The following is a 72,089-nucleotide window of genomic DNA, read 5'->3' on the forward strand; positions in this document are numbered from 1 at the left end:
ATTATCCGCTTTCCCCGTAGGCGTATGACTTTTTCTTGGTGACCACACGAGGCCTTCCTAGGAGGTCACCCATCCTAGTACTACTCCTATTAGAGCACGCTTAACTACAGAGTTCTGACGGGATGTGATGTGCTTATAGCACCAAAACGCGTTGTGTGTGGTAAGGATGAGAGTTACCTTATAAGGGACTCAAACTTACAAATTCTATCTGATGTGGGACGGGTTGTAACAAACTCCCCCACTTGGAATCCTGACATCCTCGTTAGGGAGAAACAAATCGATACCCATGATCTATACCTCAGAAGATGCATGAGCCAAGTGCCCATCACACTCCGAGAGGCTAGTGTTCTGATACCATCTGTAACATCTCTCTTTACCACTACCACAATGTTGTTTGCTTTGCCCATAGGCGCACGACTTTTTTTGAGTGACCACACGAGGCCTTCCCACGAGGTCACCCATTCTAGTACTACTCCCACTCGAGCACGCTTAACTACAGAGTTATGATGGGAACTCAAACATACAAATTCAATCTGATGTGGGATGGGTTGTTATATCGTCGATATCACCTCAAATGACCAATCCTTTGCTAACTCACGATGTGACTCAGTCATATGGCAAGCCACCAAATGAGCTTCGTCTTACATCATTTGGAAACATCAAAGTCTCAAGGTTTTTAGCAAAAAAGAATGGTGTGAAGCAACAATCCTATCCGAAATACAAACACAAACTTTTTCTTGGATATCCAAAAGGGCGAAGAAAACAACACTCGAGTGGCATCAATGGCTCATCGACCCCTCCTATTAAGTTGTGTCAATCCAACAAAGAACGAGCATCAGTTAACACGGATACAAGCAACGACTTTCTCGGCTCTTTCTCATTCATTACATTCGAATCATTTGTATAAATATTTTATCCATCTCAATGGGAGTCATACTCACTTGGTTAAATGGGTAGTTCGCTGCCAACTTTGTCACCGCATTTGCGGTACTGTCGGTAATGATACACGTACCTACGCGCATGGCGCTCGTGCGTATCACGTGCAGCGCGCACGTCCAGAATATATCTAGAGTATTTGATTAGGAGGTGTGCACGCGGGTTTTGCTTAGCACACACGAAAGTGATCGGATATGATTTTATCCATAATTAAACGTGATCCTTTTCCAACTATAAACCTGTTATTTATGGTTGTTATCCGGTAGGATCTAGAACCAAATTATGAGGTAATCTAGGGTTAGGGTTTTATTATAAATACAACCCTAACCTCCTTCACTCGACACAACGTTTTCTGTATTACTCGAACTTACGATTGCATCCAGAAAACACTCTTACGGTAACAGGTATGTTCCATGAACATAAACCTTATGCAACTACCTTTAGTGGCCATTGTTGCGGCAACTGCCATCAATGGTGGATGTAGCTTTGATCACCCTTTCATAGATCATCATCTCAATAAGGGTTATCCACGGTAAATCGGACCGGAGATCAAAGCTATAAACGTTCTTAAACACTCCCTCATGTACTCAACATCAACTTTGCTATTTAAGTAGATTTATGTTTGATCAAATGGCGTCATCCGTGGGATCATAACTAGAATTGTGTAAAAAGTTTTATACGTTATGAAGGTTTAACTATAAAGCTTTTAATCTTTTTATGGTTTTTTCTTGTGTAACAGGTTATAGTGGGAAAATCTGGTAGCAATCAATCGTCTCATTCTCAGGGTCCTGATGTTACGGGGTCGAAACAAGCAAACCTAGACAAGACGCCTATCACAAGCAAAATTCTAAGCTCTGGAACTGTTAAGCTTCCAGAGAAATTAAGGACGTCATCAACTGCTACTCCCTCGGTGTCTCAGCCGTTAACGTCAAAAATAACGGCTGAGTATTGGGCACCGGATGACGAAGATGATGAGGAGGATGATTATGAGGAAGAGGTCCCTATTACTACAGTGGGATCCTTTCCCATATATTCTACGCCAAAGTCAACGGTTCATACCAGGCGAATAATGACACATGCTAGTGCATACGAGTATTTAGTGGGGCAGAACATCGATGTTGGCTGTCCAACTAACGATCGCACTCCTTTGGATAAAATACGAAGAACGCGCATGCCTTAACCCATTCCCAGGTTGTCATCTTTACTTTCACCAAGTGCGCCTTCAGGGCCCACTACCGATTCCACATGTGAAAGCAAGAAGAAGAGTCAGGAAGATTTACTTGCCATACTGGCCGGAGCTGCACTAGATAAATATGCGCAGGCATTCACGGTGCCAGACAAGGGTGAAGAAGTGTTGGATAACTACTATACGGGAATAATGGGGCGAAAGGTAAAACCCTTCATGGAGGTTGCGCCGGTTAATGAAAAGTTTGCGCCCCATATTGCCAATTACGTGCCCGAATCTCCACATATCATTCCATTGACTATGGGATGGTATGATGGTGATGGTTAAAGCTAATGGGTATAAAATACTATTAAATTTTAGCAGGAAATACTATTAAATACGATACAATTTTACACAAGATATTTATTTATTTATAGAATGGATATACTTAAACCTTGCTACAACACTTATAGGCAGTGTACCTAATCGTACAGTAGTGTAGTTTTTAGTAAGTCCGGTTCGTTCCACAGGGAAAATCTTTTAATCAAAGCTTAACGCTATATTAGTTTAATTTATAAAAATACGAATATATATATATATATAAGTAATATTATTATTTTAAAGGGGGGTTTTTACCGTTTAATGACCGGTTTGTCGATTTTAAAACTTTAGTCGCAGTTAAAACCAAATATAAAATATTAAATAAATAAAAGACTTAATTTAAAGCGTAAAGTAAATAACGATAAATAAAAGTGCGATAAAATAAACTTGCGATAATTAAAAAGTACGATAATTAAAAGTGCAATTAAATACAATAACAATAAATAAAAATGCGATAATTAGAAGTGCAATTAAATATAAAATAAAGGAAATTAAATATGAAATAAAAGAATTATGCGTATTTAAACTTCCGTAATCATGATGTTTGACGTGTTGATTTTAGTTTTATGCCCATGGGTTAATTGTCCTTTGTCCTGGATTATTTAATATGTCCGTCTGGTTTTTGTCCATAACAGTCCATCAGTCATAAATATAAAGTGCGAGTGTCCTCATCAAATTATCCTTATACCCGAAGTTTAAATATTCCAACTAATTGGGGACTTAAACTGTAACAAGATTTTAATACTTTGTTTAATAATTACACCAGGATGTCGACTGAGTGTAACCCAAGGTTTTAATACTTTGTTATCAATTATGCCAAGTGTCCTTGTACATAATTTCACCCCTGTTTTAATAATTCTAGTGGCTATTAATCCATTCCCGTGTCCGGTTAAATGAACGATTATTCGTACATATAAATACCCCGCCCATCGTGTCCGATCGAGTGTATATGGTTATTTATAGGGACGTCCAATTGTAAATCTTTATATTAACATTAACAAACTATCATTTAGTTAAACAAATATAAAGCCCATTAATAGCCCATAGTCTAATTTCCATAAGTGTCGTTCTTTTGTCCAAACCCCAATTATGGTACAAAGCCCAATTACCCAATTTTAATATTTTTAGCCCAACATCATGATTACTTCAGATTAAATAAGCATAATAATAACTTAGCTACGAGATATTAAATTAAAAAGGTTGAACATAACTTACAATGATTAAAAATAGCGTAGCGTTACACGGACAGAATTTCGACTTACACCCTTACAACATTCGCTAACATACCCTTATTATTAGAATTAAAATTAAAATTAATATTAAAATTAAAATATAAATATATACTACGTATATAGATAGAGAGATTGATATTATGGATGGAAAAATGGTGCACCAAAGCTCGATTTTTATAGGCCTGTTATCTGGAAAAGGGGCTCATGCGATCGCATGGATTTATGCCTTCCAGGCCATGCGATCGCAGGGCCAGCTGGGGAGAGCCACTTTTGGTTGTTTTCTTCTGCCGACGTTTATTTAAATATAATATAATATAATATATATATTAATTTTAAGAATTAATTATATATTATATTATATTCATATGCATAGTTGACTTGTAATTTTTAGTCCGTTGCGTCGAGCGTTGAGAGTTGACTCTGGTCCTGGTTCCGGATTTTCGAACGTCCTTGCGTACAATTTAATATCTTGTACTTTTCGTTTTGAATCTTGTATTCTTGTAATTTTGAGACGTTTCTTATCAATAATTGGAACCTCATTGATTGTATTTTGTACTTTTGAGCTTTTTGGTCGTTTGCGTCTTCAATTCGTCGAATCTGTCTTTTGTCTTCACCTTTTATTATTTAAACGAATATCACTTGTAAATAGGACAATTGCAACTAAAAGCTTGTCTTTCTTGAGGAATAATGCTATGAAATATATGTTCGTTTTTAGCATTATCAAATATTCCCACACTTGAGCGTTGCTTGTCCTCAAGCAATATAGTCTTGAAATACTAGAATCACTTCTTTATTCTTCACACTTTGTACATCAGTGATTTCTTTACGGCGGTATAAACAATGGTAGTAACGATGTGGTTTACAGTCCCACATGACTATAAAATTTAGATCCATTAAGGAAATTGGATCTTTATGAAAACATTTGATCTTTTGAAAATTAAATCTAGTTTTTACCCTAGATAAGTTTTCCGGAATAACCCTTCACCGGTGTTTGCAAAATATTTTTGTAGGTTTGGTGGGTTTCAGATTTGAAAATTTTAGCTCAAAACTTGTGGTTTTGTGTCACCCACTTGCTAACCTTGTATTAGGAAAGCAACACATCCAGTATACTTGCTCCGTATATTACCTTTCGGTAAACTACCGTCCGGTTATAAAGGAAAGCGTTGAACAAGCAACTATTAAGGCAATGTCCCCTGACATGCTTTTAATTATGGTCTATAACGTGTCAGACGCAATTACTATCCTTTGTAGGAGCAATAGTAAAGCTCACCCTTATGATTTTTCGGTCTGGCACAAGGTCCTGTCTTCGACCATGCTTTGCAACCACCGTTCTTACGGTTGACACCCGATTTGGTTCAGATGACCTAATGAATTCCAGTTGAATTCCTAGGATTTTACGTTCAATGGTAATGAACGCATTGAAAATGGGTTTTCAGAAAACAAATCGGTTTATAATTTGATCAAAATATTTTCTCGTTCAAGCTCGAGTTTAGATATCATTGAATTCCATGAGTTTGAATTCTCAATCTTTAAGGTCAATCTCTAGGATTGAGTAATATCAGGCTTAAAAGCTGATTTTTGATCTTTTAAGGAGATTATTCTTTCTGGGGATCTGATTTATTAGTCTTATCAAGCTAATTTGAACGGTGCCCCCCATTGTACTAGATAAATTCTTCTCATGGTTAGGATAAATCTGACCACTTGGCGACCCTGTTTTATGCTGAGGTCCGTGGATTTCCTGCTGATTTTAGAGATGACTTTTCTAGATTTTTCATCAACCTACAGCTGGTCTGGACGACAACTTCATGACCTAAATCAAGAAGTGTGTTTCTTTTTCGAAAGACTTTACTTCCTTTAAATGATGGAATTGATTCATCGTGTAGATCCATCTCTTCTTTTCTTTCATCGGGTAAAACAGTTAATTATCGTCCAAAACAAAAGTATTTTCAATTATTTGTACAAAAATATGTGATATGTATTTTGAATAACTCGGTGAAAATTTCCCACACTTGGCTTTTATTTTCCTTTTTATTGTCCTCTATTCCATTTTAAATGAATTTTAACATTTTGGTTTGTTTCTCAATTTATGTCCTTTCCGAGGTAACAATAATTTCGGTGTTAACACCTAGTTTTATCGTTCATAAATATGTATAAACATGATTTTGAGTTCATTTATTTGAAAATTTTGAAAAATTTTACTAGAATTGGGTAGTCAGTACATAAGACTAGGGCTGCTCTTTATTATCAGAGAGCACTAGATTCTAATACAACTACTACTTTACTAGTATTTCTAATGGTAACCAAGTGTTTAAAGTAAAAAAATTTAAAAAATCTGAAAGAATTTAACCCCTTCACACACTTAAGATCTTGCAATGCCCTCATTTGCAAGAAATCAGTAACAATTTAAATTATTGAGGGTGATTAGCGTAGAAATGATTAAATTTTACCAAAGTTTCCAAACATATTGGCGTTTGTTTGCTGAATGATAAATGGTACATATCATTTGTCCATTCTGTCTGTTGTTACATCACATTTATCTTGTCGTCAAAATTAGTAGCTTTTGCTGAACTTAATGCCAGTCTTTGAAAATGCGCTGTTTTACCCTGTTTTGTACAATTTACCATATACATACATACAAATATAAACATGCATGGAAATTTGAAATGGGACTTAATATCCCACTTTCAAATCCTAAATGTGAAATATTCGTAAACAATAATAATAAAAATGATAAAGATTACATAAGTATATTCAATAACATAAGTTTAAACATGAATAAGTAAACAGATAAAAACATATAAATCATATAAATAACCAAATGGAACTAAATCAGTCTGGATATGGGTTCCAGTTCATCTCGTCAGGTGGGTTCCATTGTTGGTTATAGGTGTTCTAATAGGCTTGATTATAGTCATACCGATTAAAGGGTGGTCGGATATCGGGGCTGTGTGGCGGAAAATGAGCAGGTCGAGTAGGTACGTAATTATTTGGTACCTGATATGATAGCTGGCTTATGATTTGGTGCTGATGAACTAACCAGCTATCGTGTTGGCGTCGCCTATAATCCTCGTATACTCGCTCGGAGTTCCACTGCTCATACATACTATGTCTGGCCACGTTCGTCATTGCTTCCTCATCTATACGAACGTGGACGTCAAGAATAGCATCTCGAAAGACATCCCTAATGTCTTCCGCCTCCTCCATTTCCTCGTCTGAGCCTCTCTCTACCTGAGGATGAGATCCCTCATAGGGTACTGCCTGGTTACGTCTACTTTTCAATACCTTAGCACCCACATAAACTTTCAATCCTAAGGGCTCAACCTGTTCTCTACAAAGCTGTAATGGACCCCTTGGTTCCTATCAACACCTAAATACTCTCCAATGAGAGTAACAAAAATACCTCCTCCTATTATACTCCCGTCCTGCATTCCCTCTACCATTTTAGATAAATAAAAAGCAATACAGTAAGGGATATTGACAAAGCTTCTAGGATCCCGAATACACTTTATGTAGAATAAATCATGTAAGGTAATTTTTTCTTTATTGTGACCTCTCTGTGTAATCGAGTTAGCCAAAAATCTATGAATAATACGAAGCTCGGCTCTGTCAATATGTGTATAGGAGTGTCCTCCTGCTCGTGTAAAAACATCAAAATGTGACATACGCCTCCAAATGGCATCAGCGTCAAAGTTACTATCTACCCTTTCACCATAATGAATCAAATTTGTACAATCGGGTAATAGCAACTCACCAGGAGTATATATCTGTAAGGCCCTGGCCATGTCCAGCATGGACATTCTGTACATCCTACCGCCAAGGATAAACCTAAGAAATCTTCTATTCATCTATTCTAACTATATTTGTATCAAGTGATACAGTACTCATCAACTTAACACACCATTCCTTATATACAGGTCTACGAATGGTGAAAAGACGTTCCCAATCTGTAAAAGAAGAACTGCCATACCTTTGTACCAAAAGCTGTCTAATACGGTCAGCTAGATGGACCGTTTCCAAAGGGGCCTAATCGATTACCCTTGGCACCTCTACATTTTTTGTTACCAATTTGAATTTGTTCCTTTGATATGTCTCGTAATCTCTCCATCTCCTATCAAATGTCAGATTAGGATGCAGAGTGTGCTCAGGAATCGTTGGGAATTCTACTGGCGGCCTCATTGGGAATACTATGAATTCATCAACAAACTGTACCGGATCATAATAAGGTACGTGCTGATCAGGCTGTTGTTGTTGTTCCTGTTGTGGTTCTTGTTCGTGTTGCATTTCTGGTTCTGGTTCTGGTTCTGGTGCTGGTGCTGGTCGTCTAGATGATGATGCTTCTGAACCTCCAGTATCGGCTTTCTGCAAAACACATTAAACACAAAATTTGTGCATCCAAATATGCATTAGTGTTAGAAAAATAACAACTTAAAACAATCACTATAACATGTTAAATTAAAATTAAACTTATACACATTTTCACAATTTTTCACAATTCTACACTTTTCAAATAAGCAAATATGAGAATGTATACAAAGTTCATAAGCTTTTAACTCAAATAACATGTCAAAATATTCATTACTAATAATTAAACAAGTCTCAAATGGCAAATATATCAAATTAATCAAGTTCATGAATTTTGGACTTAAAAAGTCCACTTTAATCTCCAAAAATCATGTTTAGGATCAATGTTTGGATCATTTAACTATCTAAACATATTACACTACTCAATTTAGCAATAATTCATGACAAAAATTGGCCATAACCTGTTTATATCAAAAAGCCCCAAATTGCTCAAGAACACAAACCCTAGATTTCTAAAAATTTTGAAGTTTTTGGCTTCAAATCATATTAAATAGCATCAATCTAGGTTATACATGCATAAAATACTAACAATTTAACACTAATTACACTAGAAATTAACAAAATTGCATTAGGTAAAAAATTAGAATTTATCACAAAAACTACAAATTTATGAGTTTAGGAGTGTAATTTTTACCATTTTGCTGAAGAATGAGAATCTAGGCATGATTAGAGCAAGAAAAATGACGAATTACGGTGGAAAATTGCGAATTTTAGAGGTGATTTTGGGGTTGGTTCGTGTTTGTGTGTGTGCTTTTTTTTGCAGAACAGCGAGCTGTTTTTTTTATCAAACTGGCCTGGAATCCAGCCTCATGCGATCACATGAGGTTGAAGAGTAAACCCCATGCGATCGCATGAGATTCTGGGTACAGTACTTTCAGGTTTTTTTTTTTTTTTTTTTTTTTTTTTTTTTTTTTTTTATAAAACCTTATTCTTAATAAAACATAAAATTAATAAAATTTTAAAAATTTGTTTCTTTTTAGGATGAGGGCGTTTCGGATCGATGTCCTAGTCTGTCCCTCGACAAAATTTTTAAAATTTGTCAAATCAAAGCGCGGTTTTAAAAGTAGAGATTTTTGGATTTTTTAATGTTTTTGGCATACTTTAATTCAATAAGATTAAAAATAATGATAATAAAAGTTCTCGTCCCTCCCTCGGGTAAAGCAATTTCGGTTCAACGACCTAGTCTTCAACTCACGACGAATTTTAAAAATCATATTTTTAACTTAGCGAAATAAAGTAAATTTTTGTTTTTAAATTCACACCAAACTTAAATTTAAAATATGCATAAAATTAAAAATTCACACCAAACTTAAATAAAAATTCATATTATAAATTCACACCAAACTTATATTATATTTTTGTTTTTATACATACAAAATTATATTAAAAAAAAGATTAATTTTTCAAATATTTACAATTTTAAATATATTAATTTAAAAAGTTTACAATATTAATTTAAGATTTATATATTAATTTTAAAAACATGGTAAAAATAAAATTAAAAATCTTTTTGGTCTTTTATCCCACTTTAATCAATCAAATATTATCAAAAATATGCATCCCTCTTTTCGGTAAAGTAATTTCGGTTCCATGACCTAATTTAACTCATGACGAATTTTTGAAATATTTTGGGTTGAATGATTAAAGATATTTATACCTTAAGAATAAACGTTAAATTTCGCAGTGATGTAATAAATTTTTGTATGATATCAATAATTTCGGTCGCCAAACCTAATTTTATTCAATACCAATTTAATACTTTATAGCGAACAAATTAGCGTTTATTATCAAAAGGTTAAAAATAAAAATAAAAAAAATAAAAACTGTACAGACTTACCTGTGAGATAGTATTCTTAGTTATATGATCTATCCCATTCATAATATAGTCGGTTTAATTGGTTTTCCATAGCTACATAGGCGTAACCTCGAGCATTCAGTGTTTTTTCTTCTAAACATATGAACGGTCCGTCTCTGCATATAGTAACAAATTCGGTATTTGAATAGGTTTGATTATTTGAACATTTACCTCCATGTGACCATTTTCCGCATTTGTGACATCTTTCAAGGTGTCGTGCTCTTCTTTTCGCTGCGAATTTTGATTTTCCTTTACCAAATTGTAACTTATTATCTTCGCATCTGGATTCTTTTCTTACTCCGTCCAATCTTTCTCTGATTACTGATACTATTTCACTCGGAAGTGTGTCATTATTATGTTTAGTGATTAAAGCGTGTAGCATTAGACCATGGTTTAGTTCACAGGCAGTCTTCATTTCATAAAAAAAATAAAAATTCAGAATGGGGGGAGAAGACTAGTTCTTTAGGGTCTGCTAGGGAAAGACCATTCGGGTTCCATTTTCGAGAACTACATGAAAACAGACAATCTAACTCTAACATAAATACATAAAATCCTTAAAAGACTTGATTCTCCTCACACTTAGTTAGCTGTGGTATCGAAATTGTGATTAACTTCGTTGTCGACTTCCATCGGACTATCTATGTAATGTTTAACTCTGTGACCATTAACTTTAAATTCAATTCCATTTGAATTTATTAATTCTATCGTTCTGTATGGGAAAACTCTTTTGACTATGAATGGTCGAGACCATCTTGATTTCAATTTTCCAGGAAATAGCTTGAATCGTGAATTGAAAAGAAGAACTCTGTCTCCTTCTTTGAATTCTTTTGAACTTTTGATTCTTTTATCATGCCATTTCTTTGTTCTTTCTTTATAGATTAATGAATTTTCGTATGCTTCATGTCTTAATTCTTCTAATTCGTTTAGTTGACTTAATCGTAGACGTCCAGCTTCATGTAAATCAAGATTACATGTCTTCAAAGCCCAAAATGCTTTGTGTTCAATTTCTACTGGAAGATGACATGCTTTTCTGTAGACGAGTTTAAAAGGTGTGGTTCCAATTGGAATTTTGTAGGCTGTTCTAAAAGCCCAGAGTGCATCCTCCAACTTAATGGACCATTCCTTCAGATTTGATCCTACGGTTTTCTCTAGAATACGTTTTAAAGCTCGGTTGGTATTTTCAACTGGTCCACTTGTTTGTGGATGATAAGCAGTGGAGATTTTATGAGTTACTCCATATCTTTTGAGAACTTTCTCAAGTTGATTATTAAAGAAATGAGTACCCCGATCACTTATTAAAGCTTTCGGTGTTCCAAACCTTGCAAAAAGACGTTTTAAAAAGTTGACTACAACTCGTGCATCGTTAGTTGGGAGAGCTTGTGCTTCCGTCCATTTAGATACATAATCAATGGCTACGAGAATATAGAGATTATTATGAGATTTAGGAAATGGACCCATAAAGTCAATACCCCAAATGTCAAATACTTCACATACTTGAATGACATTTTGTGGCATTTCATCACGTTGACTTATTTTTCCGGCCCTTTGACAAGCATCACAGGATTTGCACAGAATGTGTGCGTCTTTGTAAATTGTAGGCCAATAGAATCCAGCATCATAAACTTTTCTTGCTGTTAGTTGAGGCCCATAATGCCCTCCTGTTGGTCCTGTGTGACAATGGTTTAAAATTTTACTAGCTTCATCTCCGAATACACATCGGCGTATTATTCCATCTGGACAATTTTTAAACAGATGTGGATCTTCCCAGAAATAGTGTTTTATATCACTGAAGAATTTCTTTCGTTTTTGGTACGATAATCCTTTTTCAAGGAATCCACATACTAAGTAGTTTGCATAGTCTGCAAACCATGGAATTTCATTATAATCTATCTTCAATAGATATTCATCAGGAAAGTTGTCTTGTATGGCCGATTCATTTAGAACTTCTAATTCAGGATTTTCAAGATGAGAAAGATGATCAGCGGCGAGATTTTCTGCTCCTCTTTTATCTCGGATTTCAATATCGAACTCTTGTAAGAGTAAGATCCAACGGATTAATCTTGGTTTGGCATCTTGTTTCGAAAATAGGTATCTAAGAGCATAATGGTCGGTATAGACCACCGTTTTTGCTAGAACGAGATATGAACGAAATTTGTCAAAAGCAAAGACAATAGCAAGGAGTTCTTTTTCAGTAGTTGTATAGTTCGTTTGTGCTCCTTGTAATGTCTTACTAGTATAATATATAGGTTGAAATCGTTTTTCAATTCTTTGTCCTAAAACGGCTCCCATTGCAAAATCACTTGCATCGCACATAAGTTCAAACGGTAGATTCCAATTTGGTGTTATCATGATCGGTGCATTAGTGAGTTTCTCTTTAAGAATATTAAAAGATTTGATGCATTCATCTGAAAAGATGAATGGAGCATCCTTTTCTAGGAGTTTATTCATAGGAGTGGCAATTTTAGAAAAATCTTTTATGAAACGTCGGTAAAAACCGCCATGCCCTAGAAAACCCCTAACTCCTCTAACATTGGTGGGATGTGGAAGTTTAGCAATTACATCTACTTTAGCTCTATCTACTTCAATTCCTTCCTTTGAGAATTTATGTCCAAGAACGATGCCTTCTTTAACCATGAAATGGCATTTCTCCCAATTAAGAACTAGATTTGATTGTTCGCATCTAATAAGCATTCGTTCAAGATTAACTAGACATGATTCAAATGTATCACCGAAGACTGAAAAGTCATCCATGAAAACTTCCATGCATTCTTCTATCATGTCGTGAAAAATCTCCATCATGCACCTTTGAAAGGTTTCAGGGGCGTTGCAAAGTCCAAATGGCATGCGTTTGTAAGCAAAAGTACCATAAGGGCACGTGAATGTGGTTTTCTCTTGATCTTCGGGTGCTATTGGAATTTGAAAATATCCGGAAAATCCATCAAGAAAACAATAGTAACTGTTTCCGGCTAATCTTTCCAACATTTGATCAATAAAAGGTAAGGGAAAGTGATCTTTTCTGGTGGCGTCATTTAATTTTCTATAATCAATACATACACACCATCCTGTTACAGTCCTAGTAGGAATAAGCTCATTTTTTTCATTTGTAATGACAGTCATGCCACCCTTCTTAGGTACGCATTGAACTGGGCTTACCCATGGACTATCAGAAATTGGATAAATTAGACCTGCGTCTAGCAGTTTAATAATTTCTTTTTTAACTACATCTTGCATATTCGGATTTAGTCTTCGTTGGCGTTGCACATACGTTTTATGACCTTCTTCCATAAGGATTTTATGTGTGCAATACGAAGGACGTATTCCTTTAATATCATGAATCTTCCATGCAATGGCTGGTTTATGAGCTTTCAACACAGAAATGAGTTGTGATTTTTCATTTTCAGTAAGAAAAGATGATATTATTACAGGTAATTCAGATTCACCATGTAAATAAGCGTATTCCAAATGGTTTGGAAGTGGCTTTAACTCTAATGTCGGAGGTTCTTCTATCGATGATTTATATCGATATCTGTCTTCTTCTTTTAGCATTTGAATTTCTTCTGTTGTTGGTTCATATCCATTAGCTATTAGTGTAGCTAACATTTCAGCTTCATCAATTTGTTCAGTTCCTTCTCCTAAAGAACATTCTCCTGTTCCTTGTAATTCTGGAAATTCTTCCAACAATTCTGCATGTGAATCTATAGTTTGAATATAATAACATGTATCATCTGCAGATTGCGGTTGTTGCATTACTCTATCAACTGAAAAGGTAACACTCTCGTCCTCTATACATAGGGTCAATTTCTTACCGAACACGTCTATCATTGCTTTAGCCGTGTTTAAGAATGGTCTTCCTAATATGAGAGGAACTTGAGAATCTTCTTCCATGTCCAGAACAACAAAATCTACTGGAAATACTAAAGTACCAACTTTAACTAGCATATTCTCCATTATCCCTCTAGGATATTTTATTGATCGATCGGCTAGTTGTATGCTTATTCTTGTTGGTTTCAATTCTCCAAGGTCTAGTTTAGTGTATAGTGAAAATTTATACTAGCACCTAAGTCTGCCAATGCTTCTATTGAACTAAGACTACCCAGAAAACATGGAATTGTGAAACTTCCTGGATCAGATAGTTTTTTTGGTATCTTATTCAACAGCACTGCTGAACAATTAGCATTCATAGTAACAGCCGAGAGTTCTTCCATTTTCTTTCTATTTGAGATTAGATCTTTCAAGAATTTAGCATATCTAGGCATTCCTGAAATCACATCAATGAAAGGAAGATTTACATTTATCTGTTTAAACATATCCAAGAATTTGGATTGCTCGGCTTCAAGTTTCTCTTTCTTCATTTTACTCGGGTAAGGAAGTGGTGGTTGGTATGGTTTAACATAAGGTTTATCCTTAGCTGTGTTATCTTCATTAACCTTTTCAACTACCGGTTCTTTTTCCTTATCTTGATCAGGTTGTGGTTCTTGTGGAGTAGGAATAGCTTCATCAGAAGTTACAGGTATTTTAGGTGGTTTAAGTGTTGTACCACTTCTTGTGGTAATGGCTTTAGCTGTTTCATTCCGGGGGTTTGCATTTGTATCACTAGGTAAACTTCCCGGTTTTCTTTCACCTATTAACCTTGCTAGGTTACTTACTTCTTGTTCCAAATTTTGAATAGAAGCTTGTTGATTTCTAAATGCTTGAGCATTTTGTTCATTGGTTTGTTTCTAAGATGTGAAAAACTGCGTTTGAGTTTCAACTAGCTTCGTCATCATATCTTCTAAATTCGGCTTTTTATCATCGGTTTGTGGTGGTTTGTTTTGAAAATTAGGTCTTTGCTGGTTGTAAGTATTGTTGGATACTTGTTGATTCCTAGGACCTTGTTGGTTGTTGTATGGAATATTTTGATTATAATTTTGGTTTTGATTGTAAATCGGTCTTGGCGGTTGATAATTATTCTGATAATTATTTTCAGGCCTTTGGTTTAGATATGAAACATTCTCTCTTTGTTCCATTGTTAATTCAATACTGAGACAATCTTTTGTCAAATGTGGTCCTCCACACTGCTCACAACTAATTCGTATTGAGTGGATATCTTTAGTCATCTTTTCCATTCGTCTCTCGACAGCATCTATCTTTGCGGAAATGGAATCTAAGTCATGGCTAGAATCGACTCTAGCTGCTTTAGATGATCTAACGATATCTTTTTCTTGGTGCCACTCATGTGAGTGGGAAGCAGTGTTATCAATAATTTTGTAAGCATCAGTTTCGGTTTTCTTCATAATAGAACCACCAGCTGCTATATCGATGTCTTTACTTGTAGTGATGTCGCATCCTTGGTAGAATATTTGTACTATTTGATAGGTATCTAAACCATGTTGCGGACATCCTCTTAATAACTTTCCAAATCTTGTCCACGCCTCATATAGAGTTTCATTCGGTTTCTGTGTGAAAGTAACAATTTCTCCTTGAAGTCTTACGGCTTTAGATGCCGGAAAGAATTGTTTAAGAAATTTTTCAACTAAAACGTCCCATGTATCGATCGCCCCTTCAGGTAACGATTCCAACCAATCTTTGGCTTCTCCCTTTAAAGTCCAGGGAAATAACATGAGATATATCTGTTCATCCTCAACTTCTCGGATTTTAAATAGAGTGCAGATCCTATTAAAGGTACGAAGATGTTCATTTGGATCTTCCTTAGGCGCACCACTAAATTGGCATTGATTAGTCACCATATGTAGAATTTGTCCTTTGATTTCATAATCTGGCGCATTAATGTCAGGATGAGTAATTGCGTGACCTTGGCCAGTGCGTTTAGCTCTCATTCGGTCTTCCATACTTAAAGGTTCCAGATTCTCCATAATTGAATTTGTTGAATCGGAATTCTGATTTAATGGTTCGTTCCTCAACAATCTCTATTTGAATGATTGGTGGTTCCGGAGGAAAATTTAATGGTTCAGGATCTATGAATCGTCCCTGAATATTCTCCGGATTCTCAATTGTGTGGTCGGGTTCAAAAAATGGATTATCGGAAATTTGAATTGGAGTACTTGGTCGACTGGATGATGATTCTAAAGGAAAATCAACGGCGATAATATTTGCTAGATGTCTTTATCGAGTTACAGGTGGTGAACGTACAAAAGGTGGTGAACGTCTTGCTCGGTTCATTCACTGAATATCCTATTAGTTTTTAAAAGGAAAGAAAAAATTATATAAGTTATCCAATTAATAGACTTTTCTGATTTTGCCCACGTTTCGAATAGCCAAAAGATGCAGCAGAGGGGCAGGATTCGTTTGGTCTCAATATAATTGAGGACTGTTTGGCTCCAATAACCCGGTCCACGTACAAATCCAACTATTACTACGAACCAGAAAATTTTGATGTCTATCAATTTAACCACTTAAAATAAATTTTCGTAATTTTAAGAAATTTAGATAAGAAGTAGAATAAAAATTCTAAGTCCTAAAACTAGAATGGCGAGAAATAAGAAAGAAAAAGAGCGCGTCGAAAAAGGTTGAAAAAGAAATTTTTTTTTGAAAAAGGCGTCGAAAAATAAGAAAGTGACTTATAAAACTTAAAAATACCTGACTAACTCAACCTTATTACTATCACTAACTTAAAATTATAATCGCAAATTGAGATTACTAATTGGAATGATAATTGATACATAGGTAAAAGGCGTCTAAAAATATTAAAGCTTACAAGTAGAACTATATCCCAAATGGCAATAACTTAAAAAGGTACTAAAACTTAAAAAGGCGTCGCAAAATTCTAAAGCACCTATATCTTAGTCTAAAGAAAAAGCACTTAAGGAATTTTACGGCAGAGCCTAAAAATCTAGAAATAAAAATAACTATGGCAAAAACTAAGTCTTAAAACTAAATACGAGCGAAAAATACAAAAGTTACGCTAAAACAATTAAAAAAGGAACAAAATATAAAAATATACTAAAAGTTGTAAAAAGGACAATTTTTATAAAAATATTATTTTTATATTATTTATTTTATAAAACTATTAATTTTATAAATTAATTAAACTAATTAAACTTAAATAATACAAAATAGTAAAATTAAAACTTAGATATTATAATAATACAACCCTAATTAGGGTTTGTTTAATAATAATAATAATAACCCGTAATAAATGCTGACTGCAACCAACTGTGGCGTGTCAGACGGGCTCATGCGATCGTATGAGTCCTAAGCTATCCAGCCATTCGATCGCATGGGCTAGGGTTTCGGGCCACAGAGTGGGCTGCTACAGTACCGGACTCGAGTGTTTTTTTTTTTTTGCTGTGTTGAATTTTCTGTTTTATATATTTATGTAATATATTTATATAAATTAAATAAAACTTATATTTTTATAAAATAAAGATAAATAAACTTTTATAGAACTTAAATATTTAACAAACTCTTAAAAATATTTATATTTTTGTTTTCTTTTTATATTTTCGAATATATTAAAACGTATTTTTTTTACAAAAGCGTATTTTAATAAAAGTAAAATAAAAATAAAAATCTTTTTGTTTTTTTATATATATTAGCGTTGCGCTTCCGGCTTTTAAGCAAGAAAGTTCCCCGGCAGCGGCGCCAAAAATACTTGATGGTTAAAGCTAAGGGATATAAAATACTATTAAATTTTAACAGGAAATACTATTAAATACGATACAATTTTACACAAGGTATTTATTTATTTATAGAATGGATATACTTAAACCTTGCTACAACACTTATAGGCAGTGTACCTAATCGTACAGTAGTGTAGTTTTTAGTAAGTCCAGTTCGTTCCACAGGGAAAATCTTTTAATCAAAGCTTAACGCTATATTAGTTTAATTTATAAAAATACGAATATATATATAAGTAATATTATTATTTTAAAGGGGGGTTTTTACCGTTTAATGACCGGTTTGTCGATTTTAAAACTTTAGTCGCAGTTAAAACCAAATGTAAAATATTAAATAAATAAAAGACTTAATTTAAAGCGTAAAGTAAATAACGATAAATAAAAGTGCGATAAAATAAACTTGCGATAATTAAAAAGTATGATAATTAAAAGTGCAATTAAATACAATAACAATAAATAAAAATGCGATAATTAGAAGTGCAATTAAATATAAAATAAAGGAAATTAAATATGAAATAAAAGAATTATGCTTATTTAAACTTCCGTAATCATGATGTTTGACGTGTTGATTTTAGTTTTATGTCCATGGGTTAATTGTCCTTTGTCCTGGATTATTTAATATGTCCGTCTGGTTTTTGTCCATAACAGTCCATCAGTCATAAATATAAAGTGCGAGTGTCCTCGTCAAATTATCCTTATACCCGAAGTTTAAATATTCCAACTAATTGGGGACTTAAACTGTAACAAGATTTTAATACTTTATTTAATAATTACACCAGGATGTCGACTGAGTGTAACCCAAGGTTTTAATACTTTGTTATCAATTATGCCAAGTGTCCTTGTACATAATTTCACCCTTGTTTTAATAATTCTAGTGGCTATTAATCCATTCCCGTGTCCGGTTAAATGAACGATTATTCGTACATATAAATACCCCCCCCCCCCATCGTGTCCGATCGAGTGTATATGGTTATTTATAGGGACGTCCAATTGTAAATCTTTATATTAACATTAACAAACTATCATTTAGTTAAACAAATATAAAGCCCATTAATAGCCCATAGTCTAATTTCCATAAGTGTCGTTCTTTTGTCCAAACCCCAATTATGGTACAAAGCCCAATTACCCAATTTTAATATTTTTAGCCCAACATCATGATTACTTCGGATTAAATAAGCATAATAATAACTTAGCTACGAGACATTAAATTAAAAAGGTTGAACATAACTTACAATGATTAAAAATAGCATAGCGTTACACGGACAGAATTTCGACTTACACCCTTACAACATTCGCTAACATACCCTTATTATTAGAATTAAAATTAAAATTAAAATTAAAATATAAATATAAATATATACTTCGTATATAGATAGAGAGATTGATATTATGGATGGAAAAATGGTGCACCAAAGCTCGATTTTTATAGGCCTGTGATCTGGAAAAGGGGCTCATGCGATCGCATGGATTTATGCCTTCCAGGCCATGCGATCGCATGGCCAGATGGGGAGAGCCACTTTTGATTGTTTTCTTCTGCCGACGTTTATTTAAATATAATATAATATATATATTAATTTTAAGAATTAATTATATATTATATTATATTCATATGCATAGTTGACTTGTAATTTTTAGTCCGTTGCATCGAGCGTTGAGAGTTGACTCTGGTCCCGGTTCCGAATTTTCGAACGTCCTTGCGTACAATTTAATATCTTGTACTTTTCGTTTTGAATCTTGTACTCTTGTAATTTTGAGACGTTTCTTATCAATAATTGGAACCTCATTGATTGTATTTTGTACTTTTGAGCTTTTTGGTCGTTTGCATCTTCAATTCGTCGAATCTGTCTTTTGTCTTCACCTTTTATTATTTAAACGAATATCACTTGTAAATAGGACAATTGCAACTAAAAGCTTGTCTTTCTTGAGGAATAATGCTATGAAATATATGTTCGTTTTTAGCATTATCAGATGGCACAACAGATTCAGATGATTTCTTACAAAGGTATAAAGGAACAGCGCGCACTCAGGCTTGGAATGATGAAACCAAGTGTTTAGAATTTCAGACTTTATTGCAAGGAGTCGCAAGGGAATGGTTTAATAATTTGCCACTACCGCTTGTCACTTCCTATAAAGATCTTAGAGCATGCTTCCTGATAAATTTTCACAACATGCGCGCCCGCAAAAGGACGCATGTTGAATGTCATGATATCAGACAAGGTACAAGAGAATCCCTTGGGCAGTTCATAGATCGATACACCAAGGAGGTCGCTAAAATGGCTGGACTCCCCGAAAGCCAAAAAGTGTCCGGTTTATACACGGGTTCTGTAGAGAGTGACATCTTGCACTGTAGCAGCGCTTGTGCATGAAGGTGCCTGATACCTTGGCCGAAGCCATTAGAGAAGCGCACGAGCATATGCGTACAAGGGAAGATGCCACTAGGAATAGTGGGAAAAATCCCAATGGCAGAGGTAATAAAGACGACGATTCTTTTCGCAGTCAAGCAGGGGGATTGAAGCACAAGGGTGACAATTACAGCCAGGTCTCTGCATCAACAAAATACAACAAGTTTCAGAAGTCGAGCATTTCTGATCAAGGGAAGGGTTTCTTCCCAAGTCAAAACTTTGAGATCATGCGCGAGTTGACTAAAACACCGAAGGAGATCTTAGCTACTGAACCGATCTGTCTGACATTCTCAGATCCTGCGAAGATGTCAGAATATGCTCGGAGAGATAAATCAAAATTCTGTGAGTTTCACGATGACTATGGGCACGAGATTGATCGTTGCAAGTCTTTTATCGAAAAAGTGATCGAATGTCTGAGAAGGGGTGAACTTAATCACCTGAAGCCCATGAAAAAGCAGGGAACTGCGTCGCATGACAATTAATCAGAGAAAACCGTATCCAATCAAAAGAAGGGCGGCGAAAAAAATTCTGATAAAATGATAAACATGGTGCATGCTAGGCGCTCTGGTCAAAGGCGCAAAGCTGAGCAGTCGGAGGAACGGGAGGCGGAATCTATTATCTTCCCTCTGATGCAAACAATTAATCCTTCACATGCACCCATTATCATTAAAGGTCGCATCACTGACTGTGGGTATAATGTGCGATGGTTAAATGTCAATACGGGCGGTAATGTTGACGTAATGTATGAACACTGCTTAGGCAGCTACCAGCGACAATCAAGTCTAAGATGCGGGCACCCACAACTGTTCTTTCGGGGTTCTCCGGTAAATCTGCATGGCCGTTAGGGTGCATCGAGCTTGAACTATAGCTGGTTGATGATAACGATTCGACCCGCATGCGGGCTGTCCCTGTTGAATTCTGTGTGGTACATTCTTATTCGTGTTACAATGCGCTCCTCGGGCGAGTGACTTTGCAGAAGTTTAGTGCAGTACCCTCCACTATTCACAGCATGATCAAGTTTTCTACTAAGCAAGGTATTGCTACCGTCCGGACGGAGTCTGGAAAAGTGCTATGCGCTTCGGTAACACCACCTAAGCCATTACCTACAATTGGAGAACAGATACAAAGCAGTTCTATCCTTGTCAATCCGAAGTACCCAGACAAACGAATTCAAATTGGGGGTAACCTTTCAGATGACATCAAAGTCCAGTTGTGTAACATACTGGTAGCCAACATGGACGTCTTCACGTGATGTGAGGATGATATGACTAGGGTACCACGAAATATCGCTGAGCATAAGTTGCACGCGAATCCAAACTTGACTCCGGTACACTAAAAGAATCGCCCAATTGCGCCAGAAAGAAGCGAACGGTTGAGGTTGGAGATAGATAAGCTGGTTCATGCGAACATTCTTAGAGAGGTGCGGTATCAGACTTGGGTCGCGAATCCCGTTTTGGTTAAAAAAAAAGGAGATGGCTCGTGGCGCATGTGCATCGATTTTAAGGATATCAATAAGGCGTGCCCTAAGAACAATTATCCTTTGCCCGAGATTGACTGGAAAGTTGAATCTCTTTCTGGATTCAGGTTCAAATACTTTTTAGATGCGTATAAGGGGTATCACCAGATTCAGATGGCAGTGGGGGATGAAGCCAAAACCGCATTCCACACCGATTAGGGTATTTAATGTTACACGAAAATGCCCTTCGAGTTGAAGAATGCGGGGGTAACATACCAGAGAGTAGTGGATTTGGCGTTCAAAGATCAAATCAGCTTGAGGCTTACGTAGATGACTTAGTCATCAAAAGAAACACAGAGGTGCAACTATTGGCCGATATCGTAGAAACGTTCAACACTCTGCGCAAAATCAACATGAAGCTTAATCCTACAAAGTGCAGTTTTGGGGAGAAAGATGGCAAGTTCTTGGGGCATATAGTGATGCTAAGAGGAATCAAGGCTAATCCCAAGAAGATCGAGGCCGTAGAATGCATGAGCTCCCCAAAATCAAGGAAAGAAGTGCAAAGTTTGACAGGCAAGTTGGCTGCGCTAACTAGATTCCTGTCAAAAGCCGCAGAGTGGTCACTACCTTTTTTCCAGACCCTTAAGAATTCATTGAAAAAATCAGACTTCAGGTGGACTGAAGAGGCCAAAAAAGCTTTTGTTGAGATGAAGTCACTCCTAAGGGAGCTGCCTACTTTGACTGCGTCAATAGCGGGCGAGACATTGATGTTGTATCGCAGATAGGGGGTAGGTATGTCTCATATTGAGACTTGGAATATGTATTGAATGTAATACTTACTATGTGTTTCCCACTATTTTGGCACAGATGCAAATGCCTGTGTATTTTGTCAGCAAAGCACTTAGCGGTAGTGAAGTTAACTACCCACCTATTGAAAAGCTCGTGTATGCGCTAGTACATACAGCTCGTCGGCTTCGCAGATACTTTCAGGCGTATCCAATAGTGGTGTTAACTGATCAACCGATAATACAGGTATAAGTCACGGCACGCGCATCCCAATCTCTTTTACACAATCTTATAAGACACCAAATACGCGCTTGAACTAATTGTGATACGCTGATAGCATGTGATGACATGTATTGTACAAGCCTGAGGTTTCGCGTAGACTGGCCAAATGGGCTATTGAATTGGGAGAGCATGAAATCAATTACTCCCCGCGCACGGCGATAAAAGGCAAGATACTTGCAGATTATTTAGCTGAAACAATGGGGGAAGTAGAAGCACTCGCAGAAAGTACTACAATCGGCTGTGATGAGAATCAGGTCTAGGAACTGCATACAGATGGAGCTTGTGGGCCCGAAGGCGATGGCGCTGGACTGGTTCTCACAAGCCCCGACGGAGAGAAGCATACTTATGCACTTCGATTCATGTTTGTGGTGACCAATAATGAGTCTAAATATGAAGCGTTACTGTCTGGGATGCGCATAGCGCAACAACTCGGAATAAAGCACTTGGACGCGTATGTTGACTCACAGTTAGTCGTAAACCAGGTAAATGGATCGTTTGGAGCACATGAAGCCTCTATGCAGCGGTACATGGAACTGGTGCATGAATTAGCAAATGAGTTTGATGTTTTTAGATTGATGCAGGTACCAAGGGGGCAAAACAAAAAAGCAGATGCACTGAGAAAATTGGCTGCAATGGCTTTCGATCATCTGCGCAAAAATGTGTGAGTTGAAGTGTTAACAGAAAAATCTATTGATGAGAAATCAATTGTTGTACCCATCGAAGAGGAAAGCCCAAATTAGATGACACCATTGGTGAAATTCCTAACTGAGGGCGAACTCCCGGCAGACGAAAAAGAAGCGCGAAAGGTCCGCATTAAAGCTCTCATGTATGCGTTAATCGAGGGTGTTTTATACAGGAAATCTTATTTAGGCCTAAGCCTGTTATGCATTGGACCTAATCAAGCTAAATCGGTGCTTCGAGAAGTTCATGAAGGCTTTTGTGCTTTACACTCTGGGTACAGAATGATTGCTGCAAAGGTGATGCATATAGGGTATTATTGGCCCTCCATTTACAGCGACGCAGCAGAAGTTGTGAGGACATGCCAATCATGTCAACAGAACGCGCCAATAAGTCGAGCACCACGACACCCAATGGTACCAAAAACAGCAGCATGGCCGTTCAGCAAGTGGGCCATCCACATTGTCGGTCCTATTACTACGTGCTCAGGTACGCTTGAAACAAAATGCTTATATAATACTTTGCAATATACGCGCTTTAACAGTATTTACACCATCATTGCTTGCTCAGGAGGAATAAAATTCTTGGTGGTGGCAACTGATTATTTCACCAAGTGGGTGGAGGCAAAGGCATTGGCAACAATTACCGGCAGGCGCATCCGTAACTTCTTTTGGGAAGATATTGTGTGCAGGTTTGGTATCCCCAATGAAATTGTTAGCGACAATTGTACTCAGTTTGAAGGCAATCCTTTTAAAAGCTTGTGTTAGGAGCTGAATATCATGCAGTCTTTTACTTCGGTCACACACCCACAGGTCAATGGCCAATGTGAAGTAACAAACCGAGATATTGTAAAGGGGATAAAGGTGCGCCTGGGTTTGTATGGTAACGGTGGGTCGAGGAGCTCCCAAGTGTTTTATGGGCGCATCATACCACTCATAAAAATAGCACAGGAGAAACACCGTTCAGCTTGGTCTACGGAACTGAAACAGTGATCTCCACAGAATTAATAGCTCCAACAAAGCGCATACGCAGCTTTGACGAGTCAAGTAATGATGAAGGCTTACGCGCTAATCTAGATATGCTAGAAGAGCGCAGAGAAATAGCTACCATACGAGAAGCAATTAACAAGCAGAAGATCTCTAAGTACTACGACAAGCGCATTAAGCCTATGTCATTCAGGGTTGGAGATTATGTGTGGTGTAACAATGAAGCAAGTCAAACAGAGAATACTGGAAAGCTGGTACTAGAATGGGAAGGTCCTTATGAAGTTATTGGAATGAGTGCAACGGGGTCCTATATCCTGGCAGGATTAAATGGAGAACGAATACCCCGCACTTGGCATGCAACCAATTTGAAAAGATGTTAAATATAATTGTCAGGCTGCAGCACTAGGGATTAATCACCCCGACTTTTGAACATTTGCATTTTTTAGTTCCTTTAAAATGTTATTTTATTTACTTTTAAGATAATTCGTATTTCTTTCATGGTGCAATAAATTGTCATTTCGATATGACTTGAGAATTTAATTTATTTTGTAATGAATAAATTTAATTTTTTGAATAGAAGTGTTTGGTTACACTTCAATGCACAATATGACAGCTATTACGTGCATCCTGCCTCCTTAAGGGATGATCTCTAGCTCCCGTGTGGCAGAAGCCTGTTTGGTTGCAAGGCTAGATCTTAGGGTGGGTAACATGCATTGGTTTGCCTAGACCAACACACTCTCGCAGACTAGAAGACTGCAAGTCATGACTATAAACGACAAGCATTGTGGTTGCTTGTCCATTAACCTAAGTGTTGGTTCACTTGGAAGACTCTGAATAATTTACTTAATAATGCAATGAAAAGCGTTGGCTATGTGCACAATATTTTGGCGTTGGTTAGTGTTATTAAATTTGGAGTATAAACGAGTATACATTGGCTTGTATGCAAATAAAACTTTAAGTTTTAAGAACTTAATACGCCTAATAATGTGAACAATACAATAAGAAAGATATTGGGTTACTTTACTTATTACCATTATGAAAGAAACAATGCATAGCATTGGGTACCTAGTAACATTACAAAAAAAAGTGCTTATAGTACAAGAGTTAAGTTGGCACGCAGGCCATTACAATTGCAGAAAAATTAAAATCTAAACTACGTGGCTTGTTTGGAACGGTGCCTACACTAACGGTAGCAATCCTTCGAACCCTCGCACGCAGCGATCAGGAGGATTGCCCCTTGGAAACAGAAAATAACAAACTAAACTAATAGAGGGCACACCTATAATGTTAAAAGTGCCTCACGAAGCACGCTAATAACAGGTGCACCCCCCAAGGGCATTGAGCGCATGGGGGCCAAAAGCAATGTAAGCTTATGGCGCACCCAAGACCCCAAGCTCTTAGCAAAATACTTTACAAGGCGCCATACAAAGCACACCCTGCAACCTCACATAGCGAGCATTGGCTCGCCAACCTAAAACTTCATTGATAAAAGATCTTGTATGAAAATTGCAGGATCAAGTGCAGCATCTGTAAGAGTTTGGATTGAGATGTTTTCCAGCGCCTTGCTGGATTCAAGAAGCTTCTCATAAGCATCCTCTTCAAGTTGATCTGTGATGATTTGGGGAATGACAGTAGGTACCTCAATATTCTTTGAGATCAGATCCCAGAAGCGCACCCACTCTAATGCCTTGGTCGCCTTAAGAGCTTGTGAGTAAAGCTCTGTAACAATGGAGGCGCTCAATGCATTAGTTGCAATGGTTGGAAGTGTTACGCATAGATCTGCATAAGTTCGTCGAATGACAGTACGGCTCGCAGACACTTCAGTAACCTGGGTGGTAAGATCGTTCCTCTCAAAGGTTAGAAAATCAATATTAGAAGTAGCAACAGCAAGCTCCTCCCTTAATACCCTGTTTTCCTCTTCATAATCAACCTGTGAGGATAGAAGATCAACTTTCTCCTTTTTCAAAGATTCAATGGTGGCCTCAGCTGTTTTCAGCGCGTCATTGGCCATTTTAAGTTGTGTTTCAAGAACCTGCACCCTCTTCTGTAAATGCCCAGACATGTGGATATCTGCGCGATGAGTGTGCTCGGTGCTTAACCTATCGCAGTCCCTTGCCCATGTTAAAAATGATAGCTGTGTATCGAAGTTGAGCTTTTGATTTGGCATCATCTTCTCTAACTCTTGCCTTATGATGGTAGGAGCATACCCCTGCATATACAGATTTTGTGCAAGCACAACGCACTTGGACACATTTAAAATTGAAGCCAAGTTGTCCACATGAATGGGCATGTGTTGATTGTCATTTAAAATCAGCGCTCGGACAAAAGGGGTGGTAGTAGCTCGGCTGGCAGCAGGAGTTGAAGAAGAAGGAGCAATCACGGCAAGTGGAACTGGGGAGATTGGTTGAACATTAGCAGCTGAGGGCACAGAGGGCGCATTGGCAACAGATGGAGCGGTGGCAGAAACAGTAGGCTCTACATCCTCATTAATGAGAATAACTGGAAGGGAAATTCCACAATCAAGCATGAATAATGTAAGATATAAACTTCAGCAAAATAATTTAAGTTATATTTTACCTTCGAAAGAACTCGCAGCTTTACTCTTTTTGATTAGATGGTTGAGGCGCATAGAGGAGCGGCACTTCGATGTAGCCTCATCTGCACCTCCCCCACTCTTCGTTGAATCAGCATCCTTCATGATAGCATCTTGGTCAATAGCTTCCTTCTTGATGGTATAGCCTTTAAAGTCGTCGTCCAAAAGAATGTCACGAGCATTCATCACTGCAAAAAAGCGCACAACGGTTAGTATGCACTACAATAAATCGTTACAAAACTAATTGATTTAGGCAAATGCGGAATATACCCTTTCCTCTAAGCATGATGTCTGGCTGGGTACTAACAAATGGCCAGTAGGAAGACACTTTGGTAAGAAACAAGACTTCATTTTGGTAGATGCGAAGTTTCAAATTTCTGCCGGAGCACAGGTCGAACAGTTCCTGCTCAGCCTGGTCCATAGGTGGGGGTCTATTCAAAGAGGTGTTTGAACCGGAGCGCTATTGTAGGATGTTAGCAAATTCAGGGGGAACAAACTTGTTTTCAACAAAATAAAATGAATCTTTCCAAGAATCTGCAAACCTTTCTTTTGACCGACGGTAAAGCCAACTCGATCGAAAAAACTGTACTAGTCATGCTCGCTTACTTGGTAATGGAAGATATTTTGAAAAACTACCAATGAGGTCTCTCGATTGTTAGCCCAACACCACATCTCAAACAGGAATAATCGGGTAGCACTGCACGGATGCAATTGACCTAATTCTATGTTGTAAGCGGTTAAAACTCTCATGAAAAAGGTGGTTGGAGGAATTCGGACATTCCCTACCTCGAGGGTTTGATCGTACACATCAATCATGCTGGAGGGTGGTTTGTGGGCTCACTCGTTTGCCTTTGGAAGGGTGGGATTAAAGTCGGCGATGGGTGGATGCCATTCGACGATGCATTTCATTGACTCTTAGTCAAGGGTTAATGATATCGAATGAACATGAAAAACAGTTGTACTGGTAAACGAAGTCGACATGATAAAAAGATTTAAGCGAAGAGTAAACTGACCTGAGTAATTGTGTGATTGCCCGAACTTGATCGGAGATTTTTGAGAGCGAAGATGGAAACGAAGTTGATTTTGAATTTTTACCTTAAATGGTAAAAGAATGAATCCTATTTATAATAGGAAACAATTAGGGCTCTAAAATGCGTGATTTAATACACACCGTACACATGTCATGATCTGAACAAATGACAAGTTGAATGAACGGTTAACAATAAGAATGTTGTATAGGATAGGTTAAGATGTGGTGCAGGTTAGCATTGGCTGGTGGTTAAGCAAACGTTGATTTGACATCCTGTCATGATTATCTGCACTGCAGCCGTTTCCTAGACTGAATAGCAGACGTTTGATTGACAACGGCTGTCATGTAGAGACCCGTCCTAATCCACCTGGACGAAATCTCTAACATTTGGTTCCATTGCGAGGTACTGACTTTTATATGCCATGAATGACTCCAAGTAATATCTTTAAATTGAGTAAATGCACAGCGGAAGATTTCTTTCGTACCTGAGAATAAACATGCTTTAAAGTGTCAACCAAAAGGTTGGTGAGTTCATTAGTTTATCATAAGCATTCATTTCCATCATTTTAATAGACCACAAGATTTTCATTTCTCATAAATATACGTCCCATGCATAGAGACAAAAATCATTCATATGGATTGAACACCTGGTAACCGACATTAACAAGATGCATATAAGAATATCCCCTATCATTCCGGGACATCCATCGGACATGATAAAACAACATCGAAGTACTAAAGCATCCGCTACAACGGATGGGGTTTGTTAGGCCCAATAAATCTATCTTTAGGATTCGCGTCAATTAGTAGACTGGTTTACTAATTCTTAGGTTACCAAGTAAAAAGGGGCATATTCGGCTTCGATCATTCAACCATATAATGTAGTTTTGATTACTTGTGTCTATTTCGTAAAACGGTTATAAAAACGCATGTATCCTCAGTCCCAAAAAATATATATTGCAAAAGCATTTAAAAAGGGAGCAAATGAAACTCACAATACTGTATTTTGTAGTAAAAATACATATGACGATATTGAACAATGCATGGTTGGCCTCGGATTCACGAACCTATATCATTCATATATATATTAACACATATAATGGTAATTAAACAATTTATGTATTATTAGTGTCTTATTTGTTACTTTAATTATGTTTTTCATTAATAACCTAATTAATTACATTTATTAATATTTATTATAAAAATATTAATATAATTATGTTATATGTAGTAAATATGATTTTATATAACTAATAGTTATTCAATAAAACAATATTGATAATAATAGATAAAAAGTTGTTTCATCATATAATAATAATAATAATAATAATAATAATAATAATAATAATAATAATAATAATAATAATAATAATAATAATAATAATAATAATAATGTTACTTTTAATAATAATGATAGAAAAATGATAACTTTAATAATACTTTTAATAATAATAATAATAATAATAATAATAATAATAATAATAATAATAATAATAATAATAATAATAATAATAATAATAATTAATAACAATATTAATAACACTCCTTAATATTTATACCTTAATAGGTAATAAAACTGTTACAGGCCCAGGATGAATTTTTACCCCACATTAGGCCCAAGAGTTCAAATGCTATGTCATACCCCGTCCTAATCCATCTGGACGAAGTCACCAACATCTGGTCCCATTGCGATGATCGACTCCAAATAATGTCTTTAAAATGAGCAAATGCACAGCAGAAGGTTTCTTTCATACCTGAGAATAAACATGCTTTCAAGTGTCAACTAAAAAGTTGGTGAGTTCATAGGTTTATTTTAAAACAATAAAATTCATCATTTTGATAGACCACAAGATTCAAATACAGTACACCTATCTCGTGTACGAAACCATTTTCATAAATCTTAGTAACCGTACACATATCTCGTGTACAAAAATATCATACACATAACCTGTATATAAAATCATTCTCTCGATACATAACATTCACTTTTCATTCATTGCTTGGCTTGGTAACCGACCTTAACATATAATGCGCATAAATAATATCACCAAAAACAGAACATCACGTCTGTATAATATATAAACCTCGAAGTACTAAACACCACGCCTACTAGCTCTTCCGTCTAGTGAACATTCTGGGTGGGGGTGTTAAACCCGGTAGCTACCTTTAGGATTTGCGTGAATTAGGGCCATACCCGATTCTAATTCTTAGGTTACCAAGCAATAATAATCAGGGGAAATATTCACAACAATTAGTGGCAATTATAACGTCCAACTAATTCAATAATATTCCACAGAACTTCTGTCTGCATAATAATTCATTCGAGGAAAGTTTTGCTTGTGTCTATCTCGTCAAACATTTATAAAAGCATTTCATGTATTTGCAGTTCAAAATATATTTCAAAAGCATTTAATAAAGCAGTTATAAAAACAGCGCATGTATTCTCAGTCCCAAAAATGTAAAGAGTAAAAGGGAATCAAATGAACTCACAATACTGTATTTTGTAGTAACAATACAAATGACGAAACTGAACAATGCAGGTTTGGCCTAAGATTCATGAACCTATATCAAGTATATATATTAACACATATAATAACAACTAACAAGTTCATTAATAATTTACATATCGTATTACTAAATAAGTTATATTTATCCTATATACTTTAAGTAGTAAATATTTATTTCTATAATACATTTATTAATATTAATATAGTAAATACTTATTAAAGTGGTTTAATAATATAATTTTTATCATTTATCCTAATATATTAAAATAGAAATTTATTTCAAAATTTATATATGGTAAGAATATATATATTTACATTATTAATATATTTTATATATAGCTTACCTAATATCATTTTAACAATAAAAATTTAGTAGTATGTAACATTAATATATTTGTAATGTATTTTTGTAGAAATCATATTTATTTGTAATAATAACAATAATAGTGATAATAATGATGATAATAATAATAATAATAATAATAATAATAATAATAATAATAATAATAATAATAATAATAATAATAATAATAATAATAATAATAATAATAATAATAATAATAATAATAATAATAATAATAATAATAATAGGAGTAATAACAAATACTACCTCACAAGAAAAGCTCCAAAAAAAAAAAATAACTGCCTATGCCTGGGCTCGAACCCGCAACCTCTCATTTAACACACAACACCCTAAACCAATGGACCATTCGTTATTTTCTGAGTTAACTAGATTATTAAACCTTTTTAACCCTTTGATGTAATTGTCTTCTTCTTCTTCGTATCTTTACACAAGACTAATAACCATCATCATAATTTATCATGTATCATCATCTTCACTTAAAGCATCGTATATGATTTCGATCCTATTTTCATCATCATAATCGAACACTTATCATCCCCATACTTACTTAAACTATCATCATCAAACATAATCCTCACCTATCATCGTGCCTAGTTCATCAAGCTTCTCGCTATAATTCATCATCTTCAACATTATTATCATTCATCATCAACCCATCAATCATTTAATTCACTGTAATAGGAATGGAAGCACAAACAGTAGTTGTAGCAGCATACACGAGCAGTAACAATCAATCACGTTTTATTTCTAGTTTCAGGCCCGTGAGAAAACAAGGAAAATAGTATGGGTTCGGTTGTTTTAGGAAAATTTTAATCTAATAAGATAGTCCATAAAGCCCAACGAAAATAGATACACAGCCCAAATATAAATATGGCAGCCCAACATAGTTTAATCGGCCCAACATTACAATTCTGTAACTTTTTCGGTTTCTTTTTTATTTTTATGTTTTCTAAAACGCTAAATAACTAGATATTTTGAACGGTGGAAAAGAAATATAATACACATGTACACCTCATGATCTCATTATCATTACCTCATCTTCCACTATCTTAAAATAACATCATCATCAATCTCTCGTTGTAACCTCTCCTTTAATCGAAGAAGCAGAAATTTACGCAGTAGTAGAGTAGGAGTGGCAGGCTGTGTTGGAGCTTGTATATATGAAAACAGGAGAAGAAATTGGGTGCTGCAGGTGTCGTGCTTCAATGGTATTATTAATCGAAAATAACGGAAGAGACTTTATCATCTTGTGAGGGTTTAATAGAGGTGATTGATGTTGGTGATCGGGTATAACACAGGAAACATGACTTCGATTTTCTTATGAGTTTTGGTTGTGATTCGATGAAGAAAATGGTTAGAAAGGGAATAGATACAAACAATTATGGGTTTGGTGATGGTGGTTAACCAGAGGTGGTGGTTGTCCGGTGAAGAGAGTGGTGGTTTCGTGAATGTTTGCAATAGGGAGACAGCTGCAATAGCAGCAAAATAACAGCTGATGTTAATTGGTTGAAATGGTGTCGGTGGTGATTCCAAGTGTGGTGTTCTCGGTGATGGTAGTTTTCGAAGGTGGCGAGTTTGGTTTGTTGAGTCTTTCTCCTTGCTATTCGTACAGCTTGTAACCGTTACATGGCGATTTGATTATGATTACAACAGAAAGAAAATAAATACGCAGTTTGTTCTCGTTCAAAATAGAAAGAAAAAGTGAGGGATAGAGGAGAGAAAGAAAGAAGAAGTTGGCGGATGGTTGAGTCAAGGAAGGTTAAGGGTAGTGATGGTTGAATATCATCTGTCTATTTTTATAACGCTTAAAATAAAAGCAATACATAGTAACAATTAGAAAGATACTGTAGTTTGCCGTGTAAGTGTTAGACAAACAAGATAGTGATGTGCGTGATATATGCATGTTTATGTTTATATGTAGTCATAAGATAGTAATATATGATTAAAGCAAACTCAAATCATAATTCAAAGTATCACACTAATAATTCAGTTCACGGCTAAAATGATTGAAACAAGTGGGAGTATTATTAAAGAAAAAGCAACCATTAAATAATAATTAACTACATTTAAGAAGAGAAAACAAAACGTGGGATTTGAATGAATTAAATAGTAAAGCCATCGCATGATTGTCTTTTGTACCGACAGTTTTCACACGCAGTGCTATATCATGTCCATTGCTAAACAGTTGTCGTATAAAAGTGTTCCTAAAAATTCCAAACTTTTAGATTAAATATAATTAATTAATTCACTCATTAACTGTTTGAAACCTGATAAAAAAGGTTTGATAATTGTTTATTTTCTGTTCCAAGTTATATGTACGGAGTACTAATATTTAAACTTAAAAATGTAAAAATATTTTTAACAAATCTAAAATCTTCGTAATCAATTTACAGTCCAACTTTTATCTTAATTGATAATGCTAAAAACGAACATATATTTCATAGCATTATTCCTCAAGAAAGACAAGCTTTTAGTTGCAATTGTCCTATTTACAAGTGATATTCGTTTAAATAATAAAAGGTGAAGACAAAAGACAGATTAGACGAATTGAAGACGCAAACGACCAAAAAGCTCAAAAGTACAAAATACAATCAATGAGGTTCCAATTATTGATAAGAAACGTCTCAAAATTACAAGAGTACAAGATTCAAAACGAAAAGTACAAGATATTAAATTGTACGCAAGGACGTTCGAAAATCCGGAACCGGGACCAGAGTCAACTCTCAACGCTCGACGCAACGGACTAAAAATTACAAGTCAACTATGCATATGAATATAATATAATATATAATTAATTCTTAAAATTAATATATATATTATATTATATTTAAATAAACGTCGGCAGAAGAAAACAAGCAAAAGTGGCTCTCCCCAGCTGGCCATGCGATCGCATGGCCTGGAAGGCATAAATCCATGCGATCGCATGAGCCCCTTTTCCAGATCACAGGCCTATAAAAATCGAGCTTTGATGCACCATTTTTCCATCCATAATATCAATCTCTCTATCTATATACATAGTATATATTTATATTTATATTTATATTTATATTTTAATTTTAATTTTAATTCTAATAATAAGGGCATGTTAGCGAATGTTGTAAGGGTGTAAGTCGAAATTATGTCCGTGTAACGCTACGCTATTTTTAATCATTGTAAGTGATGTTCAACCTTTTTACATTAATGTGTCGTAGCTAAGTTATTATTATGCTTATTTAATCCGAAGTAATCATGATGTTAGGCTAATTATTAAAATTGGGTAATTGGGCTTTGTACCATAATTAGGGTTTGGACAAAAGAATGACACTTGTGAAAATTAGACTATGGGCTATTAATGGGCTTTATATTTGTTTAACTAAATGATAATTTGTTAATGTTAATATAAAGATTTACAATTGGACGTCCCTATAAATAACCATATACACTCGATCGGACACGATGGGCGGGGTATTTATATGTAAGAATAATCATTCATTTAACCGGACACGGGAATGGATTAATAGACACTAGAATTATTAAAATAGGGGTGAAATTATGTACAAGGACACTTGGCATAATTGATAACAAAGTATTAAAACCTTGGGTTACATTCAGTCGACATCCTGGTGTAATTATTAAACAAAGTATTAAAATCTTGTTACAGTTTAAGTCCCCAATTAGTTGGAATATTTAACTTCGGGTATAAGGATAATTTGACGAGGATACTCGCACTTTATATTTATGACTGATAGACTGTTATGGACAAAAACCAGACGGACATATTAAATAATCCAGGACAAAGGACAATTAATCCATGGGCATAAAACTAAAATCAACACGTCAAACATCATGATTACGGAAGTTTAAATAAGCATAATTCTTTTATTTCATATTTAATTTCCTTTATTTTATATTTAATTGCACTTCTAATTATAGCACTTTTATTTATTGTTATTGTATTTAATTGCACTTTTAATTATCGTACTTTTTAATTATCGCAAATTTATTTTATTGCACTTTTATTTATCGCAATTTCATTTATCGCAATTTCATTATCGTTATTTACTTTACGCTTTAAATTAAGTCTTTTATTTATTTAATATTTTAAATTTTGTTTTAACTGCGACTAAAGTTTTAAAATCGACAAACCGTTCATTAAACGGTAAAAACCCCCCTTTATAATAATAATATTACTTATATATATATTTGTATTTTTATAAAATAAAACTAATATAGCGTTAAGCTTTGATTAAAAGATTTTTCCTGTGGAATGAACCGGACTTACTAAAAACTACACTACTGTACGATTAGGTACACTGCCTATAAGTGTTGTAGCAAGGTTTAAGTATATCCATTCAATAAATAAATAAATATCTTGAGTAAAATTGTATCGTATTTAATAGTATTTCCTTGTAAAATATAAGCTATTTTATATACACCTCGCAGAACATCAAGTATTTTTGGTGCCGCTGCCGGGGAACCATCTAGCTTAAAAGCCAGAAGCGCAACGCTAATAAAAAAAAAATTTACGCTTTTGTAAAAATACGTTTTAATATATTCGAAAATATAAAAAGAAAACAAAAATATAAATATTTTTAAGAGTTTGTTAAATATTTAAGTTCTATAAAAGTTTATTTATCTTTATTTTATAAAAATATAAGTTTTATTTAATTTATATAAATATATTACATAAATATATAAAACAGAAAATTCAACACAAAAAAATAAATAAATAAAAACACTCGAGTCCGGTACTGTAGCAGCCCACACTGTGGCCCGAAACCCTAGCCCATGCGATCGCATGGCTGGATAACTTAGGACTCATGCGATCGCATGAGCCCGTCTGACACGCCACAGTTGACTGAGTACTGCATTAATTACGGTTTATAATTATAATTATTATATTTAAACCCTAATTAGGTTAGATTAGTTAAATATTTAATTTAGTTATTTATTTAATTTGTATTTTTAAGTTTAATTAGTTTTATAAAATATAAAATTAATAGTTTTATAAAATAAATAGTATAAAAATAATATTTTTATAAAAATTGTACTTTTTACAACTTTTAGTATATTTTTATATTTTATCCCTTTTTAATTATTTTAGCGTAACTTTTGTAATTTTTGCTCGTATTTATTTTTAATTCATAGTTTTTGCCATAGTTATTTTTATTTCTAGATTTTTAGGCTTTGCCGTAAAATCCCTTAAGTGCTTTTTCTTTAGACTAAGATTTAAGTGCTTTAGAATTCTGCGACGTTTTTTTTTTTTTTAAGTTTTAATACCTTTTTGAGATATTGCCATTTGGGATATAGTTTTTCCTGTAAGCTTTAATATTTTTAGACACCTTTTACCTATGTATCAACTATCATTCCAATTAGTAATCTCAATTTGCGATTATAATTTTAAGTTAGTGATAGTAATAAGGTTGGGTTAGTCGAGTTTTTTTTTAAGTTTTATAGTCATTTTTTTTCTTTATTATTTTTCGATCTTTTCTTTTTCGACCTTTTTCGACGCGCTCTTTTTCTTTCTTATTTCTCGTCATTCTAGTTTTTAGGACTTAGAATTTTTTCCTACTTCTTATCTATACTTCTTAAAATTACGAAAATTTATTTTAAGTGGTTAAATTGATAGACATCAAAATTTTCTGGTTCGTAGTAATAGTTGGATTTGTACGTGGACCGGGTTATTGGAGCCAAACAGTCCTCAATTATATTGAGACCAAACGAATCCTGCCCCTCTGCTGCATTTTTTGGATATTCGAAACGTGGGCAAAATCAGAAAAGTCTATTAATTGGATAACTTATATAATTTTTTCTTTCATTTTAAAAACTAATAGGATATTCAGTGAATGCACCGAGCAAGACATTCACCACCTTTTGTACGTTCACCACCTGTAACTAGATCAAGACATCTAGCAAATATTATCGCCGTTGATTTTCCTTTAGAATCATCATCCAGTCGACCAAGTACTCCAATTCAAATTTCCGATAATCCATTTTTTGAACACGACCTCACAATTGAGAATCCGGAGAATATTCAGGGACAATTCATAGATCCTGAACCATTAAATTTTCCTCTGGAACCACCAATCATTCAAACAGAGATTGTTGAGGAACGAACCATTAAATCAGAATCCTCTAGTGATTCGGATTCAACAAATTCAATCATGGAAAATCTGGAACCTTTAAGTATGGAAGACCGAATGAGAGCTAAACGCACTGGCCAAGGTCACGCAATTACTCATCCAGACATTAATGCGCCAGATTATGAAATCAAAGGACAAATTCTACATATGGTGAATAATCAATGCCAATTTAGTGGTACACCGAAGGAAGATCCAAATGAACATCTTTGTACCTTTAATAGGATCTGCACACTAAAATAAGAGAAGTTGAGGATGAACAGATATATCTCATGTTATTTCCCTGGACTTTAAAGGGAGAAGCCAAAGATTGGTTGGAATCGTTACCTGAAGGGGCGATCGATACATGGGACGTTTTAGTTGAAAAATTTCTTAAACAATTCTTTCTGGCATCTAAAGCCGTAAGACTTCAAGGAGAAATTGTTACGTTCACACAGAAGCCAAATGAAACTCTATATGAGGCGTGGACAAGATTTGGAAAGTTATTAAGAGGATGTCCGCAACATGGTTTAGATACCTGTCAAATAGTACAAATATTCTACCAAGGATGCGACATCACTACAAGGAAAGACATAGATATTGCAGCTGGTGGTTCCATTATGAAGAAAACCGAAACTGATGCTTACAAAATTATTGATAACACTGCTTCCCACTCACATGAGTGGCACCAAGAAAAAGATATTGTTAGATCATCTAAAGCAGCTAGAGCCGATTCTAGCCATGACTTAGATTCCATTTCTGCAAAGATAGATGCTGTCGAGAGACGAATGGAAAAGATGACTAAAGATATCCACTCAATACGAATTAGTTGTGAGCGGTGTGGAGGACCACATTTGACAAAAGATTGTCTTAGTATTAAATAACAATGGAACAAAGAGAGAATATTTCATACATAAACCAAAGGTCTGGAAATAATTATCAGAATAATTATCAACCGCCAAGACCGATTTACAATCAAAATCAGAATTATAACCGAAATATTCCATACAACAACCAACAAGGTCCTAGCAATCAACAAGTATCCAATAATACTTACAACCAGCAAAGACCTAATTTTCAAAACAAACCACCACAAACCGATGATAAAAATCCGAATTTAGAAGATATGATGACGAAGCTAGTTGAAACTCAAACGCAGTTTTTCACATCTCAGAAACAAACTAATGAACAAAATGCTCAAGCATTTAGAAATCAACAAGCTTCTATTCAAAATTTGGAACAAGAAGTAAGTAACCTAGCAAGGTTAATAGGTGAAAGAAAACCGGGAAGTTTACCTAGTGATACAAATGCTAACCCCCGGAATAAAACAGCTAAAGCCATTACCACAAGAAGTGGTACAACACTTAAACCACCTGAAATACCTGTAACTTCTGATGAAGCTATTCCTACTCCACAAGAACCACAACCTGAACAAGATAAGGAAAAAGAACCGGTAGTTGAAAAGTTTAATGAAGATAACACAGCTAAGGATAAACCTTATGTTAAACCATACCAACCACCACTTCCTTACCCAAGTAAAATGAAAAAAGAGAAACTTGAAGCCGAGCAATCCAAATTCTTGGATATGTTTAAACAGATAAATGTAAATCTTCTTTTCATTGATGTGATTTCAGGAATGCCTAGATATGCTAAATATCTGAAAGATCTAATCTCGAATAGAAAGAAAATGGAAGAACTCTCGACTGTTACTATGAATGCTAATTGTTCAGCAGTGCTGTTGAATAAGATACCAGAAAAACTATCTGATCCAGGAAGTTTCACAATTCCATGTTTTCTGGGTAGTCTTAGTTCAATAGAAGCATTGGCAGACTTAGGTGCTAGTATAAATTTAATGCCGTTTTCACTATACACTAAACTAGACCTTGGAGAATTGAAACCAACAAGAATAAGCATACAACTAGCCGATCGATCAATAAAATATCCTAGAGGGATAATGGAGAATATGCTAGTTAAAGTTGGTACTTTAGTATTTCCAGTAGATTTTGTTATTCTGGACATGGAAGAAGAATCTCAAGTTCCTCTCATATTAGGAAGACCATTCTTAAACACGGCTAAAGCAATGATAGACGTGTTCGGTAAGAAACTGACCCTAAGTATAGAGGACGAGAGTGTTACCTTTTCAGTTGATAGGGCAATGCAACAACCGCAATCTGCAGATGATACATGTTATTATATTCAAACTATAGATTCACATGCAGAATTATTAGAAAAATTTCCAGAATTACAAGGAACATGAGAATGTTCTTTAGGAGAAGGTAATGAACCAATTGATGAAGCTGAAATGTTAGCTACACTAATAGCTAATGGATATGAACCAACAACAGAAGAAATTCAAATGCTAAAAGAAGAAGACAGATATCGATATAAATCATCGATAGAAGAACCTCCAACATTAGAGTTAAAGCCACTTCCAAACCATTTGGAATACTCTTATTTACATGGTAAATCTGAATTACCTGTAATAATATCGTCTTCTCTTACTGAAAATGAAAAATCTCAACTCATTTCTGTGTTGAAAGCTCATAAACCAGCCATTGCATGAAAGATTCATGATATTAAAGGAATAAGTCCTTCGTATTGCACACATAAAATCCTTATGGAAGAAGGTCATAAAATGTATGTGCAACGCCAACGAAGACTAAATCCGAATATGAAAGATGTAGTTAAAAAAGAAATTATTAAACTGCTAGACGCAGGTCTAATTTATCCAATTTCTGATAGTCCATGGGTAAGCCCAGTTCAATGCGTGCCTAAGAAGGGTGGCATGACTGTCATTACAAATGAAAAAAATGAGCTTATTCCTACAAGGACTGTAACAGGATGGCTTATATGTATTGATTATAGAAAATTAAATGACGCTACCAGAAAAGATCACTTTCCCTTACCTTTCATTGATCAAATGTTGGAAAGATTAGCCGGAAATAGTTATTATTATTTTCTTGATGGATTTTCCGGATACTTTCAAATTCCAATAGCACCCGAAGATCAAGAGAAAACCACATTCACGTGCCCTTATGGTACTTTTGCTTACAAACGCATGCCATTTGGACTTTGCAACGCCCCTGCAACCTTTCAAAGGTGCATGATGGCGATTTTTCACGACATGATAGAAGAATGCATGGAAGTTTTCATGGATGACTTTTCAGTCTTCGGTGATACATTTGAATCATGTCTAGTTAATCTGGAACGAATGTTTATTAGATGCGAACAATCAAATCTAGTACTTAATTGGGAGAAATGCCATTTCATGGTTAAAGAAGGCATCGTTCTTGGACATAAAATTTCAAAAGAAGGAATTGAAGTGGATAGAGCTAAAGTAGATGTAATTGCTAAACTTCCACATCCTACCAATGTTAGAGGAGTTAGGAGTTTTCTAGGGCATGCCGGTTTTTACCGACGTTTCATAAAAGACTTTTCTAAAATTGCCACTCCTATGAATTATCTCCTAGAAAAGGATGCTCCATTCATCTTTTCAGATGAATGTATCAAATCTTTTAATATTCTTAAAGAGAAACTCACTAATGCGCCGATCATGATAACACCAAATTGGAATCTACCGTTTGAACTAATGTGCGATGCAAGTGATTTTGCAATGGAAGCCGTTTTAGGACAAAGGATTGAAAAACAATTTCAACCTATATATTATGCTAGTAAGACGTTACAAGGAGCACAAACAAATTATACAACTACTGAAAAAGAACTCCTTGCTATTGTCTTTGCTTTTGACAAATTTCGTTCATATCTCGTTCTAGCAAAAACGGTGGTCTATACCGACCATTCTGCTCTTAGATACCTATTTTCGAAACAAGATGCCAAACCAAGATTAATCCGTTGGATCTTACTCTTACAAGAATTCGATATTGAAATCCGAGATAAAAGAGGAGCAGAAAATCTCGTCGCTGATCATCTTTCTCGTCTTGAAAATCCTGAATTAGAAGTTCTAAATGAATCGGCCATACAAGACAACTTTCCTGATGAATATCTATTGAAGATAGATTATAATGAAATATCATGGTTTGCAGACTATGCAAACTACTTAGTATGTTGATTCCTTGAAAAAGGATTATCGTACCAAAAACGAAAGAAATTCTTCAGTGATATAAAACACTATTTTTGGGAAGATCCACATCTGTTTAAAAGCTGTCCCGATGGAATAATACGCCGATGTGTATTCGGAGATGAAGCTAGTAAAATTTTAAACCATTGTCACACAGGACCAACAGGAGGGCACTATGGGCCTCAACTAACAGCAAGAAAAGTTTATGATGCTGGATTCTATTGGCCTACAATTTTCAAAGACGCACACCTTCTTTGCAAATCCTGTGATGCTTGTCAAAGGGCCGGAAAAATAAGTCAACGTGATGAAATGCCATAAAATGTCATCCAAGTATGTGAAGTATTTGACATTTGGGGTATTGACTTTATGGGTCCATTTCCACAATCTCATAATAATCTCTATATTCTCGTAGCCATTGATTATGTATCTAAATGGGCAGAAGCACAAGCTCTCCCAACTAACGATGCACGAGTTGTAGTCAACTTTTTAAAACATCTTTTTGCAAGGTTTGGAACACCGAAAGCTTTAATAAGTGATCGGAGAACTCATTTCTGTAATAATCAACTTGAAGAAGTTCTTAAAAGATATGGAGTAACTCATAAAATCTCCACCGCATATCATCCACAAACAAGTGGACAAGTTGAAAATACCAACCGAGCTTTAAAACGTATTCTAGAGAAAATCGTAGGATCAAATCCGAAGGAATGGTCCACTAAGTTGGAGGATGCACTCTGGGCTTTTAGAACAGCCTACAAAACTCTAATTGGAACCACACCTTTTAGACTCGTTTACGGAAAAGCATGTCATCTTCCAGTAAAAATTGAACACAAAGCATTTTGGGCTTTGAAGACATGTAATCTTGATTTACATGAAGCTGGACGTCTACGATTAAGTCAACTAAACGAATTAGAAGAATTAAGACATGAAGCATACAAAAATTCATTAATCTATAAAGAAAAAACAAAGAAATGGCATGATAAAAGAATCAGAAGTTCAAAAGAATTTAAAGAAGGAGACAGAGTTCTTCTTTTCAATTCACGATTCAAGCTATTTCCTGAAAAATTGAAATCAAGATGGTCTGGACCATTCATAGTCAAAAGAGTTTTCCCATACGGAACAATAGAATTAATAAATTCAAATGGAATTGAATTTAAAGTTAATGGTCACAGAGTTAAACATTACATAGATAGTCCGATGGAAGTCGACAACGAAGTTAATCACAATTTCGATACCACATCTAACTAAGTGTGAGGAGAATCAAGTCTTTTAAGGATTTTATGTATTTCTGTTAGAGTTAGATTGTCTGTTTTCGTGTAGTCCTCGAAAATGGAACCCGAAATGTCTTTCCCTAGCAGACCCTAAAGAACTAGTCTTCTCCCCCCATTCTGAATTTATTATTTTTTATTTTAGGAAATGAAGACTGCCTGTGAACTAAACCATGGTCTAATGCTACACGCTTTGATCACTAAACGTAATAATGACACACTTCCGAGTGAAATAGTATCAGTAATCAGAGAAAGATTGGACGGAGTAAGAAAAGAATCCAAATGCGAAGATAATAAGTTACAATTTGGTAAAGGAAAATCAAAATCCGCAGCGAAAAGAAGAGCACGACACCTTGAAAGATGTCACAAATGCGGAAAATGGTCACATGGAGGTAAATGTTCAAATAATCAAACCTATTCAAATACCAAATTTGTTACTTTATGCAGAGACGGACCGTTCATATGTTTAGAAGAAAAAACACTGAATGCTCGAGGTTACGCCTATGTAGCTATGGAAAACCAATTAAACCGACTATCTTATGAATGGGATAGATCATATAACTAAGAATACTATCTCACAGGTAAGTCTGTACAGTTTTTATTTTTTTATTTTTATTTTTAACCTTTTGATAATAAACGCTAATTTGTTCGCTATAAAGTATTAAATTGGTATTGAATAAAATTAGGTTTGGCGACCGAAATTATTGATATCATACAAAAATTTATTACATCACTGCGAAATTTAACGTTTATTCTTAAGGTATAAATATCTTTAATCAATCAACCCAAAATATTTCAAAAATTCGTCATGAGTTAAATTAGGTCATGGAACCGAAATTACTTTACCGAAAAGAGGGGCGCATATTTTTGATAATATTTGATTGATTAAAGTGGGATAAAAGCCAAAAAGATTTTTAATTTTATTTTTTTACCATGTTTTTAAAATTAATATATAAATATTAAATTAATATTTTGAACTTTGTAAAATCAATATATTTAAAATTGTAAATATTTGAAAAATTAATTTTTTTAATATAATTTTGTATGTATAAAAACAAAAATATAATATAGTTTGGTGTGAATTTATAATATGAATTTTTATTTAAGTTTGGTGTGAATTTTTAATTGTATGCATATTTTAAATTTAAGTTTGGTGTGAATTTAAAAACAAAAATTTACTTTATTTCGCTAAGTTAAAAATATGATTTTTAAAATTCGTCGTGAGTTGAAGACTAGGTCGTTGAACCGAAATTGCTTTACCCGAGGGAGGGACGAGAACTTTTATTATCATTATTTTTAATCTTATTGAATTAAAGTATGCCAAAAATATTAAAAAATCCAAAAATCTTTACTTTTAAAACCGCACTTTAAATTGATAAATTTTAAATTTTTTGTCGAGGGACGGACTAGGACAACGATCCGAAACACCCTCACTCCTAAAGGAAAACAAAATTTTTAGAATTTAATTAATTATAAGTTTTATAAAGTATAAGGTTTTATATAAAAAAAAAAATGCAAAAGTACTGTACCCGGGGCTCCATGCGATCGCATGGAGTTAGGCCTTTGTTTCCATGCGATCGCATGGGGATTAAAATCAGGCCTGATACAAGCAGTCGCCTGTTCTGTTCTTCAACACACAAAACACACAACACATACGAAAACACTCCCAAATCACCTCTATAATTCGCAATTTTCCACAGTAATTCGTCATTTTTCTTGCTCTAATCATGCCTAGATTCTCATTCTTCAGCAAAATGGTAAAAATTACACCCCTAAACTCTATAAATTCCTAGTTTTTGTGATAATTACCAATTTTTTTACCTAATGCAATTTTGTTAATTTCTAGTGTAATTAGTGTTAAATTGTTAGTATTATATGCATGTATAACCTAGATTGATGCTATTTAAGATGATTTGAAGCCAAAAACTTCAAAAATTTTAGAAATCTAGGGTTTGTGTTCTTGAGCAATTTGGGGCTTTTTGATATAAACAGGTTATGGCCAATTTTTGTCATGAATTATTGCTAAATTGAGTAGTGTAACATGTTTAGATAGTTAAATGATCCAAACATTGATCCTAAACATGATTTTTGGAGATTAAAGTGGACTTTTTAAGTCCAAAATTCATGAACTTGATTAATTTGATATATTTGCCATTTGAGACTTGTTTAATTATTAGTAATGAATATTTTGACATGTTATTTGAGTTAAAAGCTTATGAACTTTGTATACATTCTCATATTTGCTTATTTGAAAAGTGTAGAATTGTGAAAAATTGTGAAAATGTGTATAAGTTTAATTTTGATTTAACATGTTATAGTGATTGTTTTAAATTGTTATTTTGCTAACACTAATGCATATTTGGATGCACAAATTTTGTGTTTAATGTGTTTTGCAGAAAGCCGATACTGGAGGTTCAGGAGCATCATCATCTAGACGACCAGCACCAGAACCAGAACCAGAAATGCAACACGAACAAGAACCACAACAGGAACAACAACAACAGCCTGATCAGCACGTACCTTATTATGATCCGGTACAGTTTGTTGATGAATTCATAGTATTCCCAATGAGGCCGCCAGTAGAATTCCCAACGATTCCTGAGCACACTCTGCATCTTAATCTGAGATTTGATAGGAGATGGAGAGATTACGAGACAAATCAAAGGAACAAATTCAAATTGGTAACAAAAAATGTAGAGGTGCCAAGGGTAATCGATTGGGCCCCTTTGGAAACGGTCCATCTAGTTGACCGTATTAGACAGCTTTTAGTTCAAAGGTATGGCAGTTCTTCTTTTACAGATTGGGAACATCTTTTCACCATTCGTAGACCTGTATATAAGGAATGGTGTGTTGAGTTGATGAGTACTGTATCACTTGATACAAATATAGTTAGAATAGATGATAGAAGATTTCTTAGGTTTATCCTTGACGGTAGGATGTACAGAATGTCCATGCTGGACATGGCCAGGGCCTTACAGATATATACTCCTGGTGAGTTGCTATTACCCGATTGTACAAATTTGATTCATTATGGTGAAAGGGTAGATAGTAACTTTGACGCTGACGCCATTTGGAGGCGTATGTCACATTTTGATGTTTTTACACGAGCAGGAGGACACTCCTATACACATATTGACAGAGCCGAACTTCGTATTATTCATAGATTTTTGGCTAACTCGATTACACAGAGAGGTCATAATAAAGAAAATATTACCTTACATTATTTATTCTACCTAAAGTGTATTCGGGATCCTAGAAGCTTTGTCATTATCCCTTACTGTGTTGCTTTTTATTTATTTAAAATGGTAGAGGGAATGCAGGACGGGAGTATAATAGGAGGAGGTATTTTTGTTACTCTCATTGGAGAGTATTTAGGTGTTGATAGGAACTAAGGGGGTCCATTACAGCTTTGTAGAGAACAGGTTGAGCCCTTAGGATTGAAAGTTTATGTGGGTGCTAAGGTATTGAAAAGTAGACGTAACCAGGCAGTACCCTATGAGGGATCTCATCCTCAGGTAGAGAGAGGCTCAGACGAGGAAATGGAGGAGGCGGAAGATATTAGGGATGTCTTTCGAGATGCTATTCTTGACGTCCACGTTCGTATAGATGAGGAAGCAATGACGAACGCGGCCAGACATAGTATGTATGAGCAGTGGAACTCCGAGCGAGTATACGAGGATTATAGGCGACACCAACATGATAGCTGGTTAGTTCATCAGCATCAAATCATGAGCCAGCTATCATATCAGGTACCAAATAATTACGTACCTACTCGACCTGCTCATTTTCCGCCACACAGCCCCGATATCCGACCACCCTTTAACCGGTATGACTATAATCAAGCCTATCAGAACACCTATAACCAACAATGGAATCCACCTGACGAGATGAACTGGAACCCATATCCAGACTGATTTAGTTCCATTTGGTTATTTATATGATTTTTATGTTTTTATCTTTTTACTTATTCATGTTTAAACTTATGTTATTGAATATACTTATGTAATCTTTATCATTTTTATTATTATTGTGTACTAATATTTCACATTTAGGATTTGAAAGTGGGATATTAAGTCCCATTTCAAATTGCCATGCATGTTTATATTTGTATGTATGTATATGGTAAATTGTACAAAACAGGGTAAAACAGCGCATTTTCAAAGACTGGCATTAAGTTCAGCAAAAGCTACTAATTTTGACGACAAGATAAATGTGATGTAACAACAGACGGAATGGACAAATGATATGTACCATTTATCATTCAGCAAACAAAAGCCAATATGTTTGGAAACTTTGGTAAAATTTAATCATTTCTACGCTAATCACCCTCAATAATTTAAATTGTTACTGATTTCTTGCAAATGAGGGCATTGCAAGATCTTAAGTGTGGGAAGGGGTTAAATTCTTTCGGATTTTTTAAATTTTTTTACTTTAAACACTTGGTTACCATTAGAAATACTAGTAAAGTAGTAGTTGTATTAGAATCTAGTGCTCTCTGATAATAAAGAACAGCCCTAGTCTTATATACTGACTACCCAATTCTAGTAAAATTTTTCAAAATTTTCAATTAAATGAACTCAAAATCATGTTTATACATATTCATGAACGATAAAACTAGGTGTTAACACCGAAATTATTGTTACCTCGGAAAGGACATAAATTGAGAAACAAACCAAAATGTTAAAATTCATTTAAAATGGAATAGAGGACAATAAAAAGGAAAATAAAAGCCAAGTGTGGGAAATTTTCACCGAGTTATTCAAAATACATATCACATATTTTTGTACAAATAATTGAAAATACTTTTGTTTTGGACGATAATTAACTATTTTACCCGATGAAAGAAAAGAAGAGATGGATCTACACGATGAATCAATTCCATCGTTAAAAGGAAGTAAAGTCTTTCGAAAAAGACAAGCGCTTCTTGATTTAGGTCATGAAGTTGTCGTCCAGACCAGCTGTAGGTTGATGAAAAATCTAGAAAAGTCATCTCTAAAATCAGCAGGAAATCCACGGACCTCAACATAAAACAGGGACGCCAAGTGGTCAGATTTATCCTAACCATGAGAAGGATTTATCTCGTACAATGGGGGCACCATGCAAATTAGCTTGATAAGACTAATAAATCAGATCCCCAGAAAGGATAATCTCCTTAAAAGATCAAAAATCAGCTTTTAAGCCTGATATTACTCAATCCTAGAGATTGACCTTAAAGATTGAGAATTCAAACTCATGGAATTCAATGATATCTAAACTCGAGCTTGAACGAGAAAATATTTTGATCAAATTATAAACTGATTTGTTTTCTGAAAAACCATTTTCAATGCGTTCATTATCATTGAACGTAAAATTCTAGGAATTCACCTGGAATTCATTAGGTCATCTGAACCAAATTGGGTGTCAACCGTAAGAACGGTGGTTGCATAGCATGGTCGAAGACAGGACCTTGTGCCAGACCGAAAAATCATAAGGGTGAGCTTTACTATTGCTCCTACAAAGGATAGTAATTGCATCCAACACATTATAGACCATAATTAAAAGCATGTCAGGGGACATTGCCTTAACAGTTGCTTGTTCAACGCTTTCCTTTATAACCGGACGGTAGTTTACCGAAAGGTAATATACGGAGCAAGTATACTGGATGTGTTTCTTTTCTAATACAAGGTTAGCAAGTGGGTGACACAAAACCACAAGTTTTGAGCTAAAATTTTCAAATCTGAAACCCACCAAGCCCACAAAAATATTTTGCAAACACCGGTGAAGGGTTATTCCGGAAAACTTATCTAGGGTAAAAACTAGATTTAATTTTCAAAAGATCAAATGTTTTCATAAAGATCCAATTTCCTTAATGGATCTAAATTTTATAGTCATGTGAGACTGTAAACCACATCGTTACTACCATTGTTTATACCGCCGTAAAGAAATCACTGATGTACAAAGTGTGAAGAATAATGAAGTGATTCTAGTATTTCAAGACTATATTGCTTGAGGACAAGCAATGCTCAAGTGTGGGAATATTTGATAATGCTAAAAACGAACATATATTTCATAGCATTATTCCTCAAGAAAGACAAGCTTTTAGTTGCAATTGTCCTATTTACAAGTGATATTCGTTTAAATAATAAAAGGTGAAGACAAAAGACAGATTCGACGAATTGAAGATGCAAACGACCAAAAAGCTCAAAAGTACAAAATACAATCAATGAGGTTCCAATTATTGATAAGAAACGTCTCAAAATTACAAGAGTACAAGATTCAAAATGAAAAGTACAAGATATTAAATTGTACGCAAGGACGTTCGAAAATCCGGAACCGGGACCAGAGTCAACTCTCAACGCTCGACGCAACGGACTAAAAATTACAAGTCAACTATGCATATGAATATAATATAATATATAATTAATTCTTAAAATTAATATATATATTATATTATATTTAAATAAACGTCGGCAGAAGAAAACAAGCAAAAGTGGCTCTCCCCAGCTGGCCATGCGATCGCATGGCCTGGAAGGCATAAATCCATGCGATCGCATGAGCCCCTTTTCCAGATCACAGGCCTATAAAAATCGAGCTTTGATGCACCATTTTTCCATCCATAATATCAATCTCTCTATCTATATACATAGTATATATTAATATTTATATTTTAATTTTAATTTTAATTTTAATTCTAATAATAAGGGTATGTTAGCGAATGTTGTAAGGGTGTAAGTCAAAATTCTGTCCGTGTAACGCTACGCTATTTTTAATCATTGTAAGTGATGTTCAACCTTTTTACATTAATGTGTCGTAGCTAAGTTATTATTATGCTTATTTAATCCGAAGTAATCATGATGTTAGGCTAATTATTAAAATTGGGTAATTGGGCTTTGTACCATAATTAGGGTTTGGACAAAAGAATGACACTTGTGAAAATTAGACTATGGGCTATTAATGGGCTTTATATTTGTTTAACTAAATGATAATTTGTTAATGTTAATATACAGATTTACAATTGGACGTCCCTATAAATAACCATATACACTCGATCGGACACGATGGGCGGGGTATTTATATGTACGAATAATCATTCATTTAACCGGACACGGGAATGGATTAATAGACACTAGAATTATTAAAATAGGGGTGAAATTATGTACAAGGACACTTGGCATAATTGATAACAAAGTATTAAAACCCTGGGTTACATTCAGTCGACATCCTGGTGTAATTATTAAACAAAGTATTAAAATCTTGTTACAGTTTAAGTCCCCAATTAGTTGGAATATTTAACTTCGGGTATAAGGATAATTTGACGAGGATACTCGCACTTTATATTTATGACTGATGGACTGTTATGGACAAAAACCAGACGGACATATTAAATAATCCAGGACAAAGGATAATTAACCCATGGGCATAAACCTAAAATCAACACGTCAAACATCATGATTACGGAAGTTTAAATAAGCATAATTATTTTATTTCATATTTAATTTCCTTTATTTTATATTTAATTGCACTTCTAATTATAGCACTTTTATTTATTGTTATTGTATTTAATTGCACTTTTAATTATCGTACTTTTTAATTATCGCAAGTTTATTTTATCGCACTTTTATTTATCGCAATTTCATTATCGTTATTTACTTTACGCTTTAAATTAAGTCTTTTATTTATTTAATATTTTACATTTTGTTTTAACTGCGACTAAAGTTTTAAAATCGACAAACCGGTCATTAAACGGTAAAAACCCCCTTTATAATAATAATATTACTTATATATATATATTTGTATTTTTATAAAATAAAACTAATATAGCGTTAAGCTTTGATTAAAAGATTTTCCCTGTGGAACGAACCGGACATACTAAAAACTACACTATTGTACGATTAGGTACACTGCCTATAAGTGTTGTAGCAAGGTTTAAGTATATCCATTCAATAAATAAATAAATATCTTGAGTAAAATTGTATCGTATTTAATAGTATTTCCTTGTAAAATATAAGCTATTTTATATACACCTCGCAGAACATCATTAATCATTCATGAACATGTATTATATCTATATTAAAACTAACGAAAAGTCAACCGAGTGTCACTGACGTTTACTAATTAAGCTCGAAATCAGTTATTTTTAATATATTCTCTTTCTATATGGAAACAGTTTTAAATAGCAAGTTTTAACTACTAAAATAAATATCTTATATATTTTTAATATAATTATATATATTTACAAGAAATATTTACATATATATATATATATATATATATATATATATATATATATATATATATATATATATATATATATATATATATATATATATATACATTTATAATAATAGCTTTCATTACCTCGCATAATATTTTACATATTTATTTTCAACAATTAAATTTAAATCATATATTATTTCAAATAATATTTCAAATTATATATATATATATATATATATATATATATATATATATATATATATATATATATTTAAATATACATGTATCTATTTACAATTAGTTGTTCGTGAATCGTCGAGAACAGTCGAAGGTCAATTGAATATATGAAACAGTTCAAAAATTTTGAGACTCAGATTAACAGACTTTGCTTATCTTGTCAACGATATTAAATCGTATCGAGAGTTTGGTTCAAAATTAGTCGAAATTTTTTGGGTCGTGACAGTACCTACCCGTTAAAGAAATTTCGTCCCGAAATTTGATTGAGGTTGTCATGGCTAACAATAAAAATGTTTTCATGACGAATATGAGTTGATAAATAGAGTTTTATCATTTTTGATTAATATAGATAAAACGATTCGATTACTCGAAGAGTACGAGTGAAGTTATCGCAAAAGATTGAAATAAAGACATAGAGATATGTCTTAACTTTTGACGTTATCATGGTTGAATCCCAGAATTTAAAGAAATCTTTGAAATTTGAGTAAAATCTGATTCTTTGGGATTTAAGGAAATTAGGATCTTTTTAATTAAAAGCGATCATCTGTCTCGATTGCTCTGTCGGATATGTCACTATAAATCCACCCTCTTCATTTCCTTTATATTTTGGAGTTCCATCCTTTTGTTTTCTCTTTCCGACTTTAAGTCAAGCAAATAATGGTCCAGAATTCGTAAGTATGAAGTTTCGATTGAACATGACTAATGTTCTAAGATAGAGATTGTAATAGCACGATCTTGATTGGTTAAATTACCAGAATTCAAGAGAAAAGATAGAACTATCAAGAAAGTATGTTTTTGATATGTTTATAGATTAGATAGAATGTAAAAGTCGTGTAACATGGTACATGATGACGTTATGGTCTGTGAATCATCACGTTCCATTAGAAACTCAACATGATTTACTGTAATATAATCATGTTGGCCTGACGTCATTATATTATACTAACTCATGCTTCAATTCCTGACACTTCTCTAGGAAATCATTCATAATATAAACTCGATTGTTACAGAATATAGAAAAATAGTTTCTTTTATGATGTAATATAGATAGCACGAAAAGATAAATAATTTTGGACAATAATAGCTGTGAAGGTATCCTCAGGAATATCAAAGATATTTATAACGGAAGATACGATGATATCTTAGAATTTCTAAAGTACCTGAAATTAAAGGGTGACGCAGAAACTTTTTCTGCAAAGAATTGAAATAAGTAGGAAGCAAGATATTCGCTAGAGATTTCGTCAGGTACTGAATCGTCTGGATTCGTTAAGTACATGTTTACTCCTTGTGATTTGTCCACAGTCTCCTTCATGGTTTGCTCAATTCGTTTTCCAGTACCAATTTTCTATTGAGTGTTTCCAACACTCCATTCTTTATCATCAAACTTTTAGCCATTAAGACCATCTACAACTTTTGCTGCTTCAGCAGCATTTTCAGAACTCGGAGATCTGATTCGTAAGCTAGAATGCTCTTCAGGAATTCAGAAATTCTGAATTGAAATTCATCGGTCCAGAAGATATACGTTATATATAGATATATAACTGTTGATGTAGGAATGCTGCGAAATTCGAGAATTTATGATTAATGCTTCCCGGTATTTGGTATGGCAACTATCGCTACAAGATGCCGATGAGTTCATAATAAGATTTCAATAGATAAATATAGTGATTTGTCGAAGAGATTTAACTCAAGGAGCAACGGGGTTGCTGGTACGTCTACTGGTAATATGGTGGAATATAAAAAGTTTCCCGGTAACAATAAAAGAACACGCATATATATCAAAGTTATAATAAGGTTGTTTCGAACGAAAATTTGAAGTTGATTTGCTGAAGCTGTGACAAAATTGGCTAATTTGAAAAAGAGTTGCAATGTTATTTTCGGTAATAACAATGCCAAAGGAGCTAGTACAGACACGTGTTAAACGTTTACTCAGGTTCCGAGTGTTTTTAGGAGCATAACTATATGCATCAATCTCTTATTCCGTAGATGAAGTGCGGTTGGTTCATCCTATCGATTGAAGTGTTTTCAAGAATTATGAAAGGTTTGAATCGCAGATTGTAATTGTCAAGATACAAATGAGGTTTAAGATGAAATTAAGTGGAAAACTTGAAGAAATGTTTAGTTTCATATGTTATAATCAATATTTTAATTCATTTTAATTGTCCAATGTTATTAGTCCACAGTCGATTGTCCACATTTAACAGTCCAATAATTCATATATAGCTTAATTTATAATATTCGAATTAATTAATACGTATCGTGACCCGTGTACATGTCTCAGACTCGATCACAACTCAAAGTATATATATTATTGTAGAATCAACCTCAACCCTGTATATCTAATTCCAGCATTACTGCATATAGAGTGTCTATGGTTATTCCAAATAATATATATAGATGCGTCGATATGATATGTCAAAACCTTGTATACGTGTTGTGACGACCCGGAAATTTCTGACTAAATTTAAACTTTATCTTTATATTATTCTAACACGATAAGCAATGTTTGTTAAGTTAAATCTCAATGATTTTAAACTATGTTTATACATTCATTTAAACCTCGACCAAATTCCAATAATTCACGAACCATTAAATGAACATATATGAATATGTATGTATATGTATGTATATGAGTATATATTATAAATTGAAAATGTCAACAAAGTACTTAAACGTATAATGCTTTACATGAACGTATTTGTTTCAATATGATTATCGACGAAATTAAAAATATATATATATATATATTAAATGATTAATTATCAGAAACATTGAATTATGATTACAAGTCTCTGTTGAAAGGTCCACTATGATTTGAGAAAATCTATTCCTTTTAACGATATTCGGAATAATTTGTAAAGCTATTTATAAATAAAAACAAAAAGTGTCATTTACGAATGTTAGACAAAAGTTAGTGGAGAATTGGTTTCCATAATATTCTATTAATCTATTTTCAAACGTACAAAAACGTTTTCAGTTTAAAAAAAACTTTATTATTAAAACATATATAACTTTTATAAATATCTAGAATCACTTTTGACAACTCATTACTTAACCAGTGTAATAAATATAACGATATTTATATTTTATTTCATTAAATATATATAACGATTTAAATTAATTTTATATATATTTATACGTTTATTATACATAAATAGTTTTTATACTTTTACTATACTTTAACTTTACCTTTACTTTACTTTTACTTTACTTTAACTTTAATAATTCACTTTAATAATTCATACTTTAATAATTCACTTTAATAATTCATACTTTAATAATTCAATTTAATAATTCACTTTAATAATTCATACTTTAATAATTCACTTTAATAATTCAAAAATCTATTATAAATAGAATTCAATAGGTTTCATTATTTCATAGAAACTTGAAAATATATTTCTCTAAACTCTCTCAATCGATTTATATATATATATATATTTGCTCTGTATTATTTCAAGATATTATTAGTATACATAAAATATTACGACGGAGTGCTGTCCGAGTGATTTCAAAATAGTTTTTTGAATGAGTCGAAGCTAAGGAAATTATGGGTTATAGCTATGGAGGTGATGGGTATGGTTCATGGATATGCTCGTGAGGTCAATCTAGTGTTTATCATCTCCGTTGCGTCTACGTACTTTCCTGCAATATTGAATCTCAATTTTGATACGTTCGTGAATCCGAGGCCAACCTTGCACTTGTTAAATGACGTTATATGTATTTTTACTACGAAATACAGTATTGTGAGTTTCATTTGCTCCCTTTTATATATATTTTTGGGACTGAGAATACATGCGCTGTTTTTATAAATGTTTTACGAAATAGGCACAAGTACTAAAACTAATTCTACGTGGGTTTAAACCAGAAATATACCCTTAGCTTGGTAACATTAAACTACTTGTCTATGTACGGTAGGCGCGAATCCCAAAGATAGATCTATTGGGCCTGACAAACCCCATCCTGACTATGGGATGCTTTAGTACTTCGAGGTTATTTTAAACACACCTAATCTGGTGTACTTCAGAGGGTAAAACATGAACGTTAAGGCTTGTTACCAGGTGCCTACAACTTATAGAATACTTTTATACACTTGCGAGTGTACATATATTTATAAACAGAAATCTTGTGGTCTATTAATATATTGAAATGATTGTTATGATAAACCTATTAACTCACCAACCTTTTGGTTGACACTTTAAAGTATGTTTATTCTCAGGTATTAAAGAAATCTTCCGCTGTGCATTAGCTCATTTTAAGGATATTACTTGGAGTCATTCATGGCATATTTTGAAAGACGTTGCATTCGAGTCATTGAGTTCATCAAGATTATTATTAAGCCAATTATAGTTGGATGTATTATGAAATGGTGTGCATGCCGTCAACTTTCGTTGTAAAGAAAGTTTGTCTTTTAAAAACTAATGCAATGTTTGTAAAACGTATCATATAGAGGTCAAATACCTCGCGATGTAATCAACTATTGTGAATCGTTTATAATGTATATGAACGGGTCCTTTTAGTTGGTATCAGAGCGGTGGTCTTAGCGAACCAGGTCTGCATTAGTGTGTCTAATTGATAGTCGTTAGGATGCATTAGTGAGCCTGGACTTCGACCGTGTCTGCATGTCAAAAGTTTTGATTATCATTTTTGTCGAAAATTGCCTGCTTATCATTCTTAGTCTAAACACGTCTTACTGCATTGATTGCATGAATAGTGTATAGACAAAATTCATATCTTAGCGTATCTGCTAATCCATATCTTAGCGTATCTGTTACTGTAAACTTTGCCTGACATATCCCGTAAATTCCTCCGTTATCTACGAAATCTTTTGTGCTATATATATAGATATTCTATGTAATTAGAATACCACCCGATAGCCGGAAAATCATTTCATATCGAAAAATTCTTTATTTAATCGAACGAAAGGAATTCGTCATTAGTTCAAGTCCCTCGAATTCCGATATGGAATCCCACTCAAGCTCCGAAAGCAGTGTGACCGGAATGGATCAACCAATTAGCCATCATCTATTCTGGATGAATTAGGGATGGGTTCGTAGCCTCCTCAATCATTGGAGACAAGAAGAAGGTGATCCCTTCCATCCACCACATTGCCCTCTTGGCAATGAACCTGAAGCACTTACCGGCGAACCGGTCCGAAACACCATTTTCTCTCTCATTTCCAGAGTATCTCGTCACGATTATATACTACATCAAATTCTAGATTTTATTTATCCGCTCGTCCAAACCGACAATCAGCCCGGTGTAATAGAAGAAGTCAATGAGCTTCGCGCTCGAGTAGTGGCTTTAGAGAATATGGTGCAAGGGTTACAAACACCAGCAGCATAACCAGTACCACCATCAGCAACACCAACAGTACCATCACCACCACCAACAGTAACATCCGCATCCCACACTTCAACGTCACAACCTATATCCCACGAGTACCAATGACATACACTCTATAGATACCAAGGAATACCAACAACAACAAACGATGAAGTATTGATTCATAACTTCATTGGAGAAACATTTTGCGACGATTATGTAGTCTCTAAATTCTTAGAGATTATCTATTCTAGCCCTAACCATAAATTAGATGAGTGAACCCAAATGATAGAAGGAAGAGTAGAAACCCTGATAAGAATGATGTGTGGTTTACAAGCTAGACTTGATTTACCAACAACATCAACAGTACCATGAACATCACCAGTACAGTCAGTGCCATCAGCGTTGTCAGAATCAGCAGCACCTATAACATCACAAACTCCGTCAGTTCAAGAATCACCGTGGACATCATTATAAATCAACAACAAGTATGTCATATCAATGAGTTATGAAGTATTAACTCATTTCCACTGAAGGATTTATATGTATATCTTATATATATAAATTTTTAGACCATAATAAATCTTTCCGTACTAAGCTATTATGTGTGAATCTTAACTACTCGGTTAATTCATGTTACTAATATGCAATAATGTACGTCCTTCGTCCACAACTTAACCATCATTAACTACAATCTCTGCCTCAATTCAATAAATCCCAATTCATAATAAATCAAATGAATTATTCAAATATAAGTTTAATTTTTCACTTTCATCGTCGATGTACTCGAAACTTTTCAAATAACATTATTCGTACCTTGCGAAATTCACAAGAATTCCACAAACACCAACAAATAACGAAGTATTAATTCATAATTTCAATTTTATTGAATAAATACTCCGTAAAAGTTATGTAATTTCTAAAGTCTTTAGGGATTATTCAGTTCTAGTTTCAATCGTAAATAAAATGAGTTTAATTTAATATTAACTCATTAAATCTATGTTACATCTGAAGAAAATATGCACATATATATTTTCATAAAGACTGTAATAAAATTCTGTTGTACAAAATATTAATTGTAAAATTTTTTTTAACGAGTAGGTAATACCCGAGAGATATATAAATTCACAATTAATATGTTACATTTTTCGAATCTGATTAAGCAAATCATCAACTATACTCCCTAATCTCACAACAATATACATTCTTGTATAGAAATCAAAACAACCATTCTCACCCAGATTGGATTACTCATTCTGATTTTGACAAATCAAAATCCAAGTCATGATTTAATAGAAGACATCACTCTTAGATTCCTACATCTTTTAAAGTTATACTTTGACTTCAAAACTGTGTTAGAACATCATATGTATATTAACGATTACAAACTGTGTTCAAACTCTCCTAAGTTTTCGAAGACACTTCAAACAATGAACAATCGAGATGATGATCCAACCACATATTACCCACAGTTATGTACCTAAAAAGCTCTCGAAGCCAAAGTCATAGTTCGACGCGTATCCGTGTCAGACCCTTTGACATTTATTAGCTAAAATGACTTTTCAATTCCTTTTTAAAGTAGCCAGTTTTGCTACAGCTCCAGCAAGTCAACTTTAACTTTTCAGTCGGACTAGTCTTATTATAACCTCGATAGATACGTTGCCCTTTCGTCATCGTTACTGGGGAACCTTTCATATCTCGCCACCTTAGCAATAAACTTACCAACAACTTCAATTATCTTTGACTTTTCAAAAAAAATCATTATATTTATTGAAATCACATCATTTACTCATTCGCATCTTGTAACGAGAATTGTCATACGAATTATCGAAAATCAGCAACCAGTATTTTGAAATCTCGCAGCATGTCTACGCCAACAGTTATATGTGTACGTAAAACGTCTATCTCCTGGTCTTACATACTTTGAATGTGAAGTTCTGAAAAATATTTTGAACTGCAAATTAGTTCTTGAAATGCTGGTGAAGCATCAAAAACTGTAAATGATCTTAACAGTAAAAAGTTTGATGACAAAGAATAGTAAGGTGATAAAGCTGAGAAAAAGAGAAGGTTTGGAACTGGAAAACGGATTGAACAGACCATGAAGGAGGCTGTGGACAAATCACATAGACTAAATCTGCCTTCAGAGAATCCAAATGATTCAGTGCCTGCTAAAGTCATTAACGAATACCTTACTCTTTATTCTAAACCTCTACAGACAAATCTTCATCATCATCCATCAATATTAGAAATTCTAAGATATTATCATATCTTTCATTATAAATATTCGCGATATTTCTGAAGATATTTTCACAACTAATCTTATCTAAAGTCATTTATCTCTTTGCGCTATCAGTGTTACATCATATAAGAAACTATTTGTTTCTATATTCTGTAAACTTTCGAGTTTAAATTATGAATGTTTTGAAGTAGTGTTGGGAACTGAAGCATGAGTTAGTATAATATAATGACACTTGATCAACGTGATTATATTACAGTAAGTCATGCTGAGTTTCTAATAGGACATGACGATTCACAGACCATACCGTCATCATATTCCATGTTACACGACTCTTGTATTCTATTTAATCTCTAAAAATATTAAGAAAATATTTTCTTGATGATTCGGTCTTTTTCAGGGTATTCTGGTAAATTAACAAAACAAGATCGTGCCATTACCATTTCCTTCTTAGAACATTAACTATGTTCATTCTGAAATTCATATCTGCGAATACTGGACCATTACAAAAGTTGCTTAATCGCAAGAAGAATAAACGAAAGGACAAAACTCTGAAATAGAAATTGGAGTATAAATCGCAGCAAATAGAAGGGAGCATTAACTGTGGATGTAAATGATTATAGAAGACAGAAGCAGGGGCTTTGAAAAATAAGGGAAGATATAAAACCCAACAACCACCCAAAAATTATAAACCGTATATATCGATGTATATAGCAATATAAAAACACGAAAGAACTAAAAACACTATAAAACCGAGAGTATAGTAGAAGTAAATAGATTCTTCTGGAGGCAGATGAAAAAGAAGAACGACAGATATGAAAGTGAGGAGTATATCGAGAATCAGTACTGGATGAAGCATATTGACAAATACTTTAAAATATGAGTTGAGGGAGAAAGAATAGAAGGTGTGAGTTATAAGGAAACGAAAGAGGTGGATTTATAGTGAAATACCCGACAGAGAAATCAAGATGGATTATCGAATTAATTCGAAGAGAATCATAATCTCCTTAATCACCGAAGCATCAAATCCAATATAGATTACAAAGATTTTCTTTAAATTCGAAGATCAATTGTGATGACGTCAAAAGATATGACGAATCACTATAATCTTATTTCCTTCATTTACGATAACTTCCCTCATACGCTTCGAGTAATCAAATTATTTTATCCATACTTCTTAGACATGATAAAACTTTATAAACATCATAATAACATTCTCATTGTTAGCCATGACGACCTCTATCAAATTTCGGGGACGAAATTTCTTTAACGGGTAGGTACTGTGACGACCCGGAAATTTCTGACTAAATTTAAACTTTATCTTTATATTATTCTAACACGATAAGCAATGTTTGTTAAGTTAAATCTCAATGATTTTAAACTATGTTTATGCATTCATTTAAACCTCGACCAAATTCCAATGATTCACGAACCATTAAATGAACATATATGAATATGTATGTATATGAGTATATATTATAAATTGAAAATGTCAACAAAGTATTTAAACGTATAATGCTTTACCTGAACGTATTTGTTTCAATATGATTATTGACGAAATTAAAAAAAATATATATATATATATATATATATATATATATATATATATATATATATGTATATATATATATATATTAAATGATTAATTATCAGAAACATTGAATTATGTTTACAAGTCTCTGTTGAGAGGTCCACTATGATTTGAGAAAATCTATTCCTTTTAACGATATTCGGAATAATTTGTAAAGCTATTTATAAATAAAAACAAAAAGTGTCATTTACGAATGTTAGACAAAAGTTAGTGGAGAATTGGTTTCCATAATATTCTATTAATCTATTTTCAAACGTACAAAAATGTTTTCAGTTTAAAAAGAACTTTATTATTAAAACGTATATAATTTTTATAAATATCTAGAATCACTTTTGACAACTCATTACTTAACCAGTGTAATAAATATAACGATATTTATATTTTATTTCATTAAATATATATAACGATTTAGATTAATTTTATATATATTTATACGTTTATTATACATAAATAGTTTTTATACTTTTACTATACTTTAACTTTACTTTTACTTTACTTTTACTTTACTTTAACTTTAATAATTCACTTTAATAATTCATACTTTAATAATTCATACTTTAATAATTCAATTTAATAATTCATACTTTAATAATTCACTTTAATAATTCATACTTTAATAATTCACTTTAATAATTCATACTTTAATAATTCACTTTAATAATTCAAAAATCTATTATAAATAGAATTCAATAGGTTTCATTATTTCATAGAAACTTGAAAATATATTTCTCTAAACTCTCTCAATCGATTTATATATATATATATATATATATATATATATATATATATATATATATATATATATATATATATATATATATTTGCTCTGTATTATTTCAAGATATTATTAGTATACATAAAATATTATGACGGAGTGCTGTCCGAGTGATTTCAAAATAGTTTTTTGAATGAGTCGAAGCTAAGGAAATTATGGGTTATAGCTATGGAGGTGATGGGTATGGTTCATGGGTATGCTCGTGAGGTCAATCTAGTGTTTATCATCTCCGTTGCGTCTACGTACTTTCCTGCAATATTGAATCTCAATATTAATACGTTCGTGAATCCGAGGTCAACCTTGCACTTGTTAAATGACGTTATATGTATTTTTACTACGAAATACAGTATTGTGAGTTTCATTTGCTCCCTTTTATATATATTTTTGGGACTGAGAATACATGCGCTGTTTTTATAAATGTTTTACGAAATAGGCACAAGTACTAAAACTAATTCTACGTGGGTTTAAACCATAAATATACCCTTAGCTTGGTAACATTAAACTACTTGTCTATGTACGGTAGGCGCGAATCCTAAAGATAGATCTATTGGGCCTGACAAACCCCATCCTGACTATGGGATGCTTTAGTACTTCGAGGTTATTTTAAACACATCTGATCTGGTGTACTTCAGAGGGTAAAACATGAACGTTAAGGCTTGTTACCGGGTGCCTACAACTTATAGAATACTTTTATACACTTGCGAGTGTACATATATTTATAAATGGAAATCTTGTGGTCTATTAATATATTGAAATGATTGTTATGATAAACCTATGAACTCACCAACCTTTTGGTTGACACTTTAAAGCATGTTTATTCTCAGGTATTAAAGAAATCTTTCGCTGTGCATTAGCTCATTTTAAGGATATTACTTGGAGTCATTCATGGCATATTTTGAAAGACGTTGCATTCGAGTCATTGAGTTCATCAAGATTATTATTAAGCCAATTATAGTTGGATGTATTATGAAATGGTGTGCATGCCGTCAACTTTCGTTGTAAAGAAAGTTTGTCTTTTAAAAACGAATGCAATGTTTGTAAAATGTATCATATAGAGGTCAAATACCTCGCGATGTAATCAACTATTGTGAATCGTTTATAATGTATATGAACGGGTCCTTTCACGTGTCCCGATATTTAAAGTGCGTAAAATAAATAACAGAAATTAAATGACAATAAATAAAATTATGAGAATATAAACTGCGATAATTAAATTGCGATAAATAAAATGTAATCAGTTAGCTAGGAACAGTTAGCGTGGATTCTTAAAAAAAATTCTCATAGTTAATTTGTCTGTTTCTAACAAATTTTATTTTGTCATATGTTTTCTTCATTATGCCACTTGTTGGATTCTGATAGGTCAAAATTCAAATATGAAATTGAATGAAAATGGTTATTCTGTGGTGAACGGATACGTATATCGGTGGTTGTAAGTAGGATAGTAACTGACTGTTGAATCAGCTTCTATGAATGTACAGTGTAACTTATTAAGGTGAAATCTAAATATTCCTCGGGTATTACCTACCCGTTAAAATATTCTCATCATTAACAGTTTGTACAAAAGAATTTTTAATTACAATCTTTATGAAAATATACATACATATATATTTTCTTCAGATGTGATCATGGATTTAATGAGTTAATATGATATTAATCTCATTTGATTTACTGTTAAAACTAGAATACATAATCTCTAAAACATTAGAGATTACCTAATCGCCATGTAGAACGAAGATAAATGATGTAGAACGATATGTAGAACAATGATTATACTCGAGGTACAGAATGAGATGTTGAGGCATGAATTGTTGATGGTACTGGTGCTGTTACTGATGTACCTGTTAGTGCCGGTGATGTTGCTGAAGCTGGTAAATTTTGCACCATATTCTCCAAATTGATTACTCGAGCGCGAAGTTCGTTGACTTCTTCTATTATTCCGGGATGATTGTCGGTCGGAACGAGCGGATGAATAAGTTTTAGAATTTTAGATAGAATATAATCGTGACAAGATATCCTGGAAATAAAGGTGAAAATGGGGGCTGATTTGTCGGTAAGTGTTTCAGGTTCTTCGCCCAGAGGTGAATTCGGTTGGTGGAAGGGATCACCTTCTTCGCGTCTCCATTGATTAAGTAGGCTACGAACCCATCAGATGAATTGGTTGATTCATTCTGGTGACACTACTTTCGGAGCTTATGAAATGTCCCATTCATATTGATTATAAACGTTCCATATTAATTGATTTCGTTGCGAGGTTTTGACCTCTATATGAGACGTTTTTCAAAGACTGCATTCATTTTTAAAACAACCATAACCTTTATTTTATCAATAAAGGTTTCAAAAGCATTACGTAGATTATCAAATAATGATAATCTAAAATATACTGTTTACACACGACCATTACATAATGGTTTACAATAGAAATATATTACATCGACATATGTTTCTTAAATGCAGTTTTTACACAATATCATACAAACATGGACTCCAAATCTTGTCCTTATTTTAGTATGCAACAGCGGAAGCTCTTAGTATTCACTTGAGAATAAACATGCTTTAAACGTCAACAAAAATGTTGGTGAGTTATAGGTTTAACCTATATATAGGACCACAAGATTTCGTATTTCAATACACATCCCATACATAGAGATAAAAATCATTCATATGGTGAACACCTGGTAACCGACATTAACAAGATGCATATATAAGAATATCCCCATCATTTCGGGACACCCTTCGAATATGATATAAATTTCGAAGTACTAAAACATCCGGTACTTTGGATGGGGTTTGTTAGGCCCAATAGATCTATCTTTAGGATTCGCGTCAATTATGGTGTCTGTTCCCTAATTCTTAGATTACCAGACTTAATAAAAGGGGCATATTCGATTTCGATAATTCAACCATAGAATGTAGTTTCATGTACTTGTGTCTATTTTGTAAATCATTTATAAAACCTGCATGTATTCTCATCCCAAAAATATTAGATTTTAAAAGTGGGACTATAACTCACTTTCACAGATTTTTACTTCGTCGGGAAGTAAGACTTGGCCACTGGTCGATTCACGAACCTATAACAAATATGTACATATATATCAAAGTATATTCAAAATATATTTACAACACTTTTAATACATTTTGATGTTTTAAGTTTATTAAGTCAGCTGACCTCGTTAGTAACCTACAACTAGTTGTCCAACGTTAGATGTACAGAAAAAATTGATATATATTATCTTGAATCAATCCACGACCCAGTGTATACATGTCTCAGGCTAGATCACAACTCAAAGTATATATATTTTTGGAATCAACCTCAACCCTTTATAGCTAACTCCCACATTACTACATATAGAGTGTCTATGGTTGTTCCAAATAATATATACACATGGGTCGATATGATATGTCAAAACATTTGCATACGTGTCTATGGTATCCCAAGATTACATAATATATTAGAATACATGTATAATACAATATAAGTTTGCTAGGATATGATTAATATAGATTTGTTACCAATTTTCACGTTGCTACAACAAGAAAAATTATCCAATCTTGTTTTACCCATAACTTCTTCATTTTAAATCCGTTTTGAGTGAATCAAATTGCTATGGTTTCATATTGAACTCTATTTTATGAATCTAAATAGAAAAATTATAGGTTTATAGTAGAAAATATAAGTTACAAGTTATTTTTGAAATGTCCCGTTCTTATTGATTAAAAACGTTCCATATTAATTGATTTCGTTGCGAGGTTTTGACCTCTATATGAGACGTTTTTCAAAGACTGCATTCATTTTTAAAACAAACCATAACCTTTATTTCATAAATAAAGGTTTAAAAAGCTTTACGTAGATTATCAAATAATGATAATCTAAAATATCCTGTTTACACACGACCATTACATAATGATTTACAATACAAATATGTTACATCGAAATCAGTTTCTTGAATGCAGTTTTTACACAATATCATACAAACATGGACTCCAAATCTTGTCCTTATTTTAGTATGCAACAGCGGAAGCTCTTAGTATTCACCTGAGAATAAACATGCTTTAAACGTCAACAAAAATGTTGGTGAGTTATAGGTGTAACCTATATATATCAAATCGTAACAATAGACCACAAGATTTCATATTTCAATACACATCCCATACATAGAGATAAAAATCATTCATATGGTGAACACCTGGTAACCGACATTAACAAGATGCATATATAAGAAAATCCCCATCATTCCGAGACACCCTTCGGATATGATATAAATTTCGAAGTACTAAAGCATCCGGTACTTTGGATGGGGTTTGTTAGGCCCAATAGATCTATCTTTAGGATTCGCGTCAATTAGGGTGTCTGTTCCCTAATTCTTAGATTACCAGACTTAATAAAAAGGGACATATTCGATTTCAATAATTCAACCATAGAATGTAGTTTCACGTACTTGTGTCTATTTTGTAAATCATTTATAAAACCTGCATGTATTCTCATCCCAAAAATATTAGATTTTAAAAGTGGGACTATAACTCACTTTCACAGATTTTTACTTCGTCGGGAAGTAAGACTTGGCCACTGGTTGATTCACGAACCTATAACAATATATACATATATATCAAAGTATGATCAAAATATAATTACAACCATTTTTATTATGTTTTAAAGATTTGAGTGTATTAAGTCAGCTGTCCTCGTTAGTAACCTACAACTAGTTGTCCACAGTTAGATGTACAGAAATAAATCGATAAATATTATCTTGAATCAATCCACGACCCAATGTATACGTATCTCAGTATTGATCACAACTCAAACTATATATATTTTGGAATCAACCTCAACCCTGTATAGCTAACTCCAACATTCACATATAGAGTGTCTATGGTTGTTCCGAAATATATATAGATGTGTCGACATGATAGGTCGAAACATTGTATACGTGTCTATGGTATCTCAAGATTACATAATATACAATACAAGTTGATTAAGTTATGGTTGGAATAGATTTGTTACCAATTTTCACGTAGCTAAAATGAGAAAAATTATCCAATCTTGTTTTACCCATAACTTCTTCATTTTAAATCCGTTTTGTGTGAATCAAATTGCTATGGTTTCATATTGAACTCTATTTAATGAATCTAAACAGAAAAAGTATAGGTTTATAGTTGGAAAAATAAGTTACAAGTCGTTTTTGTAAAGGTAGTCATTTTAGTCGAAAGAACGACGTCTAGATGACCATTTTAGAAAACATACTTCCACTTTGAGTTTAACCATAATTTTTGGATATAGTTTCATGTTCATAATAAAAATCATTTTCCCAGAACAACAACTTTTAAATCAAATTTTATCATAGTTTTTAATTAACTAACCCAAAACAGCCCGCGATGTTACTACGACGGCGTAAATCCGGTTTTACGGTGTTTTTCGTGTTTTCAGGTTTTAAATCATTAAGTTAGCATATCATATAGATATAGAACATGTGTTTAGTTGATTTTAAAAGTCAAGTTAGAAGGATTAACTTTTATTTGCGAACAAGTTTAGAATTAACTAAACTATGTTCTAGTGATTACAAGTTTAAACCTTCGAATAAGATAGCTTTATATGTATGAATCGAATGATGTTATGAACATCATTACTACCTCAAGTTCCTTGGATAAACCTACTGGAAATGAAAAAAATAGATCTAGCTTCAAAGGATCCTTGGATGGCTTGAAAGTTCTTGAAGCAGAATCATGACACGAAAACAATTTCAAGTAAGATTTCCACTCGAAATAAGATTGTTATAGTTATAGAAATTGAATTAAAGTTTGAATATAATTATTACCTTGTATTAGAAAGATAACCTACTGTAAGTAACAAAGATTTCTTGATCTTGGATGATTACTTGGAATGGATTTAGAAAACTTGGAAGTAAACTTGCAATCTTGGAAGTATTCTTGATTTTATGAAACTATAACTTTTAGAATTTATGAAGAACACCTAGAACTTGAAGATAGAAATTGAGAGAGATTAATTAGCTAAAGAAAATTGAAGAATGAAAGTGTTTGTAGGTGTTTTTATTCGTTGGTGTATGGATTAGATATAAAGGATATGTAATTTTGTTTTCATGTAAATAAGTCATGAATGATTACTCATATTTTTGAAATTTTATGAGATATTTCATGCTAGTTGCCAAATGATGGTTCCCACATGTGTTAGGTGACTCACATGGACTGCTAAGAGCTGATCATTGGAGTGTATATACCAATAGTACATACATCTAAAAGCTGTGTATTGTACGAGTACGAATACGGGTGCATACGAGTAGAATTGTTGATGAAACTGAACGGGGATGTAATTGTAAGCATTTTTGTTAAGTAGAAGTATTTTGATAAGTGTCTAGAAGTCTTTCAAAAGTGTATGAATACATATTAAAACACTACATGTATATACATTTTAACTAAGTCGTTAAGTCATCGTTAATCGTTACATGTAAATGTTGTTTTGAAACCTTTAGGTTAACGATCTTGTTGAATGTTGTTAACCCATTGTTTATTATAACTAATGAGATGTTAAATTGTTATATTATCATTATATTATGATATATAATATATCTTAGTATGATATATATACAGTTAAATGTCATTACAACGATAATCGTTACATATATGTCTCGTTTCGAAATCATTAAGTTAGTAGTCTTATTTTTACATATGTATTTCATTGTTAATACACTTAATAATATATTTACTTATCATTTAACATAATTAACCAAGTGTATCAATATCTTAATATGATTCATATGTACCTAGTAAGACGTTGTTATAACGATAATCGTTATATATATCATTTTCGAGTTTCTTAAATTAATAGTCTCATTTTTATGTATATAACTCATTGTTAAAATACCTAATGAGATACATACTTATAATAAAATCATGTTAACTATATATATAACCATATATATGTCATCGTATAGTTTTTACAAGTTTTAACGTTCGTGAATCACCGGTCAACTTGGGTGGTCAATTGTCTATATGAAACCTATTTCAATTAATCAAGTCTTAACAAGTTTGATTGCTTAACATGTTGGAAACACTTAATCATGTAAATAACAATTTCATTTAATATATATATAAACATGGAAAAGTCCGGGTCACTACAATTTTTGTAAAGGTAGTCATTTCAGTCGAAAGAACGACGTCTAGATAACCATTTTAGAAAACATACTTCCACTTTGAGTTTAATCATGATTTTTGGATATAATTTCATGTTCATAAGAAAAATCATTTTCCCAGAAGAACAACTTTTAAATCAAAGTTTATCATAGTTTTTAATTAACTAACCCAAAATAGCCCGCGGTGTTACTACGACGGCGTATGTCCGGTTTTACAGTGTTCTTCGTGTTTCCAGGTTTTAAATCATTAAGTTAGAATATCATATAGATATAGAACATGTGTTTAGTTAATTTTAAAATTCAAGTTAGAAGGATTAACTTTTGTTTGCGAACAAGTTTAGAATTAACTAAACTATGTTCTAGTGATTACAAGTTTAAACCTTCGAATAAGATAGCTTTATATGTATGAATCGAATGATGTTATGAACATCATTACTACCTCAAGTTTTCTGGATAACGCTACTGGAAATGAGAAAAATGGATCTAGCTTCAAAGGATCTTTGGATGGCTTGAAAGTACTTGAAGCAGAATCATGACACGAAAACAAGTTCAAGTAAGATTTCCACTCGAAATAAGATTGTTATAGTTATAGAAATTGAATCAAAGTTTGAATATGAGTATTACCTTTTATTAGAAAGATATCTTACTGTAAATAAGAAAGATTTCTTGAGGTTGGATGATCACTCTACAAGATTGGAAGTAAGCTAGCAAACTTGGAAGTATTCTTGATTTTATGAAACTAGAACTTGTAGAATTTATGAAGAACACTTAGAACTTGAAGATAGAACTTGAGAGAGATCAATTAGATGAAGAAAATTGAAGAATGAAAGTGTTTGTAGGTGTTTTTGGTCGTGGTGTATGGATTAGATATATAGGATATGTAATATTATTTTCAAGTAAATAAGTCATGAATGATTACTCATATTTTTGTAATTTTATGAGATATTTCATGCTAATTGCCAAATGATGGTTCCCATATGTGTTAGGTGACTCACATGGGCTGCTAAGAGCTAATTATTGGAGTGTATATACCAATAGTACATACATCTAAAAGCTGTGTATTGTACGAGTACGAATACGGGTGCATACGAGTAGAATTGTTGATGAAACTGAATGAGGATGTAATTGTAAGAATTTTTGTTAAGTAGAAGTATGTTGATAAGTGTCTTGAAGTCTTTCAAAAGTGTATGAATACATATTAAAACACTACATGTATATACATTTTAACTGAGTCGTTAAGTCATCGTTAGTCGTTACATGTAAGTGTTGTTTTGAAACCTTTAGGTTAACGATCTTGTTAAATGTTGTTAACCCATTGTTTATTAAATCAAATGAGATGTTAAATTATTACATTATCATGATGTATTAATATATCTTAATATTATATATATACATTAAATGTCGTTACAACGATAATCGTTACATATCTGTCTCGTTTCAAAATCATTAAGTTAGTAGTCTTGTTTTTACATATATAGTTCATTGCTAATATACTTAATGATATGTTTACTTATCATAATATCATGTTAACTATATATATATTCATATATATGTCATCATATAGTTTTTACAAGTTTTAACGTTCGTGAATCGCCGGTCAACTTGGGTGGTCAATTGTCTATATGAAACCTATTTCAATTAATCAAGTCTTAACAAGTTTGATTACTTAACATGTTGGAAACACTTAATTATGTAAATAACAATTTCATTTAATATATATATAAACATGGAAAAGTTCGGGTGATAATGCTAAAAACGAACATATATTTCATAGCATTATTCCTCAAGAAAGACATGCTTTTAGTTGCAATTGTTCTATTTACAAGTGATATTCGTTTAAATAATAAAAGGTGAAGACAAAAGATAGATTCGACGAATTGAAGACGCAAACGACCAAAAAGCTCAAAAGTACAAAAGACAATCAAAGAGGTTCCAATTATTGATAAGAAACGTCTCGAAATTACAAGAGTACAAGATTCAAAACGCAAAGTACAAGATATTAAATTGTACGCAAGGACGTTCGAAAATCCGGAACCGGGACCAGAGTCAACTCTCAACGCTCGACGCAACGGACTAAAAATTACAAGTTAATATAATATTTAAATAATTCTTATAATTATTTAATATATTATATTTATATTTAAAACCGTCGGCAAGAAAGACTCCAAAAGGGACTGAGCTGTAATTTCAATCTCTGCGACTCGCGAAGTTTGAAGGCCAAAAATGCCGCGAGTCGCGGAGCCCCAAGTTTTGAAAGTCCCTATAAAAGCAACCGAATTCTGAGCATTTTATCATCATCATATATCATTCTCTCTATCTATATACGTAAAATATATATATATAATTTATATTTTAATTTTAATTTTAATTTTAATCCTAATAATAAGGGTTTGTTAGCGAATATTGTAAGGGTGTAAGTCGAAATTTTGTCCGTGTAACGCTACGCTATTTTTAATCATTGTAAGTTATGTTCAACCATTTTAATTTAATGTCTCATAGCTAAGTTATTATTAAGCTTATTTAATCCGAAGTAATCATGATGTTGGGCTAATTACTAAAACTGGGTAATTGGGCTTTGTACCATAATTGGGGTTTGGATAAAAGAACGACACGTGTGGAAATTAGACTATGGGCTATTAATGGGCTTTATATTTGTTTAACTAAATGATAGTTTGTTAATGTTAATATAAAGATTTACAATTGGGCGTCCCTATAAATTACCATATACACTCAATCGGACACGATGGGCGGGGTATTTATATGTACGAATAATCGTTCATTTAACCGGACACGGGAATGGATTAATAGCCACTAGAATAATTAAAACAGGGGCGAAATTATATACAAGGACACTTGGTATAATTGATAACAAAATATTAAAACCTTGGATTACACTCAGTCGACATCCTGATGTAATTATTAAACAAAGTATTAAAATCTTGTTACAGTTTAAGTCCCCAATTAGTTGGAATATTTAACTTCGGGTATAAGGATAATTTGACGAGGACACTCGCACTTTATATTTATGACTGATGGCCTGTTATGGACAAAAACCAGACGGACATATTAAATAATCCAGGACAAAGGACAATTAACCCATGGGCATAAAACTAAAATCAACACGTCAAACATCATGATTACGGAAGTTTAAATAAGCATAATTCTTTTATTTCATATTTAATTTCCTTTATTTTATATTTAATTGCACTTCTAATTATCGCATTTTTATTGTTATTTTATTTAATTGCACTTTTAATTATCGTACTTTTTAATTATCGCAAGTTTATTTTATCGCACTTTTATTATTTGCAATTTCATTACCGTTATTTACTTTACGCTTTAATTTAAGTCTTGTATTTATATTTATTATTTTACATTTGGTTTTAACTACGACTAAAGTTTTAAAATCGACAAACCGGTCATTAAACGGTAAAAACCCCCCCTTTATAATAATAATATTACTTATATATATATTTGTATTTTTAAAAGTAAACTAATATAGCGTTAAGCTTTGTTTAAAGATTTCCCTGTGGAACGAACCGGACTTACTAAAAACTACACTACTTTACGATTAGGTACACTGCCTATAAGTGTTGTAGCAAAGTTTAAGTATATTCATTCTATAAATAAATAAATATCTTGTGTAAAATTGTATCGTATTTAATAGTATTTCCTTGTAAAATTAATAGTATTTCGTACACACCTCGCGAAACATCATCGGGTCACTACAGTACCTACCCGTTAAATAAATTTCGTCCCGAAATTTTAAGTAGTTGGAGGTGTTGACGTATCTTCTGGAAATAAATGCGGGTATTTCTTCTTCATCTGATCTTCTCATTCCCAGGTGAACTCGGGCCCTCTACGAGCATTCCATCAAACCTTAACAATTGGTATCTTGTTTTGCTTAAGTCTTTTAACCTCACGATCCATTATTTCGACGGGTTCTTCGATGAATTGAAGTTTTTCGTTGATTTGGATTTCATCTAACAGAATAGTGAGATCTTCTTTAGCAAAATATTTCTTCAAATTCGAGACGTGGAAAGTGTTATGTACAGTCGCGAGTTGTTGAGGTAACTCAAGTCGGTAAGACTGGTCCGACACGATCAATAATCTTGAATGGTCCAATATACCTTGGATTTAATTTCCCTCATTTACCAAATCGAACAACACCTTTCCAAGGTGCAACCTTAAGCATGACCATCTCTCCAATTTCAAATTCTATATCTTTTCTTTTAATGTCGGCGTAGCTCTTTTGTCGACTTTGGGCAGTTTTCAACCGTTGTTGAATTTGGATGATCTTCTCGGTAGTTTCTTTTATTATCTCCGGACCCGTAATCTGTCTATCCCCCACTTCACTCCAACAAATCAGAGACCTGCACTTTCTACCATAAAGTGCTTCAAACGGCGCCATCTCAATGCTTGAATGATAGCTGTTGTTGTAGGAAAATTCTGCTAACGGTAGATGTCGATCCCAAATGTTTCCGAAATCAATAATACATGCTCGTAGCATGTCTT

At 33.4% G+C, this 72,089-nt stretch overlaps 2 protein-coding genes across 2 annotated transcripts; both read left to right on the forward strand.

The window, feature by feature from the left end:
- The first annotated feature begins 22,272 nt into the window (after positions 1-22,272).
- LOC139841391 (uncharacterized) lies at positions 22,273-23,138 on the forward strand. Its single transcript, XM_071831611.1, has 3 exons — positions 22,273-22,437; positions 22,554-22,698; positions 22,747-23,138. Exons 1-3 carry the CDS (start codon positions 22,273-22,275, stop codon positions 23,136-23,138), a joined length of 702 nt encoding a protein of 233 aa, XP_071687712.1.
- Positions 23,139-23,213: 75 nt separating this feature from the next.
- Positions 23,214-24,517, forward strand: LOC139841392 (uncharacterized). The gene is made up of 3 exons (XM_071831612.1): positions 23,214-23,640; positions 23,722-23,842; positions 24,097-24,517. The coding sequence occupies exons 1-3, from the start codon at positions 23,214-23,216 to the stop codon at positions 24,515-24,517; spliced, it is 969 nt and encodes a 322-aa protein (XP_071687713.1).
- The last annotated feature ends 47,572 nt before the right edge of the window (positions 24,518-72,089 follow it).

Source organism: Rutidosis leptorrhynchoides, chromosome 4 (genome assembly GCF_046630445.1).
Source record: "Rutidosis leptorrhynchoides isolate AG116_Rl617_1_P2 chromosome 4, CSIRO_AGI_Rlap_v1, whole genome shotgun sequence".
Taxonomy (NCBI): Eukaryota; Viridiplantae; Streptophyta; class Magnoliopsida; order Asterales; family Asteraceae; genus Rutidosis; species Rutidosis leptorrhynchoides.

Coding starts and splice junctions, on each gene's coding strand:
- LOC139841391 (XM_071831611.1), top strand. CDS start 22,273: ATGCAAATGCCTGTGTATTTTGTCAGCAAAGCACTTAGCGGTAGTGAA. Junction 22,438..22,553: donor CTGATCAACCGATAATACAG/GTATAAGTCACG, acceptor GTATTGTACAAG/CCTGAGGTTTCGCGTAGACT. Junction 22,699..22,746: donor AGTAGAAGCACTCGCAGAAA/GTACTACAATCG, acceptor AACTGCATACAG/ATGGAGCTTGTGGGCCCGAA.
- LOC139841392 (XM_071831612.1), top strand. CDS start 23,214: ATGACACCATTGGTGAAATTCCTAACTGAGGGCGAACTCCCGGCAGAC. Junction 23,641..23,721: donor TCCTATTACTACGTGCTCAG/GTACGCTTGAAA, acceptor TTGCTTGCTCAG/GAGGAATAAAATTCTTGGTG. Junction 23,843..24,096: donor TGGGAAGATATTGTGTGCAG/GTTTGGTATCCC, acceptor TCATAAAAATAG/CACAGGAGAAACACCGTTCA.